The sequence below is a fragment of the Carcharhinus amblyrhynchos genome, chromosome 20, assembly GCF_965287045.1.
Source record: "Carcharhinus amblyrhynchos chromosome 20, sCarAmb.v2.hapA, whole genome shotgun sequence".
Classification (NCBI taxonomy): domain Eukaryota; kingdom Metazoa; phylum Chordata; class Chondrichthyes; order Carcharhiniformes; family Carcharhinidae; genus Carcharhinus; species Carcharhinus amblyrhynchos.
The window spans coordinates 3,787,841-3,859,929 of NC_137343.1; positions in this window are offsets into that span (position 1 = coordinate 3,787,841).

Consider the following 72,089-nt stretch of genomic DNA (forward strand, 5'->3'; position numbering starts at 1 on the left):
AAATAGGTTTTACTGGGGACAACTCTGTATTTATATAGCACCTTTTAATATAGCAAGATGTTTGAAAGATGAGGTGAGTTGAGAAATGTTTTACAGTGCGCTGCAATTATCCAAAATGTACTGACGGCATTGGGCCAATGTGATGCAGAACAGTCCCTCGAAAGATGCCTTTCCTGTCAGCAAGGTTGCGCAATGGCTCCAGTGCTGTTTGTCATCAAATTTTCAGCCATGTTCTTGTACGTAACCAAAGCTGTCAACATAGGAGTGAACATACAGTTGACTACAGACAATAACCTCTTCAATCTACGAAGACTCAAGACTCTCAAATACCCCAAAACAACATCTAAACGAACTTGTGTTTGCCAATGGCTTTGCTCGTTTAGTACACACTTGTGGACATCCAGCTGCTTGTTGCCCAAGCCTCAATGCATTGGCCTTGCAATAAGTATGATAAAGCTTGAGATTTTACCAACCTGCCACAAACCAAAAAAATCCCCAAGGCCCTATGTTCACAATCCAAAATACGCCATTCGACCACGATCCCGGGAATATCCTCTCCAATGTCATCATATCGGATGATGAAATCAGCAACACCTGGCAGAAGCTAGCTCAGCATTTGCTTAAGGTCCTTTTGCAACATCATCAAGTGGGAGGACATAACTCCAAATACATTATGCTGCGTAACATCGTAGCGGGAGCAGTCTTCTCCAAGCTCAGCTTTGCTGCGGTGGTCATGTGGTTTGTGTGGAGGGCTCCCCATTGCCAAAGGTGGATTCTACAGCCCAGCTGAGCAGAGAATCTACAGTGCAGAAGGAGGCAATTTGGCCCATCAAGCTTGCACCGACAACAATCCTACCCAGCTCCCATCCCTGTAACCCCACATATTTTCAGTCCTGAACCCCCTGACACTAAGGGGCAATTTAGCAAAACCAATCAACCTAACCATCACATCTTTAAACTTTGGAAGGAAACCAGAGCATCCGGAGGAAACCCGCACAGACACAGGGAGAATGTTTAAAATCCGCCCAGACAGTGACTGGAGGCCAGGATTGAACCCGGGTCCTTGGCACTGTGAGGCAGCAGTGCTAACCACTGTGCCACCGTCCCACCCCAGGAACCAACACAGTAGGACATTCCAAACAGATGTGCAAAGACATGCTGAAAATAAATTTCAGCCTGCATGTCGGACCACAATACATGAGGAGAATATACAACCCTGGACTGATTAAGATGCAGAAGTCTCTGGTATCAACATTTGAGAACAATGTCAGAACCTTTCAGGACAAGTGAGCACATTGCAAAACCAATATCTCCACCCAACAATAACTTCATTTGTAACATTTGCAATCAGGTCTTCAAGATCTGATTTAATACCACACAGGAGAGGACACCAACTTAGATGGTGAACAGTCGCTTTGTAGAAGCGATGGGAGAATCCATGACTGCCTGAACAATGTACTGGAAATAGATCCAGTAATAACTTTCAAAAGGCAATTGGATAAATGAAGGAGAATAATTTAAAGGCCATGGGGAAAGAGCAGGGGAGTGGGAATAAACGGGCAGCTGCTTGAAAGGAAAAAAATAACTTATACACAATATGTATGTAGCATGTCTCACAACCTCAAGCTGTCACAATGTGCTGTACAACCAATTCCCTACAATGTAGAAAATGCAGTGACAAGCTCCCACAAGCAGCAAAGTACTGAATAGATAATCTGGTTTTCTGATGTTGAATGGGGTTAACTATTGGCTGGGACATAAGGGAAAATCCCCTTACTCATTTTTTGATATAGCATCATGAGATCTTTTGTTTCCATATAAGAGAGCAGTCTGACCTTCAATTTAACATCCAGTTCTGAAGATAGCACTTCTGACTGTGCAGTAGCTCCTTAGTATTGCAATGGAGTGTTAGCCTCAACATTTGGGCATAAGTGTCTGGGGTCAGTCTTGAACCCACAACCTTCTGACTTGGAGGTGAACGTGCTACCCACTGAGTTATGACTGACAATTAACATGTACATTCTATGACACAGGCACCAAAAGCAAAGTGAGGGAGCGATGGTGACTGGGGGAAAAGCTATTCAACCGTGGTGACGAATGAACAGCCAAAGGTCTAAGTAGTGGGGAATTTGAAAGTGCAATTTCTTGTGACTTGGGGAGATTTTTTTTAAAATTTGCTCATGGGATGTGGGCTTCCTGGCTGGGCTAGCATTTATTGCTCATCCCTGAGGGCAGTTCAGAGTCAATCACTTTGCTGTGAGCCTGAGTCACATGTGGGCCAGAGAGGGTAAGGATGGCAGATTTCCTTCCCTGAAGGACATTAGTAAACCAGATGAGTTTTTCGGCAATCAGCAGTGGTTTCATAGTCACCATTAGACTTTTTAATTCCAGATTTCTATTGAATTCAAATTTCACCATCTGCTGTGGTGGGATTCAAATCCAGGTCCCCAGAATATTGTTCTGGATCTGATGCCAGTATGCCACTGCTTCCCCCAATCAGCTTTGTAATCTTCTGAACATTATTTGTTTTTTTTAATGAAGAAGTGGGTGTGCCTATGCTTCTATCTTTGCCTGTTTCCCTAGAGTTTTCTTTCATCCCCGATCAATCACCTTTATACTGACAAAACAATTACTGTGTCCCAGTGAGACTACTGGGTTGGAATGATTGGGAGGGCACGGTTAAGACAGTGGAACAAGCAAAAATACCAATACTCGAGCATTAGGAACAATAGGGAAGGCTGATGGCCTAATGGTATTATCGCTAGCCTATTCATCCAGAAACTCAGCTAATGTCCCGGGGAGCCGGGTATGAATCTCGTCATGGCAGAGGGTGGAATTTGAGTTGAATAAAAATTATCTGGAATTAAGAATCTACTGATGACCATGAAACAATTGTCGATTGTTGGAAAAACCTATCTGGTTCACTAATGTCCTTTAGGGAAGGAAATCTACCATCCTTACCTGGTCTGGCCTACGTGTGACTCCAGAGCCACAGCAATGTGGTTGACTCTCAACTGTTCTTCGAAATGGCCGAGTGAGACATTCAGTTCAATAGCAATTAGGGATGGGCAATAAATGGGATGGGAGGGGTGGCACAGTGGTTAGCACTGCTGCCTCAGAGTGCCAGGGACGATTCCCGGCTTGGGTTTAGTCTGCACGTTCTCCCCGTATCTGCATGGGTTTCCTCCAGGTGTTCTGGTTTCCTCCCACAGTCCGAAAGACATGCTGGTTAGGGTGCATTGGCCATACTAAATTCTCCCTCAGGGTACCTGAATAGGCACCGGGGTATGGCGACTAGGGGATTTTCGCAGTAACTTCATTGCAGTGTTAATGTAAGCCTACTTGTAACTAATAAAGAAATAACTAAAGATAAATGCTGGCCAGCCAGTGACACCCGTGTCCCACTAATGAATTTTTAAAAAGCTGCTATTAAATCTAGAAATTGAGGTGTAAACAGCAAAAAGATACCAATAGAATAATCAGCAAGGCAAATACAAACAGATTCCAAAGTAAAAATATTAGAACTGTTTTCTAATCCTTGACTGAAGCTCTTCACGCTGGAATTCCTGCTGCAGAATGGAAAAGCATAATTGAAGCAACAATACGGATGAAGCAATTGAAATATCTATAACGTGGATCTCTAAAGCAGAATATAATTCACAAGGTGGAACAGAATCTTTCCAAGCAATTATGATACTCCGCAATTTTCCTTTTCAAGTCCGTGTGAATCGTAGCCTTTTGACATTGGTGAGCTCTGTGTTTGTTTTCACTATGTGGGTCAGAGTTTCCTGTCGTGTGTTTTACCACCCCCTGCTTCTCCTGGCCACTGAAACCTGAGAAAAGGAGCCCTGACCCTTTGTGTGTTGACATATTGTTAACAGCGAGTGAAACCCACAGTGGGAAATCGCTTAAGCTAATCACATTTTGGAGCTCTCAGTGAAAGTGACAGCCGAGCTGAGCGCACAAGCTCAGTTCATGCAATTGGGTGTAGTAAATGGTTATAAGCAGATCTGTTTTCATTGTATCAGAACTGAATCCTGGGGGAACTGGTCAAACAAAAACATTTGATTTTAAAGTTCTGGAGGAGGAAGCTATGATAAATTATCTTTGGCAAAGCTTTTACCATAATTCTCTTGCATGTGGCTTCCCTGAATCCTAATCTCTTTTTATGATCATTTTCCTTGTTACTTCACTGTACTCCTTCAGTCGTTGCAGAATATTTATTGCTGTCATTAGAAGTAGAGCCACTGACTAGATGCCAGTCTGGATCAATAGATGCCATTTACTTCCCTCCTAGCCTGAGCATCAATCAGTTACAATCTAATTGGAAATACATATTAAAAAGGACTTGCTGCTTCTATTCATAAATGACTGCATTGCATGTGGCTTGGTGAAATCATTCTTACCAGAATGTTATGGGTTCAATAACCTTCAGCTTGTGTTTGGTCATTAATTTCATTTGTTGTAAGCTGTTTGCCGTTTCAGCTGCAGCTTAGTGAGAAGCGCTCTTGATTTCGAATGCCACTCCAGATATCGAGCATGTAATCTCCACTGGTTAGAGAGAGCACCTTTAATAATGCAGCTCTGATGGAGCACTATGGTGGTTTTGTGGCACAGTGTCCATCTCTGGGCCAGAAGCTCTGGGTTTGAGTCTCACCTCAGGACATAATGGCCAAGGAAAGTGCATTAATACCATGGTCAACAAACATAATTAAAACAGATCTTCTGGCCATTTAAGTCATCGCTGCTTAAGTGATCTACCTGGCAATCCATAGACCGCTTGGTCTCTTCCAGGCCACAGTCCTTTAAATTCCCTGATTCTTTCCCCTGTTCACTGCTCCCTATTCTTCCTTGCCTGTGTATCTCTCTTTTGGTAGGTCCCCACCAACTGGTCTTGATTCCAGTCACTTAAAGTCATCCAGATTCGAAGCATTGGCTCTAATCTCTCTCCACTGATGCTGTCATAGAATCATAGAATCTCCACAGTGCAGAAGGAGGCCATTCAGCCCATTGAATCTGCACTGACAACAATCCCACCTAGGCCCTATAACCCCACATATTTACCCCACTAATCCCTCTAATCTGCATCCCAGCTCACTAAGGGGCAATTTAGCGTAGCCAATGCATCTAACCCGCACATTTTTGAACTGTGGGAGAAAACCAGAGCACCCGGACGAAACCCACACAGACACAGAAAACCTAGCATCTTGACCAGAATTGGAACAGAAAGAACATACAAACTCCACACGGACAGTCACCCAAGGGCGAGAATCGAACCCAGGTCCCTGGAGCTGTGAGGCAACAGTGCTAACCACTGTGCCACCCTGTCAAACCTGCTGAGATTTTCCAGCATTTTCTGTTTTCTGTGTGTGTGACCGATGAGTGTGGAGTTGTGGGTGATGAGATCACTGAGCTGTAGCTTCCTGTGCGATGGCAGCTGATGACACCAAGTAGTGAGGGGCAGGACACCCGTACCTCATACCTGTGCATAGGTGTACCTCTGGAGACTACCTGGAAGCAGCATTTGCACTAATAAGTCTTCTGATTCTTGTCAAGTGAAGATTGTCCCTTCCAGTTAGGGCATTAGGGAGCAGGGTTAACCAATATCAAGAACACCAGTCTGATGACATGAATAACTTTCTAAGTTTTACAAAGGGACAAGGCTGACTGGCCATTCATCAGCAACATCGATCAATCCTGTAGATTAATGGATGTCTGGCTCATTACAGGGAGTTGGTATCTTGGTGATTAGGTCACTGGATGAGTAATCCAGAGACCTCAGGTTGGAGACACGGCTTCAGACCCCTGAAAGCTAGTTTCAGTATTGGTGACCATGTAACTATCATCAATTGTCTTTAAAAACTCCATCTGGTTCACTGATGTCCTTTAGGAGAGAAAATCTGCTCTCTTTCCCCATTCTGCCCTACACCTGACTCCAGGTCCATAGCAATGTGGTTGACTCTTAACTCAGTGATTAGCACTGCTGCTTCACAGCTCCAGGGTCCTGGGTTCGATTCCCGGCTCGGGTCACTGCCTGTGTGGAGTTTGCACATTCTCCTCGTGTCTGCGTGGGTTTCCTCCGGGTGCTCTGGTTTCCTTCCACAGTCCAAAGATGTGTGGGTTAGGTTGATTGGCCATGCTAAGAAATTGCCCCGTAGTGTCCAGGGATGCGTAGGTTAGAGGAATTAGTGGGTAAATATGTTGGGATATGGGAGTAGGTCCTAGGTGGGATTGTGTTCGGTGCAGACTCGATGGGCCGAAGGGCCTCTTTCTGCACCATAGGGTTCTATGGTTCTATGACATTCTACATTGATCATGAAGTTCACACATCCCGGGGATGATATGGACTCCCAGAAAGATTGCTAGCTGGGCACATCAGGGTGTTATTTCAATCACCAGTACCCTGCAAGCGCCAAAAAATTGGATCTTCAAAACACCAACTCTACGGTGACTCTGGACAATAACTGCTGCCACTTGTGGCAAAGCTATCATTCTGGGTTATTGGCTTCAGATGCAGTAAGGTCAGGATTCAAATTTCAATTGCCCAAAGTAATTGAAAACTTAGTTAATCGCCGAGTAAACTATTCCCCTCAAGACCAATACAGATGGGCACCAAAGCTTGCAAGTGCCATTCTCATCCCATCAAATAATTACAAAATAGATTAGTTTTGAAATCTACCACAAAGGATTGCCTCAGTCGCCAGTGTTGGGTGTGTCAGTCCCCTAACTACAGAAGGGTCATTGGTCGGTCATTGCTGCAGTAATAGAAAGGCTCTGTTTGCAAGATAAGAGAAGCCTGTGATGTCATCTGTTAGAGAGCTTGAACATTATGTGGAGGTTCAAACAAATAGATGGAGAGAAAAATGCTTTTATTTGTGAGAAGTCCAAAATTAAGGGCCATAAATAGAACCCAATTACCAATAACACAAATTGGTTTTAAAGTTTAAAGTTCATTTATTAGTGTCACAAGTTGGCTTACATTAACACTGTGAAACTCCCCCAGTCGCCACACTCTGGCGCCTGGTTAGGTACACTGAGGGAGAATTTAGCATAGCCATGCACCCTAACCAGCACGTCTTTTGGACTGTTGGAGAAAACCCATGCAGACACGGGGAAAATGTGCAGACTTCACACAGACAATCACCCAAGGCCAGGTTGAACCCAGGTCCTTGACCCTGTGAGGCAACAGTGCTAACCACTGTGCTACCCCTGCATTGGGAATTCAGGAGAAAAACATCTTTATTCAGGGAAGTTACAGTCATAACGTCATGGAGATTTTCAGCATGGAAACAGGCCCTTCGGTCCGACTTGTCCATGCTGCCCTTATTTTTTTTAAACCCCTGAGCTAATCCCAATTGCCCGTACTTGGTCCATATCCCACTATATCCATCGCATCCATGTAACGATCTAAATACTTTTTAAAAGATAAAATTGTACCTGTCTCTACTACTGCCTCTGGCAGCTTGTTCCAACACTCACCATCCGCTGTGTAAAACAATTGCCCCTCCGGAGACTATTGTATCTCCCCCCTCCCACCTTAAATCTATGCCCTCTAGTTTTAGACTCCCCTGCCTTTGGGAAAAGATATTGACTATCTACCTTGTCAATGCTCCTCATTATTTTATAGACCTCTATAAGATCACCCCTCAGCCTCCTACGCTCCAGAGAAAAAAGTCCCAGTCTATTCAGCCTCTCCTTACAACTCAATCCATCAAGTCCCGATAGCATCCTAATAAATCTTTTCTGCACTCTTTCTAGTTTAATCATATCCTTTCCATAATAGAGTGACCAGAATTGCACACGGTATTCCAAGTGTGACCTTAACAATGTCTTGTACAACTTCAACATGACATTCCAATTCCTGTATTCAATGTTATGACCAATAAAACCAAGCACGCTGAATGCCTTCTTCACCACTCTGTCCACCTGTGACTCCACTTTCAAGGAGCTGTGAACATGTACCCCTAGATCTCTTTGTTCTGTAACTCTCCCCAGTGCCCTACCATTAACTGAGTAAGTCCTGCCTTCGTTCAATCTACCAAAATCATTACCTCGCATTTGTCTAAATTTGTCATTCATCAGCCCACTGGCCCAATTGACAAAGATCCCATTGCAATTGGAGATAACCTTCCTCACTGTCCACCATGCCACCAATTTTGGTGTCACCTGCAAACCTACTAACCATGCCCCCTATATTCTCATCCAAATCATTAATATAGATGACAAATAACAGTGGGCCCAGCACTGATCCCTAAGGCACACCAGTGGTCACAGGCCTCCAGTTTGAAAAACAACTCTCTACATCCACCCTCTGGCTTCTGTTAAGAAGCTAATTTTGTATCCATTTAGATACCTCACCCTGGATCCAGTGAGATTTAACTTTATGCAATAACCTACCATGCAGTACCTTGTCAAAGGCCTTGCTAAAGTCCGTGTAGACAACACCAACTGCATCTACCTTCTTGGTTGCCTCTTCAAAAAACTCAATCAAATTTGTCAGACATGATTTTCCACTCACAAAGCCATGCTGACAGTCCCTAATCAGTCCTTGTGTCTCTAAATGCCTGTAGACCCTGTCTCTCAAAATACCTTCCAACAATTTACCCACCACAGATGTGAGGCTCACTGGCCTGTAATTCCCAGGCCTTGCCCTGCAGCCCTTTTTAAACAAAGGCACATTTGCCACTCTCCAGTCTTCAGGCACCTCACCTGTGACTATCGATGATTCAAATATCTCAGCTAGGGGGCTTGCAATTTCCTTCCTAGCCTCTCACAATGTCCTGGGATACACTTCATCAGGTCCCGGGGATTTATCTACGTTGATGCACTTTAAGGCTTCCAGCACCTCCTTCTCTGTAATATGTACACTTCTCAAGACATCAGTATTTAATTCCCCAAGTTCCCTAACATCCATGCTTTTCTCAACAGTAAATACTGATGAGAAACGCTCATTTAGGATCTCACCCATCTCTTGTGGATCCGCACATTGATGACCTTGTTGATCCTTAAGAGAACCTACTCTCTCCCTTGTTACTCTTTTGCTCTTTATGTATTTGTAGAAGCTCTTTGGATTCTCCTTTGCCTTATCTGCCAAAACAATTTTGTGTCCCCTTTTTGCCCTTCTGATCTCTCTCTTAACTCTACTCCTACACCCCCTATACTCTTCAAGAGATTCACTTGATCCCAGCTGTCTGTGCATGTCATGTGCCTCTTTCTTCTTCTTGACCGGAGCCTCAATATCCTGAGTCATCCAAGGTTTGTGACTCCTGCCAGCCTTGCCCTTCACTCTAAGAGGGATGTGTTTACCCTGGACCCTGGTTAACACACTTTTGAAAGCATGCCACTTACCAGGCATTCCTTTTCCTCCCCACAGTCTCCCCCAATTAACTTTTGAAAGTTCCTGCCTGATACCATCAAAATTGGCCTTGCCCCAATTTAGAATTTTAACTTTTGGGACAGACCTATCATTCTCCATAGCTATCATAAAACTCATCAAATTATGGTCATTCATCCCAAAGTGATCCCTCACTAATACTTCTATCACCTGCCCTTCCTTATTTCCCAAGAGGAGACCAGGTTTTGCACCCTCTTTAGTTGGGACATCCACATACTGAATGAGAAATTCCTCCTGAATACACTCAACAAATTTCTCTCCATCCAACCCATTAATACTATGGCTGTCCCAGTTAATGTTGGGAAAATTAAAATCTCTGATTATTATCACCCTATTTTTCTTGGAGCTATCTGTAATCTCCTTACATATTTACTCCTCAGTTTCCTGCTGATTATTTGGGAGTCTATAGTACAATCCTATCAAAGTGATTTCCCCCTTCTTATTTCTCAGTTCAACCCATATAGACTCAATACAGCCGTGATGCTTTCCCTAATCAAAAGTGCAACTCACCCTCCTCTTTTACCTCCTGTTCTATCTTTCCTGTAGCATCTGTACCCTGGAACATTGAGCTGCCAGTCCTGTCCCTCCCTTAGCCATGTTTCAGTAATTGCTATAATATCCCAGTCCCATGTACCCATCCGTGCCCTGAGTTCATCTGCCTTGTCCGTCAGGCCTCTTGCATTGAAGTAAATACAGTATGGACCTTGCTACCACATATAGTGGTTGAGGCTCACGGAATAGCTTTTAAAAGGAAGCTGGATAAATGTGGGGAGGAAAGGAATAACAGGATATATCGACAGGATGAGATGAAGAAGGGGTGGGGGGAGATGTATGTGGAGCAGAAACACTGATAGATATATTGGGCCAAAATGCTGTTTCCTTGCTGTGAGGATCAGGATGGACAAAATAGGCCATTCAGCCCATCGAGGATCATATCCTTCAATCACAGCCTCCTGACTCTTGAGTGATTCCAAAGTTCATGCATCCGTTACCCCTTGCCTTGAGTTACTTGTGTTCAAGTTTTACAGCAGCGTGTGATTGTCATTCATCAAATATAAAATACATTACCGTCTGGCTGACTTTCTCGTAGTATAAAACCAGCCCTGAAAGCTTAACCATTAGAATTGTCAATATGCGTCTAAAATATCTTACCAGGGGTGATTGCATGAATAATTGAAACAGTTGAGGTGATTGCTTGCATTGTCCAGAATACTAAATAGCAGCATGAATCCCAATTAATGTCAGATAGAGCAGATTTCAGTTCTTTTCTGCTTAGTCACAATGTAGATTCTTATTGCACAGAAGGAGGCATATGGCTATCACTTCAATGTTAGTTCTTTGAAAGAACTATCTGATTAATTCCATTTCCCTGCCCTTGTCCCTATAGTTATTTAAGTATTTATCTAATTCCCTTTAGAAAATAACCATTGAATCTGCTTCCACCGTCCTTTCAGGCAACATGTTCCGGATCTTAGCTTACTGCACTGAAAAAAAAGATTAAGTTAATGACATGTATTTTGCATTCTGTGTACCAACCTTCTAAAGTCAATGCACTGTCCCAATAGATGGATAATGTTTTATTCTGCTTAGCGCAAGGGAAAGTAGTTTGTCATTAATGTAAGTGCTCATCACTCCTGTCATGCTTTATGGTTTGAAACAGTTGATGATGGGCAGCCGGTGGAGTGATATTTTATGGAACTCTGTTGTCAGTGATGCCACGAACAGTGTCTGTGGACTATATTCATTCACTGTATCGTTATGATAACTCGTGGTGGTGGAGTAGGTTACCAGCTCCCCATGCTGGTCTGAAATAGAACCCAGCCTCTCTCGGGGCCTGCCCTGTAATTACTCAACTCACGCGGTAAGTATTCGCGCTACAAAGCAGCCTAAATCCTCAATCTGTCTGGCTAAACTGCATCAGCGGCTGATGTGAGAAATGGATAATGTCACATTGCTGTCAGAGTGGGAGGGACCCAAGTCAAAAGCAACACGTTGGAACAATGTAGAGGCAGCGTGGCTGGAACTCCTGACACACTATACATTTCAGATAAATGCTGGAGAATTGTAATGAGCACAAATAGACCAGACAGAAAAGATGCTGAGGGAAGGAAGAAGTGACATTTCAATGGAATTTTAAAACAGCTCATTTAACAATTGAAATATACATAGCAACCTTTAAAATAATTCTTCCAACTGCCAGTACAGGTGGGGATAACGGTGCATGTATTCCATAACTGAGGTGGCACATTTAAGAATTCAGCTTACATTCTGCTGAGCTGAACTGAGCTGACCTTACTTTTATAAGTGTTCTGCTTGGGCAAATGTCTTGACTTCTGAATATTGACTAACCCAGCTTCTGAAATGTGCAATGGTGATTAGAGGACTTTGCACTGAGCTACGAGTGGGAATTTCTATAACTCACCGAGCTCCCTGGTGACCTCGTCACTAAATCCAGTGCAGAAGGTTACCCAGACAGACAGGTTTCGGGGGCAAAGTCCTTCATCCATCTTCACCCAATCTAAATGCCTGATTGGTAGGAAAGCTAAATTTATTTTCTGTTCCACCCTCACTCCTTCCTATATAATCAGTGGCTGCTTTTTGTGCTTTTGATCATTATTTAACGTTCAGTGGCAGAGAACGTGTGGGTGGTGGGTCAGACCAGGATTTCATTCAGGTTTGATAATGATTGAATAATTTGAGGCAGTACATCAGCGACAGTGACACACATCCAGAGAGGTTTACAGTGCCAAAGATGACCACTTAGCCCACTGTGCCTGAGTGCTACCTTTCTCAGACGCGGTCTGTCAACTTGAGGAGAAACTAGAGGCAGGAGGAGACCATTTGGCCCTTCGAGCTGGCTCCACTATTCACTTTTATCATGGCTGATTGTCAAATTCAATATCCTGATTCCCCCCGCTTCTCCCCCAAATCCCTTGATCCCTTTAGCCCCAAGAGCTATATCTAATTTCTTCTTGAAATCAGATAATGTTTTGGCCTCAACTACTTTCTGTGGGAGTGAATTCCACACATTCACCACCCTCTGGGTGGAGAAATTTCCCTTCACCTCAGTTCTAAAAGGTTTACCCCCTTATCCTCAAATTATGACCCCTAGTTCTGGACTCCCCCACCATTGGGAACATTCTTTCTGAATCTACCCTCTCTAACCCTGTTAGAATTTTATAAGTTTCTTTGAGATCCCCTCTCACTCTTCTAAACTCCAATGAATATAATCCTAACCGATTTAATCTCTCCTCATATGACAGACCTGCCATCCCAGGAATCAGCCTGGTAAACCTTTGCTGTACTCCCTCTATAGCAAGAATACCCTTCCTCGGGTAAGGACACCAAAATTGCACACAATACTCCACGTGTGGCCTCACCAACGCCCTGTACAATTGCAGCAAAACATCTCTATCCCTATATTCAAATCCTCTCGCTATGAAGGCCAACATACCATTTGCCTTCTTTACTGCCTGCTGTACCTGCATGCTTACTTTAACAACTGATATACGAGGACGCCAAGGTCTCACTGTCTGCCTTTCACAATTTATACCCATTCAAGTAATAATCTGTCTTCCTATTATTGCTACCAAAGTGGATAACCTCACATTTATCCACATTATACTGCATCTGCTATGCAGATACCCACACACTCAGCCTGTCCAAATCACACTGAAGTAACTCTGCATCCTCCTCACAGCTCACCCTCCCACCCAGCTTTGTATTATCTGCAAATTTGGAGATAATACATTCAGTTCCTTCTTCTAAATCATTAATATATAATGTGAACAGTTGCGGTCTGAGCACAGACTCCTGCGGAACCCCACTAGTCACTAACTGCCAACCAGAAAAAGACCCATTTATACCAACTGTTTGCTTCCTATCTGCTGACCAGCTTTCTGTCCATCTCAAGACAATACCTGCAATCCCATGTGCTTTAACTTTACAAAGTATTCTGTTATGTGAGACCTTGTCAAAAGTCTTCTGAAAGTCTAAATAAACCACATCTACTGCTTCTCCTCAGTCAAGTCTACTAAGAACATAAGAACATAAGAAATATGAGCATGAGCAGGCCATCTAGCCCTTCGAGCCTGCCCCACCATTCAATAAGATCATGGCTGATCTGTCGTGGCTCAGTTCCACATTCCTGCCCTCTCCCCATAACCCTTAATCCCCTCGCTTATCAAAAACCCATCAACCCGCGTCTTAAAAATATTAAGCAAGGCAGCCTCCACCACCTCAACGGACAGAGAATTCCAGAGATTCACCACCCTTTGAGTGAAGAAGTTCCTCCTCAACACCGTTCTAAACCGCACCCCCCTTTATCTTGAGGCTGTGCCCCCTAGTCCTACTGTCTTTTCTGAGCGGGAAGAGTCTCTCCACCTCTATCCTATCCATCCCATTCATCATCTTATGTGTCTCAGTGAGATCTCCCCTCATTCTTCTAAACTCTAACGAGTACAAGCCTAGTTTATTCAGCCTCTCCTCATAGCTCGACCCCCTCAACTCCGGTATCAGCCTAGTAGTACTAGTTATACCCTCAGAAAATTCTAATAGATTCGTCAAGCATGATTATATTGTCTGTATAATCAGACAAATGCTGACTTTCTCTGATTATATCATTGCCTTCCAAATGCTGAGTTATGAAATCCTTGATAATTGACTCTCACAACTTCCCCAGCACCGACGTTAAGGCTCACTGGTCTATAGTTCCCTGTTTTCTCTCTACCTCCCTTTTTAAATAGTGGGCTTACATTAGCTACCCTCCAATTTGTAGGAACTATTCCAGAGTCCAACAAATTTTGGAAAATAACCACCAACGTATCTTCTATTTCCCAGGCCACTTCCTTAAGTTCTCTGGGATGAAGATTATCAGACCCTAAAGGTTAATCCACCTTCCATCCCACCAATTTCCCAAATCCATTTCTCTACTAATGTGATTTCCTTCAGCTCCTCACTAAAACATGTTTCTCTCAGTCCTTCTGGCACATTATTCATGTTTTCCTTTGTGAAGACTGAAGCAAAGCACAAAGTTAATTCCTCAGTCATTTCTTTATTCCCCGTTATGAATTCTCCCGTTTTTGACTTTTAAGGCCTCTACATTTATATTTATCCACCGATGTATTAAACCAGCATCCAAATACCTTGCTGAGATGGAGGAGGTGGGATTTGCACTTCCTGCTGAACAAAATTCTTTGTCATTAATGAAGGGTGGCACAGTGGTTCACACGGCGCCAGGGACCCAGGTTCGATTCATGGCTCAGGTCGCTGTCTGTGCAAAGACTGCATGTTCTCCCCATGTCTGTGTGGGTTTCCTCCAGATGCTCCGGTTTCCTCCCACAGTCCGAAAGACATGCTGGTTAGGTACATTGGCCATGCTAAATTCTCCCTCAGTGTACCCGAACAGGTGTCGGAGTGTGTCAACTAGGGGATTTTCACAGTAACTTCATTGCGGTGTTGATATAAGCCTACTGGTGACACTAATAATTAAACTTTTAAATAAATCCAATAAGGAATTAAGGAGAACACTCATTATCCAGGGAACTGCTATTAGAATTCAGAACTTGCTGCTGCTTGGAGTGTTTGAGGAAACCGGGTGCACTTAAGGGGAAGATAAATAGGTGTATAAGGGAGGAAGGAATTGATAAATTTTCCGATGGGGATTTGGTGGGAAAACTCCTGTGGAGCATAAGCATCAGTGTGAAAATCCATTGTTGGCCAATTTCTCTGCAGTAAATTCTATTAATCTCAGTGCTCTGTAGTCTCCCTACAGCTCTGTACTTTCCGACGTTTCAGACATGCAATGTTTCCTTACATTTATTGCCTTCAGCAAAGCATCCTGTGCTTATCTCCTTATTTCTCCCTGCACTCTTGATGTCAATTTCAAATTGATGCTACTAGTCACTGCCTTCACCTGCCAGTGGAAATTGCATTCCCTTATTCATTCTAAAAGCATCATCATTTTAAATACTAAATGTCACTGTGAAAATAATCCCAGTATTAAAGTTTCTCTTTAGAAATATAGTGCCCAATCCTCAGTACCATTCTATGTTGTAATCTCTGTATGTGAGATGAGGTAAATCCACCTTTTTATGGACATTAATGTGGAATACGAACAAACTTAAAATTCCGTGTTTCAAAACACATGGATTTTAAATGGCTGCAAACAAGACATGCACAGACAAACAGACATACAGCATTATCAAATCTATCTGAGAGTTGCTTGAGCAGACAAAGGACAATGAGTCATGGGCAAAACTAGTTTGCTATTTATGCACAAACGGGCCTTGCTAGACCTGGCTTGAAATGCCACCCATTACAACATCTATGGACAGGATCTATTATAGACTTCAAGTTGTCTGCAAAATCCAACAGGATTGGGCTCAGTCTGTGTCTTGCAAAACCATCTCGATGCGAAAGCAATCAACACCTCCTGAGTACCATCAAAAATCATTTCACACAAACCATTTCCATCATCTCCAAGCACTCCTGTCAAATTCGACCGACTGTTGGGAGAAGTCTGCCAGAATTTCAAAGGCTGAATCTTTTAAAATTGGATTAAGACAAAGGACAGGAGACTCTTTTAGCCAGAGCACATGGGTTGTTCAGTTCTTCACAACTACAGCTAGGGACTCTTCTCCAAACAGAACCAACCACCTTTGACTGAGCTGCAACCTTGTTCCTTACTGGCTCCAATAATGGAATGGACTATAAAATTACTCCTCAACCTCCAAAGAAAGAAATTCAATAAGTATTCACCAGCAAAGATCCAGGATAAAGGAACTCAGAAACCGAGAATGAAGATCTAGGTTGCAGTAATGCCTAACTGACCACGTAACCAAAGTGTGTGTCTCTTGAAGGCAAGATGGCTCTGATCTTTTCTTAGAGGCAGTACTGCCCCTTTGACCCCAGCAGTGGTGAGTATAATCTACAGTCCCCAGAAATCCTCAATTAGTCAAGTGTTGAGGAAGGATGGTTGGGAATTAATGTAAAATTGTGTAAACCTAAAAATATCCATGGTGTCATTATAGTCTCTTCCTTCCATAGCACAGGTCTGGTTGATTTCATTCCTCCCTGGGAAAAAAACTTGACCTTTTGTGTCACCCACTCGTCACTTTTTTCATTCTGGTGAATCACAGAGCTAGAACACCAATCTGAAGTCTAGAACCAAAGAGGTTTGGGCACCTCGAAAATGCTCGTTCAAGTGAGTTCACTGGTCAGGCATAAACAGTGGCTCATTTTCTCTCTCTCTCTCTCTCCTGCGAAGTCGTCCCAGTGTGACACTTCCAACGTTTCCTCCATCTGCAGGAGAGACACACATGTCCAAGAATGGTACTGGCGACCCCCCCTACATGTATGCCTTTTCTAATCAGCAATACAACAGTGGCTTCATCAACATTTTGTATAAATTTATTGTTACAGCTTTACTCTGTACCCCAATTTATAAATCCCCAATTTCTGTTGGTTTTTTTTGCATAAAAGCAAAATATCGTGGGTATTGGAAATCTTAAATTGGAATTGGAAATGCTGTCTAAACTCAGCAGATTTGGGAGCTTCTGTGGAGAGAGAATCAGTTGACGTTTTTGGTCTAAATGACCCCTTGTGCAGAACTGAAGCAAGATAGAAGTGTTCAGATAAAGGCAAAATACTGTGGATACTAGAATCTGAAACAATAAAAAGAAAGATTGGTTCTATTCTCTCTCCGTAGATGCTGTCAGACCTGCTGAGTTTTTCCAGCAATTTTTAGAAATGTACGCAGTTATTTACTTGGAAAGGTGACAGAGGAGATGGGACAGGATAGAAGACCAAGGATTTTTCATGGCTTTACCATCTGTACTCACATCCAGACAATTCTATTCTATTGTTCAATGCCCTTGGTCGCTTGTATGTCCTCCACACCCTTCAGCATCTCTCCATTTCCCTTGTCCCTAGTATTCACACTTCTTTACATCAAATTCAATTTCGCATATTTATCCATTCTTCTAACCTATGTGCTTTCCAGACTGTTTTTTTGCCCTGTGCTGCCAAAGCCTTTCATTGGTGCTGTGGGTACACTTCAAGGCCGTTTATCCACACCTCAATCCAATCATCCATGTACACTGGGAACATCTGTTGTGTATATCAGATCAAATATTTCTCCAATCCAAGCAGAACACATTTATTCAAACTCTAGTTCCTGCCCATCAAAAATGCATGCTGCTTACATAAAAATATAAGATAAGAACACGGAGCAGCAGCATGCAATCCAGTCCCTCGAGCCTGCACCACCTTCCATACAATTTTTATGGCTAGCCTTATTTCATAATTAAAACCTATCACCTCCTTAAATTTATTTAGTATTCCAGCATCCACTACACTCTGGGGTAGAGAATTCACGATCCTTTGAATGAACGATTCCTCCTCATTTCTGTTTTAGATCTGCAACACCCTAGCCCAAAACTATGGCATCTCATTCTAGAATGTCCAACAAAAGGAAACCTCCGCTCTCTGGCCATTTCTTCATGGAGTGTGTGCCTGAATTTTTCTAACACTACTTTTGTGAAACACCTTCACAGATACCTTCCAGAAATCTATTGCATTGCATCTTTAGCAATACAATCATTGCTTCTTCAAAAACAAAGCTTGCAAGTCCAATCTTCAGCAGGATTGTATTCTATCAGAGTCTATCCCCTTATATCTCTCATTGTCACGGGACTAACTGAGGTTCAGGGAGGAATTTAAAAGAGTCAAGAACAGCACAAGATTATCTGAAAATAAGTTGCCAACCTGGTGAAGCGAGTATTACATACCATATATAGACAGAGTTACATCATCACACAACGCTCTTCCAGGTGGCACGGTGGAACAGTTGTTAGCATGCTGCCTCACAATGCCAGAGACCCAGGTTCAATTCTGGCCTCGGGTGAGTGTCTGTATGGAATCTGCACATCCTCCCCCGTATCTGTGAGGGTTTCCTCTGGATACTCCAGTTTCCTCCCACAGAACAAAGGTACACAGGTTAGGTTGATTGGCCATGCTAAATTGCCCCTCAGTGTCAGGAGGGCTAGCAGGGTAAATACATGGGGATATGAGGGTATTAGCCTGGGGGACTGTTGTCAGTGCAGGCTTCGACGAGTCAAATGGTTAGCTTATGAGAAGAGATTGAATAGACTGAGCCTGTACTCGTTAGAGTGTAGAAGGCTGAGGGGGGGATCTTATAGAGACTTACAAGATAATGAAGGGGCTAGACAGGGTAGAGATAGACAGATTCTTTCCTCTTAGAAAGGATAGCAGGACTAGAGGGCACAGCCTCAAAATAAGGGGGGGGGGCAGTTTAGAACGGAGTTGAGGAGGAACTTCTTCACTCAAAGGGTGGTGAATCTCTGGAATTCTCTGCCCATTGAAGTGGTGGAGGCTACCTCGCTAAATATATTTAAGTCATGGGTAGATAGATTTCTGATAGACAGGGGAATTAAGGGTTATGGGGAGAAAGCGGGAAAGTGGAACTGATCCACTTCAGATCAGCCATGATCTTATTGAATGGTGGGGCAGGCTCGAAGGGCTAGATGGCCTACTCCTGCTCCTATTTCTTATGTTCTTATGGTCTCCTTCTGCAATATAGGGATTCTACAGATTCTATGATTCAGCCAAAGATATCAAGACGGACTTTCATTCTCAGCCCCGCTCTGAGGACACCACCATAACAATTTCAGTCTTCAACCAGTATCATTCAATCCATGTGATATTAGCACATAGCTGCATGTATTTGATGTAGCAAAGCTTATGGATGCCAACAACATAGTGGCTGTAGTGCTGTAGAGGGTAGGTGGGATCTTTCTCTCTTTCTGCAGTGTGTTTGGTGGAGGGAGTATGCCACTACTGGCAGCAGGATTTGACAGTCAATGGGGTTTCCTGTGGAATGCCCCTCACCGCTGGAAAACCCGCTGTGGAGGTGCACTGCCGATGGGACCATAAGATCCCGGTGGCATGAATGGCAGCAAGGTTTTGGTGTGAGCTTCAAGCTAGCCTGTTTAGGCATACATGTACAGGCGTAACATGTTTACTCACACAACAGTGTGGGGCATTGCTTCGGAATATCAGACAAATTAAACAGACAACTGCCACGCGATTGGCCAACTCCCAAAGTGGTGGAAGGAACTGCGAATGGTGTTACAAGCAGCATTCACTCAGCAATAACCTGCTCACTGAATGTTCTGTTTGGGTTCTATGAGGGTCAGTTCCAGATCTGTCAGTGGTGTTATTTTTCAGATAGGTTAAACTGAGCTTTTCTTTGATCTTTCAGGTGGGGAAAAGATGCTGTTATGAACAAGACAGTGAGGTTCTTCCCAGTCTTCTGGCCAATACTGATCTCTTAACCAACATCATTGAAAAAAAGGCATACATTGGCCATATCACGTTGCTCTTTGTAGACACTTACTGTGCTTGTATTGGCTTTTGTGTTTATCTACGTTACAACAGAGACCATAACTTCACTGCACCCGCATTGGCTACAAGAGGGGATGGCTGTGTGGGCTTACGGAAATAGGGCCAGGGTGGGATTGTGCTTGGTACAGACTCAATGGGCCAAATGGCCTCCTTCTATACTGTTGGGATTCTATGATTCTGAGAAGCTTTGAGATGATCTGAAGTGGTGAAAGGCGCTATATAAATCCAAATTTGTCTTTCTGGCTTGGCTGATGGGAGAAAACTCTGATGCTGGACGGAAGAAATCCTAGAAGGGAGAGGTCAAAGTGCACCACCTTCTACTGTTCAGATCACCAGAGATCAATCGATCTACAACAGAGTCAGGTGTGGAGTGAGGAAATCTCCCTGTGGGGGGGAAAACTTTGGGAAGCGTAGGTCCAAATTCGCCAGCACTCTCCACTCAGCAAATATCAGATCTAACTGCTGGGTGGAGTTCTACTTTGCCGTGCCTGAGACAAAAAGCACTGAGCTGGGAAACTAGCGTGCGAAGCTAAAAATCCATTCCCGGGGATTCTTCTTGAATTCTTCATTGATCTCTTTTTGTACTGGCTATTAGAATCTGAATTAAGCCTTGCTATACACATTTGAGCTGATGTTGGACAGGTTTGTTGTATTGCTGAATGAGACTGACCAGGAATTACTAGCTCTGTCATTGCTGAATTATTTTGACTCCATTGACTGGAACATTAAAAGAAAACACTTGTATTTACATAACATCTTTTCCACAACTCGGCATTCTGAATTGCTTCACAGCCAATGTATTATCTTTGAAGTGTTGGCACTGTTGTCATAAAGCTTTACGTCGTGGAAACCGGCCCTTTGTCCAACTTGCCCATGCTGCCTAATGTTTACCATTAAACTAGTCCCAATTGCCTGAGTTTGGCCCATATCCCTCAATACCAATCTTGACCATGTATCTGTCTAAATGCTTTTTAAAAGATACAATTAATACCCACCTCCACTACTTACCAATGGTAGCTCATTTCAGACACTCTCTATGAAAAAATTGACCCTTTGGATCCTTTTGTATCTCTCCCCTCTCACCTTAAACCTATACCCTCTAGTTTTAGACTCCCCTACCTTTGGGAAAAGATGTTGACTATCTGTGCCCCTCATAATTTTATAGACCACTATAAGATCACCCCTAAGCCTCCTATGCTCCAGGGGAAAAAAGTCCCAGTCTATGCAGCCTCTCTTCATAACTCAAGCCATCAAGTCCTGGTAGCACCCTAGTAAATCTTTTCTGCACTCTTTCTAGTTTAATAATATCCTTACTATAATAGGATGACCAAACTGTACACAGTATTCCATGTGTGGCCTTACCAATGTCTTGTACAACTTCAACCAGGTGTCTCAACTCCTGTATTCAATGTTCTGACCGATGAAATCAAGCATGCTGAATGCCGCCTTCACCACTCTGTCCACCTGTGACTCCACTTTCAAGGCGATATGAACCCCAAGATCGCTTTGTTCTGTAACCCTCCCCAGTGCGCTACCATTAACCGAGTCTGTGCTGCTCTTGTTCGATCTACCAAAATGTATCACCTCGCGTTTATCTAAATTAAACTCCATCCGCCATTCGTCAGCCACTGGCCCAACTGATCAAGATCCTGTTGCAATCCGAGATAACCTTCTTCACTGTCCACTATGTCACCAATCTTGACGTTATCTGCAAACTGACAGAACCATGCCTCTATATTCCCATTCAATTCATTAATATGAATGAAAAATAACTGGATCATTTTGTGCTTCTTTCCAGCAGCTCATTTGAAATGCAAGATGCTGACTGCAAATTCTAGCGTTAGGTTTTTCATTCGAAGCAACTGTTAACATACTTCATTTTTTAAATTCATTCGTGGGACATGGGCATCGGTGGCTGGGCCAGCATTTATTGTCCATCCTTAGTTGTCCTTGGAGGGCACATTGCTGTGGCTCTGGAGTCACATGTAGGCCAGACCAGGTAATGACAGCAGATTTCCTTCCCTAAAGGACATTAGTGAACCAGATGGGGTTTTCCGACAATTGACAGTGGTTTCGTGGTCATCAGTAGATTCTTAATTCCAGATGTTTTTATTGAATTCAAATTCCACCATCTGCCGTGACGGGTTTCGAACCCGTGTCCCCAGGTAGATTCCATAATGAAATCTCTCAAGTTTGTCAGTGAGGCATGTGGGGAATATACATGTTTTGGCAAGGATTTTACAGTATAAGACTCGATGGACTGATCAGGTTTTAGGTTAGTAATGTTAATCACGCCTGTCCAATCTGATATTTCTCACTGGTATTTGTATCTGTTTCAATTTCTTTAACAATATCTCTGGGGCCTCTTTCTGTTCCTCCCCATAGAGTGCAAATTTTTCAGTTGCCTCAGGGTCCACTAAATTTAACAGTGTATGCTTGTATCTTTTATTGATTTATTGCAGAGGCTGGCACCACAGTCAATGCACCATTCATCTTCAAACTTGGTCCAGTTACCCGCGATGTTTTCATTGAAGATAGACTGGTCGATGCAGCAAAGTTGATGTGTCCCCTCGAGCAGATCCTGACACCATGTGGAAGTTAAGGATGCTGGAATCCGAAACAAAAACAGAAAATCTGGGAAAATCCCAGCAGATCTGACAGCGTCTGTGGAGAGAGAACAGGGCCAACGTTTTGAGTCTGGATGAACCTTCATCAGGGCTGAAGCCAATAGAAAATAGGGTGAGATTTATTCTATCTTATTATATAAGATGTGGGAACTGGATAGAGAGCTAGTCGTTGGTGGAGACGGGAGAGATTGACAAAGATGCCATAGACAAAAAGACAAAGGAAATGATAAAGGCTGAGAATGGTAACCGTTACAAGATTTATTTTATTTATTAATCACCAGTAAGGCTGCAATGAAGTTACTGTGAAATTCCCCAAGTTGCCACAGTCCAGTACCTGTTCGGGTCAATGCACCTAGCCAGCACACCTTTCAGGCTGTGGGAGGAAACCGGAGCACCTGGAGGAAACCCATGCAGACACAGGGAGAACATGCAAACTCCACACAAACTGTGACCCAAGCCAGGAATCGAACCCAGGTCCCTGGCGCTGTGAAGAAGCAGTGCTAACCACTGTGCCACCATGCCGCGTTTATCAGGATGTGTAAATGGCAGAACAATAAGCAGAGTGGCAAAGGAGAACCGGAAACGGTTAATAGATGGTTCCAATGGGGTGGCAGGAGGGGAAAAAGATGAAAAGTGAGATTTAGAAAAGTAGATAAATGAAGCAATGGAAGAAATTAAAGTTTAAAAAATGATAAAATGAAATAAAATAAATGGAAATGGGGTGAAGGTGGAGGAGAGAGATCATGCTCTGAAGTTGTTGAACTCAATGTTGGGTCCGGAAGGCTTTCAAGTGCTTAATCAGTTTTGTCAGTTTGCATTGGGGTTCATTGGAACATTGCAACAGGCCAAGATGGACATGTAGACAGGAGAGCAAGATGCTGAGTTAAAACGACAGCGACAGAAAGGGCTGAGTGCTGCTTGCGGATGGGCCGAAGGTGTTCTGCAAAGTGGATCACCAAGTCTGTGTAGCCACGGGGAAATTGCTGGGATGCAGAGACTGATAACAAGGAACTAAGCAGGAGGGTTTATTCAACAATCTTAGCAGCTCTTACATGCTGTGCTTCTGCCCACGCTGGGGGAGAACCCCCACACTACTGACACCTCCCTCTCTGTGTCCATCTCATCCTGATGTATTCATGACCACATCATGACCATGTATTCATGATGTATTCTAGAGTCTGGCACTGCTCCTCTTTCATGTGCTCTTTTGTTTCTGCCTCTAGTTCTTTATCAATTGCCTGGAAAAAGCATACAACACTCTATCACTCTGAATACAAACAAATACTCCTTATTTATCTGCTACACTATACTCTGCAACACAAGTGATACTGTGACTCAGTCGTTTCTCTGTAACCTCACAGACTTCTATTGCCAGCATCATAACTAGATTAGTTGGCAGTGTCGCATTACTGACCTCCTGTCACTGGAAACAATTTCTCCTTATTTGTTCCACCAAAACCACTCATGTTTTGAACACTCTTATTAAACTTCTCCAAACTCTCTCTGTTCTAAGGAGGACCGGCCAAACTACTCCAGACACTCCACATTGACTAACAACCCCCCCACCCCGGTCCCAGTCTAGTAAATCTCCACACCTTCACTCTTGCATTAACATCCTTCTGAAAGTGTGTTACTCAGAGTTAGCCCCATTCTTCAACTGAGGCCGAATCAGCAATTTTACAACAGTTTAGCACAGTACCCTCGGGGTTTTTATAAATTCTATGGGTTGGATTTTTCAGTGATACTCGCTCTGAAACTGCAGAATCCCACCCAAAGTCAACGAACTTTTGCATGATCTGCCCCCGACCTCGCTCGCACCCACAACCCCCGCCCCCCCCACCCACCCCACCCCACCCCCTGACCGTCCGCTATGATTCTGGTGGGCAGGTGGCAAGGGAAAACACCCCCCACATAGAATATAGAACACTACAGCACAAACAGGCCCTTTGGCCCACAAGTTGCGCCGATCACATCCATACCTACCAAGCCATAGAACTACCTGTAACTCCCAATGCCATTAGATCCCATATACTCATTCAGAAGTCTTTTAAAAGACCCCAGCAAGTTCACCTCTACCACCACCGACGGCAGCCAATTCCACTCACTCACCACCCTCTGAGTGAAAAACTTACCCCTGACATCTCCTCTGTACTTGCTTCCCAGCTCCTTAAACCTGTGTCCTCTCGTTGTGACCATTTCAGCCCTGGGAAATAGCCTCCGAGAATCCACCCTATCTATACGTCTCAACATTTTATGAACCTCTATCAGGTCACCTCCCAACCTTCGTCTCTCCAGGGAGAAGAGACCTAGCTCTCTCAACCTATCTTCATAAGGCATGCCTCCCAATCCAGGCAACATCCTTGTAAATCTCCTCTGCACCCTCTCAGTAGCTTCCACATCTCTACCTATAAACCCAAAGATCCTTTCTGCTTTTTTCTAACACATTTCACTACTTTGAATTTGACTTTAACTGATCTGTGTGTGTAAACTCCCAGGCCAGTGTTTCTACGTCCATTTTAAAACAGTACCATTTAGTTTACATTGTCTTTTCTTGTTATCCCATGCTAAAATAAATCACTTCACACTTTGCTGCACTAAATTCCGTCCACCATGTATCTTCCCATTGCATCAGTCTGTCGATATCCTGTTACCGTTTGCCTCATTGTTTACTGGGACAGCACAGTGGTTAGCGCTGCTGCCTCACACCACCAGGGACCCGAATTCGATTCTGACCTCGAGTCACTGTCTGTGTGGAGTTTGCACATTCTCCCCGTGTCTGCGTGGGTTTCCTCCGGGTGCTCCAGTTTCCTCTCGCGGTCTAAAGATGTGCAGGTTAGGTGGATTGGCCATGCTAAGTTGCCTCTTAGTGTCCCAAGATGTGAAGATTAGGGGGATTAAGGGGGTAAATATGTGTGGTTACAGGGATAGGGCCTGGGTAATATACTCAATTGGAGAGTCAGTGCAGATTCAATGGGCTGATTGACCTCCTTCTGCATTGTAGGGATTCCACATCTCTGTGTTTTCTTTCACCTGCAAACCTAGAAATTTTACATTGTGTAGCCAAGCCATTAATATATGTCTAAAAGAGAAGTGTTCCCATATCCCAACCCCTGGGGGACACCAATATATACCTCCATCCAGTCTGAAGGGCAGCTGTTCACTTCCTCTGCTTTCTGTCCCTCAGTAAGAAGTCTTCTATCCCTCAGTCAATGTTCTGGTGGTAAATCAAAATACTGCAGATGCCGGAATCTGAAACAAAGGCAGAAAATGCTGGAAAATCTCAGCAGGCCTGACAGGATCTGTGGAGAGAGAATAGAGCCAACGTTTCAAGTCTGGATGACCCTTCATCAGAGCTTTGAGAAGGGGTTCACTTTATCATTCCCCCGTCACCTCATGGGTTTCCGTTATGTGGGCCCATTAAGTGGGCTGGTCACTGTTCCGAAGGACTGTTTTGCAGAAGGTTGTGTCACAGTGTGTAGGCCCAAGCGACCAAATTACAACCATCGCCTTCTCCAGGTAACACCATCCACTGTCACTACAGTAACAGGTTTCACCACCACCAGCCTTTAAAGTGTTTCATCTGCCCATGTCTGTTAAGATACTGGAGTCTTTGGTGTTATTACTAGAATACAAGAGCAGGGATGTACTTCTGAGGCTGTATCAGGCTCTGGTCAGACTCCATTTGGAGTATTGTGAGCAGTTTTGGGCCCCATATCTAAGGAAGGATGTGCCGGCCTTGGAAAAGGTCCAGAGGAGGTTCACAAGAATGATCTCTGGAATGAAGAACTTGTATGAGGAATGGCTGAGGGCTCTGGGCCTGTACTTGTTGGAGTTTATAAGGATGAGGGGGAGTTCTTATTGAAACTTACAGGAAACTGCGAGGCCTGGATAAAGTGAATGTGGAGAAGATGTTTCCACTAGTGGGAAAAACTAAAACCAAAGGGCACAACCTCAGGCTAAAGGGACGATCCTTTAAAACAGAGATGAGGAGGAATTTCTTCAGCCAGAGAGCGGGGAATCTGTGGAACTCTTTGCCGCAGAAGGCTGTGGAGGCCAAGTCATTGTGTGTCTTTAAGACAGAGATAGATAGGTTCTCAATTAATAAGGGGGTCAGGGGTTATGGGGAAAAGGCAGGAGAATGGGGATGAGAAAAATATCAGCCATGATTGAATGGCAGTGCAGAGGGGCCTAATTCTGCTCCTATGTCTTAAAGTCTTATTACTGGAAGCCTCATGTTTAAAAGATCACTGTTGCTGTTTACTCTGCCTTTGGAATCCTTTGTGGGATTGTGTGTCAAGCTTTGCCACACACCACACAATATATCTGTATCTTGCTAGTTTCCTTTATTTAAGGATGGTTGTTGCTTTGTGTTTGCTCTTTAATTGTTTTCCATGTCCTCTGTGTCTCATGTGCTCAAACAAGGACATCATTGTAAAGATACACAGGCTAGTTCTGTTGTCAGCCTAGCTGTGTGTTACAGTGAGATACTGATTCCCTCCCAAGCACACTGAGACTTTTAATTTCAACCGCTGAGTCACAGTCTGCCTCACAGGAGGAATAAATAAATACAATTACACTGGCGACTAATCTATTTACGAGGCTTACAAGTATGTGTGGTAAACTATTGAGCTATCTGTTTGGCGCCCAGAATAATCAAGAAATAATAAAGAATCATTTGAACATTTGTTTGAATGTTTCACATAATACACAGGAGACGGTGCTGGGGCTCTTTTTGTATTAGTTTTCTGGTTTGTATTTTTTTATTGGCTGCAGGAACAAAACGTTCTTTTTTTTTAACAGTTTGGAGAGAAGGGAGCGTGAGGAGGATGCGGAGTGTTCCCATGGAACTGTACTAACAGCTTGCAGGGCTGAGCGAGGTCAACTCAAAGTAGAACAGGGTCAACCATCTCCTCCATCACAGGAACCGCGTCCGCAAAGGGAAGAGGAACCATCTGCCTTCCCCGGCAACGTGCGCAGACCATGAATTTGGAGGAACGAGTCCTTCCCTCCACTTCGATATTTCAGCTAATCAGTCAGGGTGAGTGAAATGGCCAGTCTGTGTTACGTAAACCAATATTCTCCAATGCATTAAGCAGCGGCCATATGGGGCTCATTGGGGATCCAGGTGTGGCTAATCATATTTCTGATTAGAACTCAAAAATGAATAATAGGCACAGTGACTGGGCCGTTCGATCCAACCGCAGCACTCAGCAACTCATTAGCATTTTGTGTATTTGTTGGTGAAATGATAAGCAGAGCTTTTACTCATTGTTGTGAGTTTTTTTAAACTTTCGCAGTTACTGAGCGGTGGGCATTGTCTGTTCGGTAGTGACCCACGTCTGGATTAACCCTTCTTGGCTGTGAGGAGTCTTTCACTAACAGCGATACACGTGGCTAAAGCAATGGCGAGATTTTTGTTGAACAGTATTGAAGGGAACTGTGGCATCGTGGTTTTGTTACTGGACAAATCGTGCAGAAGCCTACACTATGTCTACACTTCCTGTTACCTTGGCAAAGCAGCCAGCATAATCAAGGATCCCACGCACCCCAGACATTCTCTCTTCCACCTTCTTCCATTGGGAAAAAGATACAAAAGTCTGAGGTCACGTACCGACCAACTCAAGAACAGCTTCTTTCCTGCTGCTGTCAGACTTTTGAATGAAACCATCTCGCACTTAGTTGATCTTTCTCATTACCCTAGCTATGACTGTAACACTACATTCTGCACTCTCTCCTTTTCTTCTCTATGAACAGTCTGTATAGCATGTGAGAAACAATACTTTTCACTGTACACCAATACATGTGACAATAATAAATCAAATCAAATCAAACATCAAGCAAGTGATCCAGAATTCAAATCTCACAATAGCTGGGGAATTTAAACATAGTTAATTAAACAGCACAGGATTGTTACAGCACAGAAGGAGGCCCTTTGGCCTATCATGTCTGTACTGGCTTCCTGAATGAGAAACTCACCTAGTGCATTCTCCTTGCTTTTTCTTATTTCTTTTCAAATGATCATTAAATTCTGTTTTGAGTGCCTCAATTGAACCTGCCTCCACCACAAACCCAGACAGAACATTCCGGACCTGGGCCACTCGCTGTGTGAAAATGTTTTCTTTCATAGTGCTTTTGCTTCTTTTGTAATTACTGTAGATCTGTGTCTTCTCATACTCGATCATTTACGAGCGGGAACAGTTTCTCCCTCTCGACTCTGTCCAGCCCCTTCATAGGTTTGAACATCTCTATCAAATCTTAGATTTCTTCTGGGTGGCACAGTGGTTCGCACTGCTGTCTCTCAGTGCCAGGAACCTGGGTTTGATTCCCAGCTTTGGTCACTGCCTGCGTGGGGTTTGCACATTCTCCCCGTGTCTGCTTGGGTTTCCTCTGGATGCTCTGGTTTCCTTCCATAGTCCAAAGATGTGCGGGTTAGGTGGATTGGCCATGCTAAATTGACCCTAGTGTCGGGGTATATATGTGGGGTTACAGGGAATAACTCAGCACTGATGGGAGTCTATGATTCTCTCCAAAGGGAACAGCCCCAATCTTTAGAAATCATAGAAATCACAGAAACCCTACAGCACAGAAAGAGACCATTTGGCCCATCAAGTCTGCATCGACCACAATCCCACCCAGGCCCTACTCACATATTCCCACATATTTACCCACTAATCCCTCTCAGGTCACTAAGAGCAATTTTAGCATGGCCAATCAACCTAACCCGCACATCTTTGGGCTGTGGGAGGAAACCGGAGCATCCGGAGGAAACCCACGCAGACACAGGGAGAATGTGCAAACTCCACACAGACGGTGACCTGAGCCGGGAATCGAACCCAGGTCCCTGGAGCTGTGGAGCAGCAGTGCTAACCACTGTGCTACTGTGCCACCCTAACCACTGTGCTACCAAGCTATTATCTCTCCAATGTCTTTTCATAACTGAAGTTTCTCATCTCTGGAACCCCATTTTTGTAAACCTCTCCTGCTCTCTCTCCAACAAATTCACACCCTTCCCATAGTATGGTGCCCAGAACTGTACACAGTATCCCAGCTGAGGTTTAACTAGTGCCCTGATTAAGTTCAGCATAACCTCTTTGCTCTTGCACTCTATTGATAAACCCAGAATACTGTATGCTTCATTAACTGCTCTCTCAACTCATTCTGCCACCTTTAATGACTTGTGCACATATACATCCCTGTCCCTCTGCTCCTGAAGCCCCTTTATTTTACATTGTCTCTCCATGTTCTTTCTACCAAAAGGTATCACCTCACATTTCTCTGCATTAATCTTCAGTTGCCACCTGTCTGCCCACTCCACCAACTTATTTGTGACTTTTTGAAGCTCTACACTGTTTTCACAGTTGACAATGTTTCCAAGTTTTGAATCATCAGCAAAATTTAAAATTGTTCTTAACTTTTCTCACAAGTCTGTTGTCTGGCATTGTTTCGAACACTTTCTGAAAGTCCATGTACACCACATCAGCAGCACTGTGCTGTCCTTTCTGTTACTTCTTTGGAAAACTCCAGCGGGTTAGTTAAACAGGATTTCCCCTAAGAAAACCATGCTGGCTTTCCTTAACTAACCCACGTTTCTGTAGGGTTTCTATGGTAACATACCATGTGGCCCCTTGTCAAAGGCTTTGTAAAAGTGTGCAGAATTTGCACATTCTCCCCGTGTCTGCATAGGCTTCCTCCCACAGTCCAAAAATACGTGGGTTAGGTGGATTGGCCAAGCTAAATTGCCCCTTAGTGTCCCGGGATGTGTAGATTAGAGGGATTGGTGGATAATGTGTAGGAAATCAGGGAAAGGGCCTGGGTGGGATTGTTGTCAGTGCAGACTCGATGGGCTGAATGGCCTCTTTCTGCACTGTAGGGTGTCTATGGTTCTATGGTTTGTCCACGTAACTATTAATTCTGTCCTGAATTTGTTTCAAAAGTTTCCCTACCACTGAAGTCAAACTGACTGGCCTGTAGTTACTGGACTTATCCCTGTGACTCTTTTTTGAATAAGGGTGTAACATTTCCAATTCTCCAGTCCTCCAGGACCACCCCTGAGTCTAAGGAAGACTGAAACATTCTAGCCGCTGCCTCTGTGATTTCCACTCTTATTTCTCTCAGTATCCATCATGTCCATTCTGGCTGCCTTGCCCATTTTAAATATGGGGACAGCCTATCCGATTCCTATTCATCAATTTTAAACCTGTCTAGTGATAAAATCACCTCCGTTTTCACCATGACCAGGGTAGCGTATCCTTCCTTACTAAAGGCAGGATGCAAAGATTCCACTCAGTACATCAGCCATGCCTTTGTGTCCAATTATAAATCTCCTTTGTGATCGGAATTGGTCCTCTTACCACACTTTTTACTAATTATATACCTAAATATACCTAGAATAAAATGAGAGTAACAATTATGGTGACCAAGTAATGACTGAACTGTGGAGAAAATCCTTTCGGAAAGGAAATCTGCTGACGTGACCCAGCCTGGCCTCTATAGGTGACTCAGACTGACAGCAAAGAGGTTGGTTATTGCAAGCCCCTCAGTCAAGCAGGCTAGCAAGGATGGGCATGGGAAATGAGTCTTGCCAATGATGCTCACACACATCCTGTGCGTGAGTGAACAACAGTTCCATTCCCTTTCTCCCTGCTCTTTAGCCAGACTGCCCCACTGACAGGAAAAGTGTACACAACCTTCCCGTTCACACAGCTTTATTTGGAAAGACAGTTTTAATGTGATTTGATTTATTGTTGTCACATGTATTGGGATACATTGGGATTGCTACACAGGCAAAACATTAATAGTGTAGTTAGGTGACAACGAAAGGAGAGGGTGCAAAATATAGTTTTGCAGTCATAGCTGGGATGCAGAAACAAAATCAACTTAATAAATGATAGGTCCATTCAAAAGTCTGACACTGTCATGATACTCTCTGTTTTCTTGCATCATTGATGAACTGACTGCACAACTTTCTATTCTAGTTTTTCTTTGTTGCATGTTTTTTCTTTAACACACTGTTTGGAGTTTGACTGTGCCTGAAGCCAGAAGCATCTTCTTCACATGCTGAAGAAAAGCAAATTACTGCAAATGCTGGAATCTGAAACCAAAAGAGAAAGTGCTGGAAAATTTCAGCAGGTCTGGCAGCATCTGTAAGGAGAGAAAAGAGGTGATGTTTCGAATCCAGATGACCCTTTGTCCAGAGTCATCTGGACTTGAAACATCAGCTCTTTTCTCTCCTTACAGATGCTGTCAGACCTGCTGAGATTTTCCAGCATTTTCTCTTTTGGTGTCTTCTTCACACGCTGTTCAGTTGGTAGATTTTATTTCCTGTCTGCAACGAAGGAGCCTCAAGGTCCATTTTCTACCATATCAGAAGCTGACTGGAGACAGGTTAAGGTCATCCCAGGTGTGTCTTGGTGGTGGGCACGGTTATTGTAGCAGTGAGCCCCTGTATTGGGGGGGGAGGTGAGTGTCTGGAAGGTCATGTGACCTAGTCATCCAATGAGGCGAGAGTGTGTGAATCTGAGGGTGAGGGCGGGACTTTACCATCGGAATTGACCATAGAGCTGAATGGAGAAGAGGTATATTGAAGTTCTTTGTACATGGTTTGGTTAGTTAGTAAATAGTTGTTGTTGTTGATCTGATGGTCACCAATCATTATGATCTTTGGTTTAGTTATACGGCCAGACCAGTGATCCAGAGAATGAGCCGTCAGATCCCAAAATTTGAGAATAGAAATTCATCTTAACAAATCTGGAAATTAGAAGTTGACATCGATAAAAATGACCAAGACACAGTCAGATTGTTATTAAAATCCAACTGGTTCACTATTGCTTTTTAGAGAAGGAACCCTGCCATCCCCATACCCAGCTTGGTCTTCATACAACTCCAGACCCTACCAATGTGCATGAAGTGACCTCAATTAGAGTAACCATAGACGAGCAATATATATAGTTTGATTTAGAATAAAGTAAATACTAAAGTTTATTTATTAGTCATAAGTAAGGCTTACATTAACACTGCAATGAGGTTACTGTGAAATTCCCCCAGTCGCCACAGTCCAGCACTTGTTTGGGTAAATGTACCTAATCAGCACGTCATTCAGAATGTGGGAGGAAACCTACACAGACATGGGGAGAATGTGCAAACTCCACACAGACAGTGACCCAAGCCGGGAATCGAACCCGGGTCTCTGGTGCTATGAAGCAGCAGTGCTAACCACTGGTTACAGGACATGACTGACACCTTTATTCATGTTATTAGGAAAACTGCCAGATGGAGAAATTTGAACTCTCCAGACTGGGGTTTCATTTTTGGGGTTCGGGGCCCTGACATCTGGACAACTCTGAGGTCCCTCCCCTGCAACCCATCAATACCAGTCAGCTGACACAATATTTGCAGCAATAACCAGTTATTAGCCAGAGTCGGTGCTCATTATCCCATTACGGAGCACGGGGAGGGATCCAGATACAGGAAGCCAGTAGGAGACTCTCTAATACTGAGGGACTGGCAGTCGAGGTGAGAGAGGACGATGAAAACTCTTCCAGTAATTAATAAATTGTGAAAAATCTCAATATCCTCCCCTGGTTGGTGATTGTTCGCCCTGGGCACTGGGAGGTGGAGGGATGGGGGGAGGTGGGGGTGGGTGCGGGGGAGGTGGGGGTGGCGTTGAGATGGACTTAAAGGTGTCTGGAATATTACCTCCACCATCCCCATGGCCGGAGACTACCCACTTTCTCTGGCCACCGTTCGGACACTGCAGTGGCCAGCAAGCCAACTGTAAAATTCTAGTCCCACTTGGGAGCAGGGCCAATGGGAGGAGCCATTCTGCCCCCTCACCCCCCCTCCCCCCTCCCCCCTATGCCAGCTTTCTTGTGAATTGCTCGAGTGCAGAATGGTGCTGGATAATCCGCATTGCCCACTGGCAGCTCGGAATTCCAAAACCCTGGCCTCCAAAAAGTCTGCCCCCTTTCTCTGGATTACTAATTCACCACCTTAATCACTACACCACCATAACCAGTACACTGCCACAACCATTAACCACCTTAACCACTACACTGCCATAACCTCTAACCACCTTAACCACCATAACCACTACACTACCATATCCACTATGCCATCATAACCACTAACCACCTTAACCACTACAACACCATAACCATTACACTACCATAACCTCTAACCACCCTAACCACTACATCACCATAACCACTGCACTACCATAACCACTAACCACCTTAACTGCTATAACCACTACACTACCATTTCCACTACGCCATCATAACCACTAACCACCTTAACCACTACACTACCATAACCACTAACTACCTTAACCACTACACCACTATAACCACTACACCACCATAACCAGTACACCACCATAACCACTACACCACTATAACCAGTGCATTACTAAGAGATGCATGATAATTCTAGATGTTTGGAGTTGCTTGCTTGAGTGACTGACGTCACAGCACTCAGTTTTATAACTGTTTTACTATTTTGGTTGCTAATTGCTTTTGGAATGACTGCCTTTGTTTTCATTGTTATATTGAAGGTTTATTGAGTCCGTAACACTTCAGAAAGAGTGGGCTCTTTCCGTGAGTTTTATGCAGATTGGAAAAAGGCTAATGTTACGCCGCTGTTTAAAAAAGGTAGCAGACAAAGGGCAGGGAATTATAGGCCGGTTAGTTTAACATCTGTAGTTGGAAAAATGCTAGAATCCGTCATCAAAGAAGAAATAGCGAGGCACCTAGAAAAGAATGGCTTGATCGAGCAGACGCAGCACGGATTCGTTAAGGGGAAGTTGTGTTTGATGAATTTATTGGATTTCTATGAGGATGTGACTAACGCGGTAGACAGATGGGAACCAGTGGATGTGGTGTTTTTAGATTTCCAAAAGGCGTTTGATAAGGTGCTTCACAAAAGGTTGCTACAGAAGGTTAGAGTGCATGGAGTTGGGGGTAAGGTGTCAGCGTGGATAGAGGATTGGCTGTCTAATAGGAAGCAGAGAGTTAGTATCAATGGGTGCTATTCTGATTGGCGGTTGGTGACTAGTGTAGTGCCGCAGGGATTGGTGCTGGGGCCTCAGCTATTTACCATTTATATAGATGATCTGGAGGAGGGGGCTGAGTGTAGGGTAACGAAATTTGCTGATGACACGAAGATGAGTGGAAAAGCAAATTGTGTGGAGGGTGTGGGAAGTTTGCAGAGAGATCTGGATAGGCTGAGCGAGTGGGCGAGGACCTGGCAGATGTTAGCAAGTGTGAGGTTATCCACTTTGGCAGAAATAGTAGTAGGAGGGATTATTATTTAAAAGGCAAAAAGCTGCAAAATGGTACGGTGCAGAGGGACCTGGGGGTCCTTGTGCATGAGTCGCAAAAACCCAGCCTGCAGGTGCAGCAGGTGATCAAGAAGGCAAATGGAATATTGGCCTTTATAGCGAGGCGGATAGAATATAAAAGCAGGGAGGTCTTGCTGCAACTGTACAGGGTACTGGTGAGGCCGCAGCTGTTTGCCGTACTTGTGGAAGGATATATTGGCCTTGGAGGGAGTGCAGAGGAGGTTCACTAGGCTGATACCGGAGATGAGCGGGTTGGACTATGAAGAGAGACTAAATAGACTGGGTCTGTACTTGTTGGAGTTTGGAAGGATGAGGGGGGATCTTATAGAGACGTATAAGATAATGAAGGGGATGGATAGGGTAGAGGTAGAGAGATTCTTCCCGCTTAGAAAGGATAGCAGGACTAGAGGGCACAGCCTCAAGATAAGGGGGGTGCAGTTTAGATTGGAGTTGAGGAGGAACTTCTTCACTCAAAGAGTGGTGAATCTCTGGAATTCTCTGTCCATTGAAGTGCTGGAGGCTACCTCGCTAAATATATTTAAGTCACAGGTAGATAGCCCCTTGTATATTACTGATCTGTGGCTGAGAGAGTTAAATCTACAGCCGTTTATAATAATTTCCTGATATGTTTTCATTGGCTGCATCCTGCACCTAAATTCACCTTTGAAATGTGGAGGTCAAATGAATTCTTTGATGTACCGATTGAGAAATTTACCAGAGGCATATCCACCATGATGTACTGCAAGCCTAGCCTCACTGGTCAATGTAAGCCTTGGGATTCCTATAGTTCCAAGCACTGTAGGATTGGCTTTATTAACAACCTTGTAAATGGGGCCCAAGGCATTTCTTTACCATGCAAGCTTGATAGGGCACATCAATGGGAAGGCAGCGGTTGTTAACCATAGAACAATCGAACCCCTACAGTGCAGAAAGAGGCCATTCGGCCCATCGAGTCTGCACCGACAACAATTCCACCCAGGCCCTATCCGCATATTTTACCTGCTAATCCCTCTAACCTACGCATCCCGGGACACTAAGGGACAATTTAGCATGGCCAATCCACCTGACCCGCACATCTTTGGACTGTGGGAGGAAACCAGAGCACCCAGAGGAAACCCACACAGACATGAGGAGAATGTGAAAACTCCACACAGACAGTGACCCGAGCATCGAACCCAGGTCCCTGACGCCTTGAAGCAACAGTGCTAACCACTGTGCTACCATGCCACGGTGCAGTGGTATTGCCACTGGACTAGTAACCCAGGACCCAGGGTAATGCTCTGGGGACTTAGGTTCAAACCCCACCATGCAAATCCTACCACGGTGGCATGGTGGCACAGTGGTTAGCGCTGCTGCCTCACATGGGTTCAATTCCTGGCTTGGGTCACTGTCTGTGTGGAGTTTGCAGAGTCTCCCACTGTTTGCGTGTGTTTCCTCCCACTGTCTGAAAGATGTGCTGGTTAGGTGCATTGAGCCAAACAGGTGCCTGAGTGTGGCGACTCGGGAATTTTTACAGTAACTTCATTACAGTGTGAATGTAAGCCTTACTTGTGATGAATAAAACAAAATTTATAAAAATTAGTTGGAGAAACTAGAATTCAATAAGCATCTGGAATTAAAAATCTACTGATGACATGAAACCATTGTCAATTATCGTAAAATCCATCTGGTTCACGAATGTCCTTTAGGGAAGGAAATCTGCCGTCCTTACCTGGTCTGGCCTACATGTGACTCCAGAACCACAGCATGTCTGTGTGGGTTTCCTCCGGGTGCTCTGGTTTCCTCCCACAGTCTAAAAGATGTACTGGTTAGGATGCATTGGCCATGCTAAATTCTCCCTCAGTGTACCCGAACGGGTGCCAGAGTGTGGCAACTAGGGGATTTTCACAGTAACTTCATTGCAGCGTTAATGTAAGCCTACTTGTGACTTGTAACCATAACCCTAACCCTAACTTTGCCTTTACTTTTTGAATGGCCTAATGCTATGATCTTTAGTCCTGGAAAGTGCCCAGTCCACCTCAGATTACCCTGGAAAGGGAAGGTGCCTCAGAAATATGAGCAACAAGTGAAGTGAGCTGTTTCATGTTGCCGCTATGCAGTAGCAGCAAGGATGGTATTCGCCACTAACAAGAAGCTGCCATCAAGCCAAAAAGACATTCTGCCCATCACACAAATAATGTAGGATATCAGTTTTAGTGTTTAGTGTGATGCTCGGTATCTAGACTATTGACCCAAAAACTAACGGATCATATTAATCAGCACATCCTTTCCGCTGTTCGCAACAGGCAATGTACAGACTGCACCCAACCAGCTTGCCAAACTCAAAACAATGTGGCCAACATTAGATGTGATTCTGCAATTGGACATTTGCTAAATAATCGTCAGTGAGCTAAAAAAAAATTACACTGACTAATTTAAGATTGTCAGTCAGGCTGTCATTGTGTGTACTGGAAGCTACATATGTTAATACACGGAGTCCTGTTCTTTACAGACAGAAAGAACAGGTACACATATTGCACCTATTTCAGCTAAACAATAGAAGTGACAGCCTTGTTTATTTTACAAGGCTATGCCTTGACCAATTGCAGTCAAGCTGCCTGGTTTAAATTTCAAACAATGGTGGTTGGGAAGATATTGGAGAGGATTCTTAGCAATAAGATTTACGCACATTTGGAAAAGCCTGGCCTAATTAGGGGAAGTCAGCATGGCTTTGACTGCGGCAAGTAACGTTTTACTCACATTTCTGATTTTTTCGAGGAGATGACAAAGGTGATTGCTGCGGGAAGAGCAGCAGATATTGCGTACGTGGATTTTAATAAGGCTTTCAACAAGGTCCCATGTGGTAGGCTCATCCAGAAGATTAGGATGTATGGGATCCATGGTGTCTTGGCCACTGGGTTCAGAATTGGTTTGTCCATGAATGTCAGAGGGTAGCAATGGAAGGATGTTTTTCTAGCTGGAGATCCATCTCTAGTGGTGTTCCGCAGGGAGCTCTACTGGGACCTCTGCTATTTGTGATATACATAAATGATGAGGATGAAATATATAAATGACTAGGATCTCTATATAAATATCCCCTCAAACCGTTCAAAGAGCAGGGAGTTGGCCTCACCAATTATCCCCCAGTTAATATCGCAGCCAATCATTGCTGTTTGTGGGCTCTTACTGTGCTTCCTACAGCAGCTACACTTCTCAAAGTATTTTCTTTCCTGCAAAGCACTTTGGGACATCCTGAAGTCGTAAATAAATGTTTATTTTGAAATAAAGATCACAATTGAGAAAAATACAAGTGCACCCAAATCACAAATTGTAAATACTGAACTTATAAAGGAAAGTTGGAACTGGCCCCCTTCTGTTTCCTTCTCTATGAACAAAGGAACAGTAAGAGGCCATTCAGGTCTGTTCTATCATTCAATCAGATAATGAATTATTCCTTCTCTGAGTGGCGTTCTCATCTTTGCTGTGTTTTACTGCCAACCATTTATTCATCATCCTGCTTCCTTTGCTCCAGGGATCCTGGTTCCCTTGGAAACTCTGTTCCTTCCACCGTTTCCCTCCTCTTGCTGCTGTCAGCAGGTTTTGCTTTCAACCGATTGGCTCAAAGCTCCTTGCGATGTGGGAGCTGAGGTTCCTCACAGCTCCGAACAGCTGCTGAGAGAGCACCTGCGGATTTCTCCACTTTGTGATCCTTCCCCCGAGGGATGACCGGCTCTCGGAGCAGTCACTACTTAGGCTGCAAAGGAGAATAATAGTGACACTGGTTCAAGCCATTAAACCAGTCAATGCTACCAGCCATAAACTGCGTGCCTAACCATCTAACATGACAGGTGAGGTGCGAGTATTCATTGGAGGTGAGTTACCCAGCATGTTAGCAACAAAGGCCCATGTCCAAAGGAGCCAAGAGAAAATGCTGGAAAATCTCAGCAGGTCTGGCAGCATCTGTAAGGACGGAAAAGGGATGACATTTCGAATCCAGATGACTCTTTGCCAAAGCTGACAGTTCTTTTCTCTCCTTACAGGTGCTGCCAGACCTGCTGAGATTTTCCAGCATTTTCTCCTCTTGTTTCAGATTCGGTGCCCCACAGGACTGTGTTCTCAGCCCCCTATTATACTTCTTATACACCTATGACTGTGTGGCCAAATTCCCCTCCAACTCGATTTTCAAGTTTGCTGATGACATCAACATAGTAGGTTAGATCTCAAACAATGACGAGACAGAGTACAGGAGAGAGATAGAGAATCTGGAGAACTGGTGCGGTGACAATAATCTCTCCCTCAATGTCAACAAAATGAAAGAGATTGTCATTGACTTCAGGAAGCATAAAGGAGAACATGCCCTTGTCTACATCAACAGGAATGAAATAGAAAGGATCGAGAGTTCAAGTTTTTAGGTGTCCAGATCACCTGTCCTGGTCCCCCCACGCCGATACTATAGTTAAGAAAACTCACCAATGCCTCTACTTTCTCAGAAGACTAAGGAAATTTGGCATCCCAGCTCTGACTCTCACCAACTTTTGCAGATGCACCATGGAAAACATTCTTTCTGGTTGTATCACAGCTTGGTATGGGCTCCTGCTCTGCCAAGACTGCAAGGAACTACAAAAGAGCGTGAATGTAGCCTAATCCATCACACAAACCAGCCTCCCATCCATTGACCCTGTCTACACTTGCCACTGCCTCAGCAAAGCAGTCAGTATAATTAAGGACCCCACGCACCTCGGACATTCTCTCTTCCACCTTCTTCTGTCTAGAAAAAGATACAAAAATCGGACATCATGAACAAACCGACTCAAGAACAGCTTCTTCCCTGCTGCTGTCAGACTTTCAAATGGCCCTACCTCACATTAAGTTGATCTTTCTCTACACCCAGCTATGACTGTGATACTACATTCTGCACTCTCTCATTTCCTTCTCTATGAACGGCGTGCTCTGAGCGTATAGCATTATAGACGCCTTTCGCCACAAGGATGTTTTCTGTGTGCTGGTTCACACTGGCAGTTATGATGTGGAGATGCCGGCGTTGGACTGGGGAAATCACAGTAAGAAGCCTCACAACACCAGGTTAAAGTCCAACAGGTTTATTTGGTAGCAAAAGCCATGAGCTTTCGGAGCGCTGTTCCTTCGTCAGGTGAGTAGGAGTTCTATTCACAAACAGGGCATATAAAGACACAAACTCAGTTTATAAAATAATTATTGGAACATGAGTCTTTACAAGTAATCAAGTCTTAAAGGTACAGACAATATGAGTGGAGAGAGCATTAAGCACAGGTTAAAGAGGTGTGTATTGTCTCCAGACATTACACCATATAGCCAAGTTCCGCACACATGAGGACGGCCTCAACCGGGATCTTAGGTTCATGTCACACTATCTGTAACCCCCACAACTTGCTGGGCTTGCAAAATCTCACTAACTGTCCTGTCTGGAGACAATACACACCTGTTAAATCTGTGCTGAACCCTCTCTCTACTCAGTTTCTGTACCTTTAAGACTTGATTACCTGTAAAGACTCGCATTCCAACCATTATTTTGTAAATTGAGTTTGCGTCTTTATATGCCCTGTTTGTGAACAGAACTCCCACTTACCTGATGAGGAACAGCGCTCCGAAAGCTAATGGTTTTTGCTACCAAATAAACCTGTTGGACTTTAACCTGGTGTTGTGAGACTTCTCACAAAGAACAACACAGCACAAGAAACAGGGCCTTAGGCCCTACAAGCCCGCTCCGCCCATTTTAACACTCGGTGAGTGCCTCATTCCAATCCTACTACCTATGACTTTTGTCAACATCTAGTGGACTCCACAATAAGTGGGTGCATATTTAAGGAATTATATATGCGCCAGATTAAGGAAAATCCAATTTAGGGACAATTTATTAACACCAATCAGCCGAAAAGCACGTTTTTGGGGTGTGGCAGCCCAGGGTGAAAATCCTGAAATGCGTCACAGAAACATCATTCCAAAGAAATTGAAGTTGTTCCACATGAGGAGATATTAGATCAGATGACCAAAAGCTTCTTCAAGAGGTAGATTTCAAAGAATGTATTAAATGAGGAGAGAGAAAGATTTAGGGAGGGAGGTCCAGAGCTTAGGGCGACGAAAGGTGAAGGTGCGGCTGTCAATATTCAAGCGATTAAAATCAGAGATGCTCAAGAGGCCAGAATTAGAGGATTGCAGAGATAGAAAAGGCCCTTCGGCCCATCGAGTCTGCACTGTCAATATCTACCAGTAAAGTCGCGCTAATCCCATTGTCCCATATCCTTGAATGTTAGGATATTTCAAGTGCTCATCCAAGTATTTTTTAATGTTGGTAAGGTTTCCGGTCTCCCAGGCAGTGCATTCCAGATTCCCACCACCCTCTGAGTGAAAAAAGGGTTTTCTCCAACTCCCTCTGAATCTCCTGCCCCTTACCCTCAGAGGGTTGTGGTGTGAGAGGAGGTTAGGGATAGGAAGGAGCGAGGACGTGAAAGGATTTGAAGTCAAGGATGAGGATTTAATAATCGAGGTGTTGCCAGGTTGGGAGCCAGTGTTTGTTTTCCAACACACAGGGCGATGGTCACATGTGACTTGGTCTGAGTTCGGATAGAGACAGTCGGGTTTTGTATTGGATCTGTCTGTTTTTAGCATCCCTGAAAGATATTAACTCTACACTCTGTCCACTGAAGGACTCCTGCGTAAGTGCATTGAATTTAAAGCATGGCAGTTGATAAATGGATTGCATTAAGATACAAACAAGTTGACAAGAACAAATGATTCAGTGGAACTAATTCAATCAGTGATATAGTGGACAGGGGATGGATGAATAAACACACGCTCTGTGGACGCTGATCAAGAAGTTACAGGTGAAACGGAAAGAAGTAGTCATCATCAACTCAGCCCAGGATGAGTGGAATTTGATGTAAATGATGAGAATCTCATTCACTGACTAGAAAACCATCAATTTTGATTTGATTTGATTTGATTTATTATTGTCACATTTACCATTCATAGAGAAGGAAGGGAGAGAGTGTAGAATGTAGTGTTACAGTCATAGCTAGGGTGCAGAGAAAGGTCAACTTAATGCAAGGTAAGTCCATTCAAAAGTCTGGCAGCAGCAGGGAAGAAGCTGTTCTTGAGTCAGTTGGTACGTGACCTCAGACTTTTGTATCTTTTTCCCAGCGGAAGAAGGTGGAAGAGAGAATGTCCGGGGATACATGGGGTCCTTGATTATGCTGGCTGCTTTGCCAAGGCAGCGGGAGGTGTAGACAGAGTCAATGGATGGGAGGCTGGTTTACATGATAGATTGGGCTACATTCACAACCTTTTGTAGTTTCTTGCGGTCTTAGGCAGAGCAGGAGCCCATACCAAGCTGTGATACAACCAGAAAAAATGCTTTCTATATTGCATCTGTAAAAGTTGGTGAGAGTTGTAGCTGACATGCCAAATTTCCTTAGTCTTCTGAGAAAGTAGAGGGCCCCACAGGACTCATTCCCATGGGGAGTGGGGAGAATGTGGGGAGGGTTCGCTGATATAAGTTCCCACTAGTCCCTTAACTGAGCAGTGGTTGGCTTTCTCCAGGATTGTGAACCCCCCGAGGTGGAAATCCTGCCCCCATACTCACCCTGAGAGCTGCAACTGGCAGGGGAGGTGATGGCCTAGTGGTATAATCATTAGACTATTAATCCAGAAACTCAACCAATGCTCTGGAGGCCCGGGTTCAAACCCTGCCACAGCAGATGGTGGAATTTGAATTCAATAAAAAATATCTGGAATTAAGAATCTACTGATGACCATGAAATCAGTGCCGATTGTCAGAAAAACCCATCTGTTTCACTAATGTTTTTTAGGGAAGGAAATCTGCCGTCCTTACCCTGTCCGGCCTACATGTGACTCCAAAGCCACAGCGACGTGGTTGACTCTCAACTGCCTTTGGGCAACAAGGGATGGGCAATAAATGCTGGCCCAGCCAGCGACACCCACATTCCACCCCGTGAATGAATAAAAAAAAGTATTCTATTGGCTGTAAAGCACTCTGAGCTACCCTGGTGTTATGGAAAGTGCTATATAAATGCAAGGGTGAGAATTCTCTGGCTGTTCACGTCAAACCACTGCTGCCAGTGAAGATGGAGAATTTGGCGCTCAGTCATAGAATCATAGAATCCCAACAGTGCAGAAAGAGGAGCGAATCCCACATTTTCCATGCTCCAGGTGGGAGCGAGTCCCACATTCTTCTCCATTCCCCATGGGAATGAGTCCCACATTCTCCCCACAACGTATTGAGTCTGTACCGACCACAGTCACACCTAGGCCATATTTACCCTGCTAATCCCCTAACACTCGGGTCAACTTAGCATAGCCAATCAACTTAACCCGCACAACTTTGGACTGTGGGAGGAAACCAGAGCGTCTGGAGGAAACCCACAGAGACACGGGGAGAACATGCAGATTCTACCCAGAGACTGACCAAATTGGAAATCAAACCCAGGTCCCTGGCGTTGTGAGGCAGCAGTACTAACCTCCATACCACTGTGCCACCTCCAGATCTCCATTCATGGCAGTGGGAACAGAGAATCCTGCCGGTGTGAATAGCTGGAAAGTACTTGTACTCGGTAAAGCAATAGGATCATTCTGTGATACAGGGCGACAGGGCTGGGCCTGTGACTGAATGAGCAGCAGAGAACCAGCATGTATGTGACAGGCTGAATGGCCTCCTTCTGTTCCGTCGCTATTCCATGATTCTGTGAAACACAAACCAGAGTGAATCACGATCAAACCTGTCAGTTTGAGCATAAAATACAGTATCGTGCAGCAATTGGAAATAAAAGCAAAATATACTGGGAGTTCTCAGCAGGTCAGGCAGCGCCTGTGGAGAAAAAGAGGGTGAACGTCTCGAGTTAACGATCTTCCCCGTGGGAACGAGTCCCACATTCTCCCCACTCCCTGTGGGAGCGAGTCCCACATTCTCCCCACTCCCTGTGGGAACGAGTCCCACATTCTCCCCATTCCCAGTGGCAGTGAGTCCCACATTCTCCCCACTCCCTGTGGGATTAAGTCCCACATTCTCCCCACTCCCCATGGGAATGAGTCCCGCATTCTCCCCACTTCCTGTGGGAGTCAAATCCAACATTCTCCCCACTCCCCATGGGAGCGGGTTTCACATTCTCTCCACAGTCTGGGTAAGGAAGTTTCTCCTGAATTCCATATCCAATTCGATATATTCCATATTGATGACTGTCAGATCTGATCTCCCCAAACCCCTACACCCTGAAAAAGTAGGAGTGTGTAGCCCACGTCACCCTATCAAACTCAGTATTTTAATGATCTGTGTCGGAAGCGAGAGGGGACCAATGAGGAAATTTAAGTTCAAAGTTAGACCCTGTTGTGCCAAAGGCTGATTTTTGTACTGTAGACTTGATGTAAAAGATTTATGGCTGGAATTCTGTAGCCTCTGGCAGGCAGCTTTCTGGGTGAGGGAACTCACCCATCAAGAATGTTTGGTGGGTCGAAAAATTGTATCCCAGCAACGAGGTTACTTTTGCTAATTAAGATCTTGGATCAAAAAAGACAATCAGTGTCGGGAAATCCTTCTGCTAGTATTTACCTGTTACGCACGCTCATTGAAAAGCCAGCTTCCCAGAATTAAATTCTCTGCCAGTGAGAAACTGCAGCATTCACATTTCTGACAGGGTGTAAGTGACGAGCACTTATGAGGGTAAATACGGAGGCATGGTTAGTGAGGAGGAACAGTGGCACAGTGGTTAGCACTGCTGCCTCACAGTGCTAGGGACATGAGTTCGATTCCCGGCTTGGATCACTGCCTGTGCAGAGTCTGCACGTTATCCTCATGTCTGCGTGGGTTTCCTCCGGGTGTTCCGGTTTCCTCCCACACTCCAAAGATGTGTGGGTTAGTTGGATTGGCCGTGCTAAATTGCTCCTTATAATCAGGGGATTAGGTAGGGAAAATGTTATGGGATTATAGGGATAGGACCTGGGTGATTGTTGTTGGTGCAGAGTCGATGGGCTAAATGGCCTCCTTCTGCACTGTAGGGATTCTGTGATTCTAGGAGGGCTTGAGAGGGAGGCAGAGTTAGCGAGGGAGGCTGGATAGGGAGGCAGGGTTAGCGAGGAGAGCTGGAGTGGAGGCTGCACGTGGAGGGTAGGATTAGCGAGGAGGGCTGGTGGATTATCTGGATAGGGAGGTAGGCTAAGGGTGGGAGGGTGTCAGAGGAAGAATGTCTGGCATATTAGAGGGGTAAGCATGTCTGAGTCCTGCTTTAAGCTGGTGGATGGCCTTTCTGGGCAGTGAGCATCAGAGAGAGCTGGGTCTAAAGGGCAGGCTCGGCGCTAAGGGGTCGAATAAGCTACAGTGAGACAAAGGTGCAGTCAGTCAGGGAAGGTAGTTAGATCAGCTTGGGTAGAAGTGCTAGACTCGAAGGTGGGTGGTAAATGATCTCATGAGAGCCATGGGAAGTCAGGGTGTCATTGACTTCCAGAACAGAAGAAGGGTCAGGGACAGGGACAGAGGCAGGGTCACGGTCAGGGTTGGGAGCAGGGTCAGGGTCGGGGCTGGGGCAGAGGCAGGGTCAGGGTCGGGGCTGGGGCAGAGTCGGGGCACGGGCAGTGGCAGAGTTCAGTCGGGGGCAAGGTTAGGGTAGGGGCAGGGGAAGCACGGGCACATTGATGGTTACGGACACAGGGAGGAGATCAGCAATCTCTACAGGAAAGATAGTTGGGTCCAGGGGAATGGCGGGAGGTTGAATGGTTACAGGAGGGAATGACGATGTGTGATTTTGTAGGAGGATGGGGTGGAGGAAGAAGCTCTTATTAATTACACTTTTCTCTTTTAGGTTATGTATTCACAGTGTACAACACAATTTGTATCAGCCGCTAGGGGAACGAAAACATCCAGTTCTGGAGTTAAGGCTATATTGAATTTATCCAGGTCTGCTCTGAAAAGCTCAGATCAGCAATTCAATCGACTGTATAATTTTCTTAAGCTGCGGGTCGATGTCTGATTGGGGAATCCCGGCGATAATGTCACTTGCCTGAAAGGAAGCAGATGTCATTTATGGTATATGATAGGTTGACACCAGAGAAGTCAGAATGGTAAGATTGTATTAGCTACAGACCTGAATTGTTTTATAAGTGTAGTGATTTTTTCATAGCCCCTATCCTAATATCAGTTTACTTATTGCTCTGTAATTAATTATCCCAAACCAATCAGCATTGAGTCTCCAATTTCACCATCACTATAGACAGTCTACCTGCTCGATGCAGGTAAAATGAAAGAAAGACAAAACCTGGTACCTATCACAATGTCTCGAACACTGGTATAACGTAGGTAATATTATCAAATGGCAGGGCAGGCTTGAGGGGCCAATTGAGCTACACATATTCCTAATGCTTGTATGTTGTTCTGGATGGATGAGATGGGCTTAGCTAGGTGACCTTTACTATCTAGAATTATCTTGTGAACAGAAGGTGGAATCATAGCTGGAATTCTGTTTATATTGTTATTAATAAAAGTTTATTGATCAGCCTTTGGGGTGAATTTGCATACATAATGGACTCATAGCAAATCAGTAGCCCAAATTATTCTGCACATAATTCTTGAATGCTTCATCACACAGAGACACCTGAGGACTCCAATGCTTCTCACTGACAGTGATAAACTTTGTTATTCAGGAATAACTTGATCTTTCTTACCCTGTGATATCACTGATAAAATAGAATCCAATTACACCCCTTATATGAAATAACTCCATTAAATAATATCATGCATCTCTATAAATATCTCTCACTTTCTTTGCCTTTTAGCTTTGACAAAGGATCATCTGGACTTGAAACGTCAGCTCTTTTCTCTCCTTACAGATACTGCCAAACCTGCTGAGATTTTCCAGTATTTTCTCTTTTGGTGACACTGGGGGTGTTATTCTTTTACTCAGACTTTTCTGTGATTGCCAAATTGATTTGTGAATCTTAAAAGGGGAAAGAATGTCAGGGGTGGTCTTTAAAGGGGGAGGGGTTGTTGGGAATAAGTTGTTCTCGAGGAACAGAAATGGCCACGCCCATAATTCCTCTCCATGGTCCTGATATGAGAACATTACATTGCGCAGTGGGTAATGGGGAACCTGTGGATGTTTGTGTCTGGATTTCCAGAAGGCATTTGACAAGGTGCTGCATCAAAGGTTGCTACATAAGATAAAGGTGCACAGTGTTACGGGTAATGTATTAGCATGGATAGAGGATTGGTTAACTAACAAAAAGCAAAGAGTGGGGGTAAGTGGGTGTTTTTCTAGTTGGCGATCAGTGACTAGCGGTGTGCCTCAGGGATCAGTGTTGGGACCGCAATTATTTACGATTTACATAGATGATTTGGAGTTGGGGACCAAGTGTAGTGTGTCAAAATTTGTAGATGACTCTAAGATCAGTGGCACAGCAAAGTGCACAGAGGACGCTGAAAGTTTGCAAAGGGATATAGTCTAAGTGAGTGGGCGAGGCTCTGGCAGATGGAGTACAATGTTGGTAAATGTGAGGTCATCCATTTTGGTAAGAACAACAGCAAAATGGACTATTATTTAAATGGTAAAACATTGCAGCATGCTGCTGTGCAGAGGGATCTGGGTGTCCTTGTGCAGGAATCTCAAGGAGTTGGTTTGCAGGTGCAGCAGGTAATGAAGAAGGCGAATGGAATTTTGTCCTTCATCGCTAGAGGGATGGAGTTTAAAAACAGCGAGGTTATGTTGCAGCTGTATAAGGTGCTGGTGAGGCCACACCTGGAGTACTGTGTTCAGTTTTGGTCTCCTTACTTGAGAAAGGATATACTGGCACTGGAGGGGATGCAGAGGAGATTCACTAGGTTGATTCCGGAGTTGAGAGGGTTGGCTTTTGAGGAGAGACTGAGTAGACTGGGGCTATACTCATTGGAATTCAGAAGAATGAGGGGAGATCTTATAGAAACATATAAGATTATGAAGGGAATAGATAAGATAGAAGCAGGGAAGTTGTTTTGCTGATGGGTGAAACTATAACTAGGGGGCATAGCCTCAAAATAAGGGGAAGCAAATTTAGGACTGAGTTGAGGAGAAACTTCTTCTCCCAAAGGGTTGTGAATTTGTGGAATTCCCTGCCCAGTGAAGCAGTTGAGGCTCCCTCATTGAATGTTTTTAAGGCAAGGATAGATAAATTTTTGAACAGTAAAGGAATTAAGGGTTATGGTGAGCGGGTGGGTAAGTGGAGCTGAGTCCACAAAAAGATCAGCCATGATCTTATTGAATGGCGGAGCAGGCTCGAGGGGCCAGATGGCCGACTCCTGCTCCTAGTTCTTATGTTCTTATTCAAGTCAACCGCCGTTCTACAGAGTGGTAATGGAGGAAAGCTGAGTAGTGTCTGAGGGAGTTCTCACACTTGGCTCTCATCACCCTGGTTAAAGGACAATGAGAGGAATTTTCCCATCCCGCTCGCCACAGCAAGGGGGGTAGGAGCAGACCATGCAAAAGTCCGTTGACCTCGGGTGGAATATTCCGATTTTGGGGCGAGTGTAGTCGGAAGATTCTGCCCCAATGTCTCCATGCACAGTCATCTATGATTGGCCGGAATACTGATCTTTGGTTATCCAGGATGTCTTTCTCTGGAAGGGGTGGGGATGCCATGCCTAGACAGAAACCAGGCACCGGGCTTAACACTGGCATAGTGGCTCGGAGGTGGAGGCAAATCTATTGCACTCATCACATTGAATACTACAATTCATTCACAAATCTATTGCACTCATCACATTGAATACTACAATTCATTCACAAATCCACTGAGGCCTAAATGACACAGGCTCCAGATCACCCTGCCATTCTAGGCCCTTGTTCAGATGAGGAAGAACTGGGCAGGGTCCAGGAGGAGCAATGGCCCGAGAAACAAGAGGTGGCGGAGCCTTGAGAAAATCAGGAAACCAGTGAACAGGGACCAGTGCGACAGTGAGCACTGATCCAACCACAGATATATCAGAGATGGTGTGGCTCTCTGCAGCTGAGTGAAAGGTGATGCTAGCGACTCCTTAGAATGTTCCGGAATCTGGCTGTCAATTTCTACAAGAAGAGCTGTGTCTGTAAGAACTTGGAGGCAATCCTCTGTTGATGGCGTTAAAAGTCACCACTGCCCTAAATGTCTTTTCCAGTGGCTCCTTCCAGAACCTCAGTGGAGACCCTTGAGTTCTCTCCCAGTCAGTGGTGTCCAACTGCATCCAGAATGTGACAAACATCCAATTTCTACCTGGATCCCAGAAGTCAGGCTGCAACTATGTTGGGCTTTTCCAGCAATCTCAAGTTTCCTGCAATGTAAGGTATATTGGATACATTAATGTGACCTTGAGAGCTCTATGGCAACAGTTATATTCATCAATAGGAAAGCTTCCCAATCTTTCAACATGCAGCTGATAGGTGAACCCAGAAGATAATCCTTGAATGTTTCTGCTCAGTTCCCAGGGAGGTCTCACGATACCTCCAGTCTGACCCTAGTTCCATAGGTTTTTGAAGGACGTCAGGAATGTTGAGCTGCCACCTTGGGTCAAGGGATACCCCCATGAAACATATAAAGCATAGAAGATAGGAGCAGGAGGAGGCCATTTAGCCCTTCGAGCCTGCTCTGCCATTCATCACGATCATGGCTGATTATCCAGCTCAATAGCCCTAATCCTGCTTTCTCCCCATAACCTTTGATCCCATTCACCCCAAGTGCTACATCCAGCCACCTCTTGAATACGTTTAATGTTTTGGCATCAACTACTTCCTATGATAATGAATTCCACAGGCTCACCACTCATTGGGTGAAGAAATGTCTCCTCATCCCTGTCCTAAATGGTGTACCCTGAATCCTCAGACTGTGACTCCTGGTTCTGGACTCCCCACCATCGGGAACACCCTCCCTGCATCCTCCTCTGTCCAGTCCCATTATAAGATCTGGTTGATGATGTCAGTTCACCATCTGCACTGAGCTACAATGTCCACACTTCTTCGCAAGGCGTGCGACTGAGTAGCCAATCAGCCTCCTAAAGATGAGGTTCAGGTGTTTGGGTCACTCCAGTAGAGCTCTGCAATACTCATCACAGAGAGTATCCAATGAACTTACGCACGAACTATGGGAGAGACTCATACCGTGCTTGTGTGGGTTTTCTCCGGGCACTCCGGTTTCCTCCCACACCCCAAAGATGTGCTCTTAGGCTGATTGGTGTAACAAATTGTCCCTAAATTAGTCTCCTCTCAATCTGGTTTCCAATGTGGAGTGCCATAAGCGTAGACAAGGGTCATGGGTGGAAGAGGGAACTCACAATGTTAAAATGGTGGCGCGGGCTCGTTGGGCCGAAGGGCCTGTTTCCCGTGTTGTGTTGTTCTTTGTTCTTTGTTTTTGAGTGAGGCACAGCCAGAGTGAGTGGGGGTAAGCCAGAATTTGGAGCTGAGGGGAAAGAGGTGGAACCAAAGCAACTGATTGGTGAGTAAGTCCTGATAAGTATTTTCAATCTATTAAAGTAATTCAATGCTGAATCCTGGGGTAGGGACTAAAAAAAGTACAGTGTGGGACTGTTATAACAGAAGTGATTTTTAAGTATATAAGATCCCAAGCTAATGTTTTTTAAGGGAGTAACTTATTGAGATGGAGGTTATAGCAGGAGACCTCAGACCTACGATAAGTTCCTCCTGCACAATGTGGGAACTGAGGGACATTTCCAGCATCTCCGATGACCACATGTGAAGGAGGTGTGTCCGAGTGCAACTTCCAGCTAACCGGATTTTGGGGCTGGAGCTGTGGAGATGCTGAGCAAGTCATGGATAGCATGTTTAGCGAGGTAGCCACACTACAAGTGAGGCAGAAAGGGAATGGGTGATATCAGGAACAGATAAAGACTTAGGAAGGTAGTTCATGATTCCCCTGTGGGCATCCCCCTCTCAAACAAACATACTGCTTTGGATATTGTTTGGGGGAGTGAGGGGTGGCCTCTGAGGAGAAAGCAGCAGCAACCAAGTTCACCGCATGTCTCTGATGCTCAGAGAAGTGGGAGGAAAGTGAATGGCAGGGTAATAGTAATAGGGGATTCAATAGTTAGGGGCACAGACAGACAGTTCTGTGGCCATAAACATGATGATATGTTGTCTCCCTGTGCCAGGTACAGGATGGTCACAGAGCAGCTACAGGGCATTCTGGGGAGGGAAGGTGAACTGACAGTGGTAGGTGGCACAGTGGTTAGCACTGCTGCCTCACAGCTCCAGGGACCCGGGTTCGATTCCCAGCTCCGGTCACTGCCTGTGTGGAATTTGCATATTCCCCCCATGTCTGCGTGGGTTTCCTCTGGCTGCTCTGGTTTCCTCCCATAGTTCGAAAGACATGTTGGTTAGGTGCTATGGCCATGCTAAATTTCCTCTTAGTGTCCCAGGACGCATAGGTTAGAGGGATTAGCTGGGTAAATATGTGGGGTTACAGAGATAGCGCTGAGTGGGATTGTTGTTGGTGCAGACTTAAAGGGCTGAATGGCCTCCTTCTCCACTGTAGGGATTCAATGATGCAGGTAAACTAAGGGAGGGGGACCTGCAAGTTGAGTGCAGGAAGTTAGGAGATAAATTAAAATGCAGGACCTCAAAAGTAGTAATCTCAGGATTTCTCCCAGTTCCAGGCCCCAGAAATAAGAGGGTAGATCAAATGACTGGAGAGATGGTGTAACGGGGGGGGGGGTTCAGATTCTTGAGGCACTGGGACCAGCTCTGGAGTAAGTGGGAAATGTACAAACTGGACGGGCTACACCCGGGTAGAGCTGGCACCAACATCCTTGTGGGGGCTTTTGCTAGTTTTGCTGGGGAGTGTGGCTGGGGATGGGATCCCAAGAGTAGGGCCAGATAGATCAGATTCTGATCAGGATAATGGAGATGGGACATTAGCTCGAGAGATTGAAGATGTGGTGATGGACTTGGACTAACAGGAGAAGCAAAGTTTAACAAATGCCTAGCAAGGGAAATTGATGTGTTTAAACTGTTCATATTTCAACACAAGATTTATGAACAAGGGCAATGAGTTAAGGGTGTAGGTAGACACAAGACTGCATGACGTCACTGCTACAACGGAAACCTTGCTTAAGGAGTGGCAAAATTGGCAGCTCAATATTCCTGGTTATAGAGTCTTCGGTATAATAATTGAATGAGAGGTTAAAAAAAGGAGGGGGAGTAACACTAATGGTTAAAGAATCAATTCCAATTGTGAGAAGCACTGAGATGCTAAACAGGTCATCAGACAAGACTTCATAGGCTGAGCTTAGAAATAAAAAAGGGGAAGTCACTCAAGCGAAGGGAAGCCAACTGATCACCACAGCCTGTGTAAGGAAAAAACATTATTACACAGTCTTAAAGTGACAATACCCTTAAAGAGGTAATGCACTTAAAGTGGCAATGCAACTATGACAACTGAAGAAGGAACAAATGACTATGAAGAAGAAAATTAGAGAGACCCCAGATAAAAGGCAACTCTTAAAAAGGTCCATAGGCAATAGAGTCTTCAAAGAAGAGGCAAAGAAAGACCCCAAAGAAGCGGCAGTAAAAACCTCAGATTAGAGGCATTGATGATGCCCTAAAGGAGGCAAAAGAAGATCTCTGAAGGAGGGCACGGAAAGACATCAGAAGGACAGCAGTGAAAAGCCGCACACACAGGGCAATGAGAGATTAGGATCAAGCCAAGACTTCATCGGAGACAAACCCAACCAACAGTGAAGCCAAAAAGAGTTTGGCTGAAGTTCAGACAAGTGGAAATGAAAATTCCATTTGAAAATATACATGTCCAGGAAGAACATGATGGATTCCCTTTGGAAGAAATGCAGAAATTAAAAGCCTCAAAAGAAAATCTGAACTAGTGAACATAAAGAGGAATCAGCAAAAAGATCGAAAGCTCCAGAGAAGACATTAGAACAACAAGATGAGCCAAAGGGTTTGTTTTCCTGCTGTAAACCTCTATGACTCTATAACTCTAAGATAAAATGACTAACAGCAAGCTTGAAAAAAAATACAAAATGAAGTTAAGAAGAAGGATAAATTAAAGAGACAAGGTAGAATAAGCTAAACTCGAAAATCAGAGTGAATCCAGTGAAGAACAGATTCAGGAGGATAAAAGCTTGAGGAAGAGAGGTTTGGCAATGAGAAATGAACTGAAGAGGTAAAAATAATGAAATTGACAGCAGAATCAGCGATTGAAACAGAGAGAGAAATGAAGATTATCTGCCAGAACAATATTGCTGAAATGGTCATGTGATTGGCAAAGCACAAGAACGAGCATGATAAAATGGTCAATGAAAAAGATGCTGGAAAGAGAAGAAACCTCAGTATCAGAGGCAGGGAATTATGCCTTCACATGTGCCAGACCAAGATTGTGGAAGAACTGTCAAGGCATAAGGCTCTGTTGTGTTGTGATGGTGCGTGCATTATAATGTGAGGTGTTCGACAGAGCAAGGATCAATGTGCTCTCACCAACTTCTACAGATACACCAAAGAAAGCGTTCTTTCCAGCTGTGTCACAGCTTGGTATGGCTCCAGCTCTGCCCAAGAGCGCAAGAACTACAAAAGGTTGTGAACAAAGTCCAGTCTATCACTCAAATCAGCCTCTCACACATTGACACTGTCTACACTTTGAACTGCCTCAGTAAAGCATAATTAAGGATCCCACACACCCGGGACATTCTCTCTTCCACCTTCTTCCATCAGGATAAAGATACAAAAGTCTGAGGTCACGTACCAACCGATTCAAGAACAGCTTCTTTCCTGCTGCCATCAGATTTTTGAATGGACTTACCTCATACTAAGTTGATCTTTCTCTACATCCTAGCTATGACCATAACACTACATTCTGCATTCTCTCCTTTCCTTCTCTATGAATAGTGTGCTTTGTCTTTATAACGTGCAAGAAACAATACTTTTCACGATATACTAATACATGTGACAATAATAAAGCAAATTAAATCAAATGTATGTAGGACAGGGGAGTGGCACAGCCCACAGAGTGATGTACATAGACACACGGTCAGAGAATAGTCTAGAACAGAACTCAGTAAGCAGCAAGCCTGCATGGAACAGCACCACGTGGGACCGTATTTGGAACTGTGCATTGTTGAAGTCTACCAATAAAAGTGTTTATGTTTAAACATAAGCTTCAAGATCTCATCAATGAACAATCACCACTGCAACAATAAAGCACCCACATTGAGACGGTGACGTAATAAGGAATTCCAGTAGTGGATCAAGTTACAGCCCCAGAATTATTGTCCCTGAGACTGAGCCCCTGTCATACCCAGGAGACTGCAGAGTGCTGTTATATACTCTGTCTGAGGCCAGAGCTCTCCATTTGCCTGACAAAGGGGCAAACCCCGAAACCTTGCGAGTTCACTATCAAATAAATCGGTTGGACTTAAGTTGAAGTTAAGGTTTATTTATTAGTGTTGTAAGTAGGTTTACATTTACAGTGCAATGAAGTTACTGTAAACCCCCCAGTCATCTGTTTGGTTACACTGAGGGAGAATTTAGCATGGCCAATGCACCTAACCAGCACGTCTTTTGGACTATGGGAGGAAACCGGAGCACCCGGAGGAAACCCACGCAGACACGGGGAGGATGTGCAGACTCTGCACAGATAAGTGACCCGAGCCTGGTGCTCTGAGGCAGCAGTGCGTACCGCTACGCCACCATGTTACCCCATCTGCCAAATCATTTTGTGATTTGTGGTGATTGTCCCTTTAAGGGTATCACACCAGCGTACGGGTCTTCTGGATCGGGTGGTCGATTGGGAGTCAGAATAGGCAATCACCCCGGGGGGTAGGGGTGGGGGCGGTGGATTGGTTGGGGGGGGGGGGGGGGGGGGGGGGCGGTGGGAGGGCTGATGGGGGTGGGGGGGGGCGGTCAGGGAGACATGATGGGGAGCTCAGAGCAGCACTGAGACTGCTGTTTTCTAATGAATAAATCCTCCTTTGTATTCATAAATGAGGTCTGTGAGAGTGCATCATTACGTGCCCCCACTGTGAGATTCGCTATGCTTCCTCACACATGCATATGTAAAGATCTAAACAATGCAAGGAATTTTCACACACTCGGCATGAGGCCAACTGGCCTGGCCCCAAACAGAAATTTCTTTCATTTCTGCATCCCCCACCCAGCCGCAGATTCTGGAAGATTCTGCCCCAAGTAACTTCAGCAATGGTATCCGAGGGTTCACCTACGTGGGGTGCGATGGCCCTTTGAGTGGAGTAAGATGAAAATCTGAGACGGATTTATGGGAGAATTAGTTGTTGCAGTGGGAGTCTGAACAAGCTAACGTGCGCCAGCCACCCAAATTTATCTTCTGACGCAACCAGAATGCGACTGAAAAATTATATTGCCAATTCAAGACTTTAAATAAATGACCTGAGGTTTCCCCGGTCGCTTTAGACTTTTAGCAGATGGAATCTTTTGAAATCTGCTGTCACAACAATGGGACGTGTACAGTGAGCTGCACAGAGCAACATTTACAGAAAATCACTGGGGTTTCTGAAGTTAGCTGCAAAAATAGTAACGCTATCATTACAATACTAAATACTCTCAGCCTCCAGGTAAACACATTTCACAAGGTTAGATAATTAAACCCGGTTTGAATTTATCTATCAGCACACGATGCCAGCATACTGATTAATAAAAAAAACTAACGAATTACCTCCATGACTAATTTGGTATTGTTCTGTTGGTATAGTGCTCTGTATCACACTGTTCATGATTTGAAATCTAAACCTTCAGCAGCCCCATGGCTCTTCATATAACCATTTTGGAATGAGCACTTCCTGTTTTCATATATTAACTAACCCCCAAGAGAAAACTGCAAGTTGCACTAATGAAGCATACTGAACAGAGGTTAAAACCTCAAGGTGACATGTGGGAAACAGTCACTTGCATAGCGAAAGATATCAGGAGGAGCAAAAGGTTGAGTCAGATATGTGTTTGATTTGATTTGATTTATTATTGTCTCATGTGTTTCTTATGCGCTATGCAGACAAAGCATACCATTCATAGAGAAGGAAAGGAGACAGTGCAGAATGTAATGTCATAGTCATAGCTAGGGTGTAGAGAAAGATCAACTTAATGCGAGGCAGGTCCATTCAAAAGTCTGACAGCAGCAGGGAAGCAGCTGTTCTTGAGTCGGTTGATACGTGACCTCAAACTTTTGTATCTTTTTCCCAAAGGAAGAAGGTGGAAGAGAGAATGTCCGGGGTGTGTGGGGTCCTTAATTATGCTGGCTGCTTTGCCGAGGCAGCGGAAGGTATAGACAGAGTCATTGGATGGGAGGCTGGTTTGCGTGATGGATTGAGCTACATTCACGACCTTTTGAAGTTCCTTGGGGTCTTGGGCAGGAGCCCATACCAAGCTGTGAGACAACCAGAGAGAATGCTTTCTATGGTGCATCTGTAAAAAGTTGGTGAGAGTCATTGAGGACATGCCAAATTGTCTTTAAGAAGGTGAGATGGGGACTCAGGGACATTTAGAAGGGAGCTGAAAGTGTGGAATCTCAGTAGCTGAGAAAATGACAAGGTGGCACAGTTGTTAGCACTGCTGCCTCATCAGTGACAGGTCACTAACTGTGTGGAGTCTGTACATCCTCCCTGTGTGGGCTCTCTCCAGGTGCCCGGGTTTCCTCTGGCAGTCCAAAGATGTGCAGATTAGGTGGATTGACTGTGATAAATGTGTGGGGTTATGGGGATTGGGGGGAGAGGTCGGGGTAAGATACTTTGTCTGAAAGTCGGAGGAGACTCGATGGGCCAAATGGCCTCTTCTGCACTGTTGGGATTCTGTGATTCTGTGATAGCGTGGACAAAGAGTTGAGGGTCAGGGATTCAGAATAGGTTAGGTGTAAACTGGTTGAGGTTATAAGACAGAGAAGGTAATAGAAATATGAACAGAAAAATTTGGAATAGGCATAGGCCATTCGGCCCTTCAAGCCTACTCCGCCGTTCAATAAGATCATGGCTGATCTGATTGTGGCTTCGACTCTACATTCTCAACTACCCCTGGTAACCTTTAACTGCCTTGTTAATCAAGAATCTGTATCACTGCCTTAAAAATATTCGATGACCCTGCTCCATTGCTCCATCCATCCACTGTCGCCATCCAACCAATTAGGGTGATTAAGCCAGTGCTGACGTCATGGGTGTATGCTGAGGGAATTAGCACACTCCACAATCTCTGAGTTGGTGACCTTGCCCTGCCAATGGTGCTATATAAATGCACGTTCTTTTTATCAGTTCCTGTAGCTGGCATTCTTCATTTGCCTTTATCTCTATCTTCACTGACTCATTTCTTCTCCCTGACTTCCACTGTGATTAAATAAACTTGAGCGAGGATGGGTCTGAGGTGAGGCAGGCCAGAAAGGCAGAAGGTGGCGATCAAATAGGAAATAGTGGTAGGGCCAAATCCATCTTTAGAATTCATCTGTCAACCCTCAGTAAAAAATGTAAGTAGTTTATTGCTTTCCTTGGTATTCTTAGCTTTAACAATTGGCTTTTCACATCAGGGTGAATGCATCAGCAGAGACACTGCAATAAAACCTACAAACTGAAAGTGTTGGCAGCATCATCTAAAACTTTGGGAATTTCTGCTGGGAACCATCCAAGATTTTCCAGCAGTTTCTAGGAATTAAAGGTAAGTGCCAGAACATTGTTGCCAGCTAACCCCTCCACCAGGAGGAGAAACTCAGAGAGGTATTTAGAAAATTGTATTTCTAAAAAAAATTCTTTGACCACCTTTGTTTGTTAGTTTGGAAAATATCAGACATGGGGAAACTGAGGCTATTCGACCAAGAGTTAAGAATCATCCAAAGAATCTGTTCACCTTCCAGCTGTTCATGGGAAAGTAACGCACGGTGAGAATGAGTATCTCATTTTCTGGTCATTCTTGGGATAGGAGTCATTTTGGCTAAGCCATCATTGCTGTCCTCCCCTGATTTCCCTTATGAAGGTGGTGCCACCTTATAAAGCCACCTTCTTGAACCACTGCAGTCCACACATTGTCAGTACGTCCACTATGCTGTTAAGAAGGGAGTTAGACCATTAGACTTATGAGCAGAAGGCCCTTTGTATCTGCTCCATCATTCAATGAGATCATGACTGAACTGATATGATAATCCTCAACTCCACTTTCCCGCCTTATCCCCATAACCCTCAATTTCCTTACTGATTAAAAATCTGTTTATCTCAGCCTTGAACAGACTTAACCACCCAGCCCCCACAGCCCTCTCCAGGAAAGAATTCCCCTCTGAGAGAAAAAGAATTCTGCTTATCTCTGTCTTCACTGGGTGACTCCTTACTTTGGGATTCTGCTGCCTGGTCCTAGACTTTCCCACACGGGGAAATAAACTCTCAGCATCAACCCTGTCAAACCCCCTGAGGCTCCGATATGTCTCCAGAAGATTGACCCTCATTCTTCCAAACTCCAATGAGCACAGGCCCAACCTACTCAACCCCTCCTCATAAGAAAATCCCTCCATATCCAGGATCAATCCACTGAACCTCCTCTGGACTGCCTCCAATTTCAGTGTATCTTCCCTCAGATAAGGGGACCAAAACTGTTAACAGTATTCCAGATGTGGTCTAACTAGTGTCTTGCATAGTTTTAGAAAAACTAGGAAAGCTTTGACAAAAGATCACCTGGACTCCAAACGTCAGCTCTTTTCTCTCCTTGCAGATGCTGCCAGACCTGCTGAGATTTTCCAGCATTTTCTCCTTTGGTTTCAGATTCCAGCATCCGCAGTAATAAAGGCCAACATTCCATTTTCTTTCCCTATTACCTGCTGAACTGGTACGCTAATGTAATTCATGCATAAGGACCCGTAAACCCCTCTGTGCTGCAACACTCTGTGGTCTTTCTCCATTTAAATAATATTCAGCTCCTAACAAAGTTCATAATTTCAATTTTCCTACATTATATCCCACCTGCCAAGCTTCTGCACATTCATCTAATCTGTCTGTCCCTCTGTAGACTCTTTGTGTCATTCTCACCACTTGCCTTCCCACCTACCAGGGGCAATTCTCTCAAATTTTGGCATGTAGGGGGACAGTAGACTTCATTTAGTGTGTGTGTTTCTGTGAGAGGTTTTATTCAACTGATCTTAACATGTCTGCCTCCAGAGGCAGAAACATGGCATGGTCACATGATTACAAAAAACTTCAGGTGTCAGCCAGACTGATTACATTTTTAGGTTATCTAAGCAGGAACCCCAAAATATATTACAAAGGCCAACTAGACCTCAACAAAATTTTTATTTTGGCATTAATGTGGGGATAAGGTTTTTCACTCCAGGTGTAATTCTATTGACCCACTAGGAAGCTTTTATCAAAATAAACTTTATTTAACAATACAGTTTAACTATAACAAATTAATTAGCTTAACTTTCACCGATTAAAGTACTTAAACATGACAAGATACAATTCTTAACTGCTATCTGTATTAGTTCCAATTTAAGTAATATTGCTCTTATAGACTTAAACCCCTCTTCAAAAACCGTTAGCCACACACACGCTGGTAGCAATACTAATCCTTCATCTCCACTGACAAAACTATGAATTTTTGATTTCTAATCGGCTGCTTATTTCATCACTTGCTGTGCCACTTTTAAATGCTATCTAGCCAAGTCACCCACCTGAGTTAATCTCTCCATAAAGTTTGACACATAGTCCAACATTGTAGTCTCAGAACACTGACTCACCAAATTCTCCTTGATCAATTTAAATGGTCCTCTTACCTCATGACCAAAAATCAATTTGAATGGATTGTATTTAGTTGATTCATTGGGTGCATCCCTAATTGCAAAATGTATAAATGGAATTCCTTTATCCCAATCCTTGGGATAATCCTGACTCTTAGCCCTTAATATTGTCTTCAAAGTTTGATGCAAACATTCAAACATCTGTGATTCTGGATGGTATGCAATTAATTTAAATTGATTTACTCCTAATCCATCCATAACTTCCTTGAATAACTTCGATGAAAAATTTGATCCTTAATTTGAGTGGATTCCTGTGGGCAGTCCACTTCACCGCTCTTCACTGGACTCTCCAACCTCACCTTATATAATGGAATACTGTTCTTCTCACCCTGATTTCCACATACTACCATCTTTTCTGGCAATACTCCTTCCAAACTCTCCCTCTCTCACCATTCAAGACTGACTTGTCCCCGTATCTCCTAAAATTTGAACTTCTTCACCTATTCCTCCGGGTACACATGAGTAAACTTTACCCACACAAATCAATTCTTCAAAGAGATCTGGCACTTGCTTATCAATCAATCCCTGACCAGGCTGTACATTCTTTTCCATCTCTTTAGCTTCAGCTAGGATTTCCTTTAGCACTTTCACAAACCCCCGCTGGCTTATCATATCTGATCACATATATCTTCCCAGTGCTTTTCTTAAACCACCAACACTGTGCCTTTGGCCCTGATTTTACCAGCATTCCTGCCCTGAAATTGGGGTGGGTAAGGCTCACAGAACGGCGTTCTCCATTGGCCTCAGGTGCAATCTAATGAGCCTAGGGCAGGTGTGCCAATAAAATTCCAGCCTTTAGCGTTCAATTTAATTACAATGAAGATATCTGAGGATTTTTATTTCTCTTCCGCCTTCATATGTTTCCTTTTTAACCTGAAGCACACTATCTTCACTCTCTCCAATGAGATGCCTTTTGCCTTTATCACCTGATGATCTCTCTTTTCCCCGGTTTCTATCCCTCACAAATTGAAATTGGTGTCAAAACCCAAACCTTGATTCACCAACCAATGGAAAATCATTCCCCCCTCTCCTGTTACATCCGCTGTTTTACACATTTGCAATTTTAACATTTCAAGTCCAATATTTTTCCAGTTAGAATCATAGAATCCCTACATAAGGAGACCATTCAGCCCATCGAGTCTGCACTGACCACAATCCCACCCAGGCCCTGTCCCTGTAATCCCATATGTTTCCCCTGCTAATCCCCCTGACACTAAGGGGCAGTTTAGAATGGCCAATCCACCTGAGCCGTGCATCTTTAGAGTGTGGGAAGAAACTGGAGCACCCGGAGGAAACCCACGCAGATACGGGGAGAACATGCAGACTGCACACAGACAGTGACCCGAGTTCGGAATTGAATCCGGGTCCCTGGCGCTGTGACACAGCAGTGCTTAACCACTGTGCCACCAGTTCCTGAAGTCCGAATGCTCTTTCTTTCTCTCCTTGTTCGGTTAGAGTTCCTCTTTTCTCGTACCTTTTCTCTGCTTCGAATCGCAATTCAAATGGTTTCATTTATTTTTCCTGTTCAAACTATTTTAATTCTTTGTTCCGCAGCAACTGCCTCTCTCTTTTCTTTTGCCTCTAATTTGAGCTGTTTTATTTGGAATTGAGTTTGAGCCAATTCCAAGACAACTGATGGTGCTTCAGGCAATTTTAAAAAGCTGAGCTGCCGCTGCAATTATCTCCGCCTTCCTCACCCCTACAGGTAAAATCAACTCCAGCTGATCCGTCAATTCCAAAAGCTGTGTTTTCACCACCTGGGCTAAAAGGGCTAAATTCCGAGGAAACATGAATGGACTGGACTTGTATTCCCTTGAGCGTGGCAACTGAGGGTTAATTAAATCAAAATGGAGCAGCATGGTGGCAGAGTGGTTAGCACTGCTGCCTCACGGCGCCAGGTACCCGGGTTCGGTTCCCGGCTTGGGTCGCTGTCTGTGCGGAGTCTGCACATTCTCCCCGTATCTGCGTGGGTTCCCTCCGGGTGCTCCTGTTTCCTCCCACACCCCAAAAGATATGCAGGTTAGGTGAATTGGCCGTGCTAAATTCTTCCTCAGTGTACCCAAACGGTGCTGTAGTTTGACGACTAGGGGATTTTCATAGTAACTTCATTGCAGTGTTAATGTCAGCCTACTTGTGACTAATAAATCAATTACCTTTAAATGATGAAGGTTTCAACAGGGCAGACAGAGAAAAAGATTCTCAGCAAAGAAAGCAGGCAAAAATAGAAGCACTGTAAATAATGTTTTCTTCACGGCTTTTCTGTCTCTTCCTCTGTCACTTCTCCATTTTGTTTTTACCATACAGTTCCCTCACAGTGGGTTGCATTCTCAGTCAGAATGCTGTGGGTCCAGGTTCCACCCCAGGAATATGGGGTGGGATGGTGGGGGGTGCAGGACCGGCAGGAGTTATCCCTAAATGTTAAACCAAGACGCTGCCTGTGCTTTGCCATAGATGTAGAGAAGATCACATGTAGAATTGCAAAGAAGACCAGGAACCTTGCCAATACTGATCCTTTTAACTGCATCAATAAAGTAGATAACTTGACTTGTCTGTTGTATATTACTGAGTGCACATTTATTGCTGTATTTGTCTATATTATTACACCCATGAAAACAGAAATCTATTGGCTGTTCCTTCACTCCTAGGCAGGTCAAAATTCTGGAATTCCCTCCCTGTGACAACAATGTGACTTTTAGAAATGTATTTAAACCATGTTTCTCTGCAGTTTTTTTAAGCAGGCCTGGCCTTTTTGCTTTTGGTGCCGTGCCCAATTGAAGCAATGTTTATTTTTAATCTGGGCCTGATGCAGTGTCCTGGAGATTTATGGCCCTTTAGGAATCATTGGGTGGTGGAGCCTGATTGACAGGTCAGGTGGTCCCTGGGACAGTTTTGTTTTACAGGAAAGATCCAATGGTTTTGATTTCAGTTTGGGCCAAAGTTGTTTGGAATGGAGACTGAATGCAGTGTTCTCTGTCTCTCTCACTGGAGTGAAAACTCTGCTGTCTGTGAGGTGCAGCTAGAAGCTTGAGGTAATCAGTATCTCTGCGTGTCTCAAGGTGTACTGTAAGTTCCAGGGCTGGGGAGGCCTCAGCCTTTTCAATCCAACCTTCAAAGAAGTAAACCACAGCAAGGGCTTGGAAAGCTGCAAGACCCAGTATAACATGAGCATACTTGCTTTCTGTGCTAAGCCCAGAGCGGGGTGTATGGTTGTGGGGATTGTTTGATTTGGAACAGCATATTTAGCTGTTAAGGTTTATACAACATCATGGATTTTTTTTATTGTAATTGGTAAAAGGTAGGCCAATTTTCTTATTATATGTTAATTGTATTCTTAAATAAATTTTATGTGATAAAGGTCAGCACGGTAGCACAGTGGTTAGCACTGCTGATTCACAGCTCCAGGGACTTGGGTTTGACCCCAGCTCAGGTCACTGTCTGTGTGGAGTTTGCACATTCTCCTTGTATCTGCGTGGGTTACCTCCGTTTGCTCTGGTTTCCTCCCACAGTCCAAAGATGTGTGGATTACGTTGATGGACCATGCTAAATTATCACTTAGTGTCCTGGGATGCGTAGGTTAAAGGGATTAATGGGTAAATATATAGGGATATGGAGGTAGACCCTGGCTGGGATTGCCGTTGGTGCAGACTCGATGGGCTGAATGGCCTGTTTCTGCACTGTAGGGTTTCTATGTTTCTATGATTTCTATGAAAAGCTCCCTAGTGGGTCACTTGAATCATAACATTTCATGCTCGCCATAGCCAAATTCAAAGTGCAAAATTTATGACTTTGTAAAACATCTTGGAGTTTCTGGCCTGGATTATAACATTCCCTAACAGCACTGTGGATGTACCTACACCACATGGGCTGCAGCGTTTTAAGAAGGCAGTTCACCATTACCTTCTTAAAGGATGGCCACTGAATGGTGTTCCGGCCACTGAAGTCCATATGCCATTAATGAATGAGAAAAAGAAAATACTGGAAATATTCAGCTGTCAACCAGAAGAATTCACTCCATTTCTTTCTCCACAGACACTGCCTGAATATATCCAACCTTTTTGATTTTATTTCGCAATCCCGGCATTCGGAGCATTTTGCGTATATTCTTGTGCCTGAAAGGAATTATGTAAATACAATTATTTTCTCATTCTTACATCTCTCCCACTGCCAGGAGGCGGGTGAGTGTGTGAACAATGATATTATACCATAACAGATAAGCAAGGGCTGTGAAACAGTCTGATAGTTGATATTCATGAAGTGAAACTTCATTATGTAAAATAAATCATTGCCATTTGTGTACAGATTGAATGAGTTGACTTTAGCTGGTGTTTAGCAGAATTGAAGGGCTGTAAATACCCCTGCATTGTGTAGAGAACGAGATAGGCCTTGACATTGAGTTCAACAACTTTAGATGTTAAGTATTTCTCCCAGGTGACAGTCTGTATTACAATGTAACCAACGGCAGCATGCTGTGAGGGTCAGCTGATCAGCTGACCTGGTAGATAATCATAGAATTCCTACAATGCAGAAGGAGGCCATTCAGCCCATTGAGTCTGTACTGACCACAGTACCCCACTGGCCCTATTCCCATAACCCCACACATTTACCCTGCTAATCCACCTGACACTAGGCAAGGCCAATCCACCTAACCCACACAGCTTTGGACAGTAGGAGGAAACAGGAGCACCTGGAGGAAACCCACACAGACATGGGGAGAATGTGCAAACTCTACACAAGCCCGAGGCCCATATTGAACCTGGGTTCTTGGCATTGTGAGGCAGCAGTGCTAACCACTGTGCCACTGTGCCACCCTCTATTGCCCAATGTCCTCAATGGCAACATGATGTGGTTGTCAACTGATCAACTAACCTGGTATAATTAGAAAGCAGATGGGGATTGTGGGGAGCATTTGTTGCCTAGGGAATGGCCCAAGTGTTTATGTAATGAAGTTTCTTCATTAAACCTTTACTTTGATATTCTTTGTGAAGTTTTTACTTCTGCCAGATGATCATTGGTAGCAGGGGTAAACCCATCGTAGCTTGGTGTTTGTTTGTAAGGCCTGAAGAGTTGCCATAGACTCAGGACATGATCGTGGCAGAAGGTCAAAGCAAACTTGCATCATTTGATTGTCCCCCTGCCTTTTTGGATGCCAAACCAGACCAGCAATAGAAGGCAGCAGTGGGAATGTGGAACCTTGTTAGTACAATACTGAGGGAAAAGCAAGGCATGACTTTAGCTTTGTTATTTCTGACCAGGAGGCAGATAAGGATCAAAGTTTTCTGACTGGACTAAATAAACAAAGGTTACAGCTCCTGCTACAATATCTAAGGAAGTTTTATCAAAAGGATGAATTTTTTAGAGAATTATGAAGGATGGATTATTTTTGACAGGAATTAGAAAACCAGTCCATGGAGGAACAAATCATGGAACTGGATAAAGGCCATAACAGGTGAATCAGATTTAAATGGGAGATTCCAATTGCAGTATTGGTTTTTAAACTGTTGGACTGTGCCTGTCAGTCTCAGATGGATAGTCTTCTGGTAATGACTGGAGGGCAATTTAAGGGAACAGAGTCCCTCTTTAATCAACTGGTAACATCTTTAAAGATGTTTTTTGGGAAACAATTGTTCCCACGACATTTTTCAATTCAAATCGGAACGCCAATGCTCCCAGAGTAGAGGATTCAATGGTAGCTCAGCTGTGTGTTCAACCAAAAGGTGCACAGAGACAGTTCCACTGATGTTGAAACCGGATGTAATCAATCTGATAATGGAGATAGAAGAGGGCGAAAAGAGATATTTAAATCAAAGAAATGGTGAATGGCTGCTTTCAATGCGCTTCCTCATATCACTACATAGTGAACTATCCAAAAAGAAGAAACTATGTTTTTGAAGCCACGCAGGAAACAGAATATGTAGAAGATATGATGAAGATAAGGACCATGAAAGCAGTGTTTTGGTCACAGATAAATTGAGCACAGATTGTACCCAAGATAGACTCTTTTAACTGTGTAGTTCGGGATAGTGGATGTGCATCAATGGTATGCGGCTAAGATTAGCTAAATTGTTATTTCGGGTCCCTTGGTCAGAAAGACCGAAAGAAAGTTAAAGAATGTGACAGTTCCATCTGTTTTCGATTTGGAGCTGGTAATACTTTAACTTCTTTCGAAAGGATGGTACTTCCCTGTAGAATTGCAGGAATCAGCTTGTTCGTAAGTACGGATGTTGTTTCAAGTGATATAGCATTGTTATGTAGCAGGCCTGCCATAGTGAAAGCCCAGATGGCTATAGATTTGAAGCATGACAAAACCGTGGTATTTGGAAGATGTGTAGATCTACATTTTACAAGGTTAGGCCATTATTGCCTTCCCTTAAGTGAACTAAAAATGTCTAACCAAAGGATTCATGTTGCTTTAGTGTCAATTACAGACAACTGTATAATGGGCAAAAAGAAGATTATTTTGAATCTCCATAAGAAGTTTGCTCATCCCGTGCCACAGAGACTGAGAGCACTGCTGCAGGATGCAGATGTGCTGAACAATAGCTACAATGATCTCATAGAGAAAGTATCAGCCCAGTGTATAGAAGGACACCTCCCATTCCAGTTGTGGGTCTATCATTCGCTCAGGATATAGTGACGATAGATTTGAAGATTTAGATTTGGAGAATTGGGACAAAAAGAAAGGCATCTACTTACTACTCCTCGTGGGCAAGGCCACCCAGTTCAGCATATCCACGCGATTTACAGCAAAGATAAAAAGGCTATTGTGGACAAAATTTTGACTTATTGGAGTGGAACTGGGTTGGGGGCACCATCTAAATTTTTTACAGTCAACGGGGGCAAATTTGTAAGTGATGAGTTCCAAGACGTGTGTGAAAATTTAAATAGTGTGGTGATGTACAATGCAACAGAAAACCCATTCAGCAATGGTATCTGTGAATGGAATCACGTAGTAATAGATGATATTATATCATAAGGTTTTGGCCAATCAACCAGGCTGTAACTTGCAGATTGCATTTGGGTGGGTGGTATAATCAGATAATGTTTTGACCTCAACTACTTTCTGTGGGAGTGAATTCCACACATTCACCACCCTCTGGGTGAAGAAATTTCTCCTCACCTCAGTCCTAAAATATTTACTCCTTATCCTCAAACTATGACCCCTAGTTCTGGGCTCCCCCCACCATCGGGAACATTCTTTGAGTCTACCCTGTCTAACCCTGTTAGAATTTTATATATTTCTATTGTATGTAGCTTTAATTTAAACACCTTCCAAACATTCCAGTTTAATGAGAAAACAAGGACAGTAATTCAATTATTTAGCACTTCTAGTACCAACTCAAACATAAACAGTTGCAATTCATTCACTCTTTACTGAACTTTAAATCTAATTGAACATCAACTTTCAACTGAACTTTAACTCTTAGACTGCACTTTTACTTTAACTGAACATCAACTTCAACTATTTAACTGAAAATAGATATTACTGAGTTTAGGAAAACCTTAGCCAAGAAATATCCTGCTTTCAAATCTATCTTTTCCTTCTCTGAAGCATCCTTTAGAGTATAAGTCTGCTTACGATGGTTGGTCTCTTCGAGTTATCGCTGCCAAACGAAGGCTCACATGTCTCTTTATCCACAATTCTCCACTTGCTTCTAGAAGATTCTCTGTCATCGAGCCAATAAATTGCATCATTCGATTAGACCAATCAAATGCAGGCAGAACAGTGACAGTGGTCATTTCACTGTCCTTAAATGCATATTGTTTACATTCTAATGCCCAGATACGGAGAACTGATCCCCAAAAGTTTGAAAAGAACACCTCCCTGCCAAGGGCAAATTGTACATCTGACACCTTGCACCCTTTACCAATTTCCAGGCCAGTGGCCACAAGAAATCCCAGGATAGTGAAAAACAACTTTAACCAAAAAATCAGGATGGCTTTATTGAAGATCTTTCAGCATGTTAAAAGTTAAAACTCCATCCACACTATGAGATCCCCTCTCATTCTTCTCATCTCCAATGAATCACTGTTTGCTGTGCAGATACATGGATTTGGGCCAGTATCTGTGGGAGTTTGTGCATTCTCCCTGTGCTTGCGTGGGTTTTCATCAAGCGAGCGCCACTCATCTGATAAAGGAGCAGTGCTCTGAAAGCTCATGCTACCAAATAAGCCTGTTGGATTTTAACCTGGTGTTGTGAGACTACTTAGTGTGCCTCATATAATAGACCTGCCATCCCAGGAATCAGCCTGGTAAACCTTTGCTGTACTCCTTCTATAGCAAGGACATTCTTCCTCAGATAAGGACACCAGACCTGCACACAATACTCCAGGTGTGACCTTACTAGTGCCGTATACAATCACAGTAGAACATCTCTATACCTATACTCAACTCTTCTAGCTATGAACAACAACATACCATTTGCTTTCTTTACTGCCTGCTATACCTACGAGCTTACTTTCAGCAACTGATACACAAGGACACCAAGGTCTCATTGAGTATCCACCTCTCTCAACTTACACCCATTCAAGTAATAATCTGCTTCCCTGTTATTGCTACCAAAGTGGATAAGCTCACATTTATCCACATTATACTGCATCTGCCATGCAGATACCCATACACTCAGTCTTTCCAAATCACACTGAAGCATTTCTGCATCCTCCTCACAGCTCACCCTCCCACCCAACTTTGTATTATCTGCAAATTTGGAGATAATACATTCAGTTTCCTCTTCCTAATAGTTAATATATAATGTGAACAGTTGGGGTCCGAGCACAGACCCCTGCAGAAACCCACTAGTCACTGACTGCCAATCAGAAAAAGACCCATTTATGCCAACTCTTTGCTTCTTATCTGCTGACCAGCTTTCTATCCATCTCAAAACATTACCTGCAATTCCATGAGCTTTAACTTTATATAGCAGTCTGTTATGTGAGACTTTGTCAAAAGCCTTCAGAAAGTCTAAATATTCCACTGGTTCTCCTTGGTCAACTCTACTAGTTACATCCTCAGATTTCCAATAAATTTATCAAGCATGATTTCCCCTTTGTAAATCCATATTGACTCTTTCTGATTATACAACTACCTTCCAAATGCTGAGTTATGAAATCCTTGATAATAGACTCTAGAAACTTCCCCAGTCCTAATGTTAGGCTCACTGGTCTACAGTTCCCTGTTTTCTCTCTGCCTCCCTTTTTGAATAGTGGGCTTACATTAGCTACCCTCCAATTTGTAGGAAGCTGCCAAGATTCCAAAGAAGCAAAGTATAAATTTAGTTGCTCAGCCATTTCTTTATTCCCCGTTATGAATTTTCCAGTTTCTGACTCTAAGGAACCTACATTCATTTTTGTCAATTTTCTTTCTCTTTACATACCTATAGAAATTTTTACAGTCAGTTTTTATAATCCCTGCTAGCTTACTTTCATATGCTATTTTTCCCTTCTTAACCAATCCCTTGGTCTTCCTTTGCTGGATTTTAAACTGCTCCCAATCCTCAGGCCTATTGCTTTTTCTTGTCAATTTGTATGTTTCTTTGTTGAATCTAATTCTACCTCTAATTTCCCTTGTAAACCATGGTTTGGCCACAATTCCCTTCCCACTCTTGTGCCAAATAGGAATAAACAGCTTCTGGAGTTCACCAATGTGTTCTTTAAATACCATTCCATTGTCTTTCCTTTCAGTAATGTTTCCCAGTCCATCATGGTCAGCTCATGCCTCATACCATCATAGTTAACTTTATTGAGATTCAGGACCCTGACTATCGCCTTGATAAAGAATCCTATCATATTATGGTCACCGATCCTCAAGGGTTCTCTCACAACTAGATTGCCAACTAATTATTTCTCATTGCACAATGTCCAGTCCAGGATACCCTGTTCTTTTATTGGTTGCTCAATGTATTGCTCCAGAAAACCATTCAGTATACACACCAGAAATCCCTCCTCTATTGTACTGGAGCTTACTTAACTCTCCCAATCTCTATGCAGACAATCACAGGAGTTCCTTCAGCACATAATCTCTAATTTCCTGTCTAATGCTTTTCCCAACATTACCACTAGTTTGGCGGTCTATATTTCACTCCCAATAATGTTATTTTTTTCTGGCATTGATTCTGAATTTGGGGTACCTGAACAAGATGCAGAAATCTTGGACTTCCAATACACATACCTTGAGCAATTATGAAGATCGGATAGCTATAAACGAGAGGGAATCTGACCAGCTCAGTAACAGTGAGGCAGGAGATGAAGCCATTACTTCAAAGGCTCAGCTACCCAAAGTGGGCACAGTGGTATCATGTATATCCAATGGGTCAAGTGAATGGAAGGTGCCACGATAATTGAAGGAGCAGGAAAATATAAACACTGTCTCAAGAATGGTACATTTTTTCACAGTCCTAGCCTCTAATATTTGGGACTGTAAGTCGATCGCTTCCTGCAGGGCAAGGCATTTCAAAGAAGTTTTGCCAAAGCCACCCAAAGAAGAAGGTAATACACAGGTGCAGTTGTGGAAACAGAGCTGTGTCTACAGATTTAGTAATGCATCAAGTGTCTGGTATATACCCGAATTGCAAAAACCCAGCCTACAGGTGCAGCAGGTGATCAAGAAGGTGAATAGAATGTTCGCCTTTATAGCGAGGGGGATAGAATATAAAAGCAGGAAGGTCTTGCTGCAACTGTACAGGTGAGCACGCAACTGGAGTACTGTGTGCAGTTTTGGTCGCCGCATTTGCGAAAGGATATATTGGCCTTGGAGGGAGTGCAGAGGAGGTTCACTCGACTGATACCGGAGATGAGGGAGTTAGCCTGTGAGGAGAGATTGAATAGACTGGGTCTGTACTCGTTGCAGCTTAGAAGGCTGAGGGGTGATCTTATAGAGACATATAAGATAATGAAGGGTCTAGATAGGGTAGAGGTAGAGAGATTCTTCCTACTTAGAAGGAATGGCAGAACGAGAGGGCACAGCCTCAAGATAAGGGGGGGGACAGTTTAGATCAGAGTTGAGGAGGAACTTCTTCACTCAAAAGGTGGTGAATCTCTGGAATTCTCTGCCCGTTGAAGTGGTGGAGGCTGCCTTGATGATATATTTAAGTCACGGGTAGATGGGTTTCTGATAGACAGGGGAATTAAGGGTTATGGGGAGAAAGCGGGAAAGTGGAACTGATCCACTTCAGATCAGCCATGATCTTATTGAATGGCGGGGCAGGCTCGAGGGGCTAGATGGCCTACTCCTGCTCCTATTTCTTATGTTCTTATTTTTCTGTATGATCCAAAACCCAGCAAGTGTGGGCTGTAACAGGAGAGAAGTGTATAGAAAGGGTAAAACAGCCAGCACTGTAGTATCTATACTTACTGCAGGCAGACAGGACAAATAACTATATCTCAGATGGTACTAAAATCCAGGTGGTATCACTCCAGGGTTACAACAACCATATGAGAATTGATATCACTTATCAAGACTCCAAAATATCAAGGGGAACCATTGTGCTTCTGAAAGCTTAATCAAATATCCAGGAGATGGGGCAATTAAGACCCCAACAAAATCAGTTTGACAAATACAACACTTTGATATCGTAAACAGGTAGACAGGTGATGTCCAGAAAATGAAGAAAAACTAAAACACACAGGACAATGGAACTGTATAATGCGATCAAAAACAGAACTGTAACAATTCAAAGCAACAATATGATGACCTGATGTAAATGTGATGCATTGTAATGTGAAGAAAGGGGTATAAGAACCTGTAAGAGCCAATGCTCGGTCGAGTAGCTTGGAAGCAAGCTGTAATTACAGCCATGAGTTCTGCTCTTCTTCATGCATGTTGAAGTTCTCGGAACAGTCAGTTCATTCATTCCCTCCTACGTTCCATTTGCTGAAACATAGCTGTATCCAGTTAAAAGCAGATCCTGCAATGTTCTATTGGAAGTCTGAAAGAAAATTGGCAAGAGTTTTTGTGATACATGTTGGTGACTTCCTATGGGGCGGCACAAGTGAATTTGAAAAGAGGGCAATTAGTAGGTTAAAGATGGAATTTAAAGTAGGGAGTCAGGCGGCTAATGCTTTTCGATATCTCTGTCTTGATGTATGACAAAACAAATCCGGGATGGATCAACAATGAATCAACAGGGATATCTGGACAGCGTTGATCCTATTCCCATCACCAGAGAAAGGTTGATGAAGAGGAACTGGCCAGCAAAAAAGAAACTGAATTGTTGAGGGGTATGATTGGACAGTTAAATTGGCTATGCACGCAGACAAGACCGGGTGGGAGCTATAATGTCCTAGAGCCAGGTAATACGCTGAGGCGTACTTCAGTCCGAGAGATCTTGTAGGCAAATAAAACATGAGGAATGTGTAATTAAATTCCTGGCAGATCCTGAAGGCATGAGGTTAGTTGTATTTTGTGTTGCTTCACATGCCAATCTACCAGGTGGACATTCAAGCAGTGCCAGATCCATAACATTCTTGGTTGGTAAGGAATTTTGCCCCTTGGCCCGGGAAGCAAAGAAAATAAAAAGGGTGATTAAAAGAATATTGGCAG